The following is a 71,714-nucleotide window of genomic DNA, read 5'->3' on the forward strand; positions in this document are numbered from 1 at the left end:
CACGCTCGCGTCCGGGAAAATCTGCCGCAGCCCTGCCGACGGATTGGGAAATTCCCAGAATTTGACCGAGGCTTTGCTGTGGGGCGGGGGGGACATGCCAGGCGCACTGACTGTCTCCAGATTTAGGGCAGAACGACTCCCCTCCCACCCTATCTTCAAAGGCGATTCAGAGTTTTTGTATGATTCCCGAATTCTTCCCCCCTGCTCCTCTGACCTTGCCTCCTTTATTTCTCCTAGGGCACTGGAAACCCTAGTGCCAGTGGTGACTGCGCTTGTAAAATGAGGGTGGGGAGTCAGGGGTGGACAAAGGGCAGGAAGTTTGTGAGGCTAGCATCCCAAGGCCTCCTTGGGCCTAGAGAGAGAGATCCCAGGTATGCACGGGTCATTCCCAAACGTGCTTGTTTAACACACGCGCGTGCGCGGACGCGCGCGCGCGCGCACACACACACACACACACACCACACACGCCTCCAGCCCACCTGTGAATTCTAATTCGGGAAAATTAGAGTGCTGTTTTCTAACCTTTTCTCAGATCCAGACCCTTCTGAGAATTGGAGGAGAGCTGTGGGCCCTCTCTCTAGAAAAGTCCACGTGCATGCATAAACACAATTTTGCATAGTCAGGGCATTCACAGACTCCTCAAAACTCTGGGAACCCCAGTTTCAGAACTATTTCTACAGGTACCCTAAGACAGCAGGATTCTGCTGAGCTGTGATTACCAGTACCCGCTGCCATGTTTGATCATGCTGTCTCCTCCTTCAGAATATCTCCTCTGTGCCCCAATCTCACATTTCTACCTATAGAAATTCCACCTTTCCTTTAAGACCAACTCGAATACCTTTTCTTCCTTCCTGATTTTCCCATTCAGAAGTGCCATCTGTGACCCTGGTTTTCTGGGAGCACGTTCCTTATGCCCTTTGTGGCCGTTAACACTATACACGTGGATCTGTAGTTACTTTTGTAGTTAGTTGTCTTCTTGGTCCTTCTAGGTACAAAACTCTTTTAAGATCAGTTTCACCCTCGGCAACTACTAATACAACTTATACAGTCTGCCCTTGACAAACAGCTCTTAAAAACCAAGGGAAAGGACTCTGAGTTGAGGGACTAGAAGGCCACAGGAAGCCCAGGGGGATGAATCCTGCTGCTCCATAGGAACTGGATGCCTTTCCACTTCCCTGATGCCGCACCACCAACATGTAGCCACCACGTGCACACCTCAGGGCCTGGCAAATGGAATTCTCAGGTTGGCAGGATCTTTTCATCCATTCCTCGTCCTTTGGACAAGACAACCATAATTAAGAGGTCCTTGGCAAAGTTGGGATACAAATTCATGGAGAATATACCTGATAGAAAGCAGATACTCTACCCTCAATGTCCCCTTTTCCAATAAGGGACACCACCACCCACCAGTCACACAAGCTAATATCATCCAGACTCTTCCCTCTCACCTCCCTCTCTTCATGCACACTCCCCATCAATCACAGCTTCTTGGTTTTGATTTCTAAGTCTATTCCAAAGATTGCCCTTCTCTCTATCTTATGGTCCTATCTGGAGCTCAGACTACCATTATTTCCTGCCTGAATTTCTGCCTTTGTCCCCATCTATCTGGTCTACCGGCCTACAGTCTTGCCAAGCTCGGATCCAGTCTCCACATCCCAGCCAGAAGAGTCTTCCAAAGTACCCAGCCATTTCCCTGCTTAAAACCTTAGGTAGCTCCACCTTAGAATAAGGATAAAGTCCAAACTCCTTTACCACTTGCTAGGCCTTCAAAATCTGGACTCAGCTGACCTTTCAATCTCTCTCTCTCATCACTTTTCCTCTTACCTTTTATGCTTCATTAGTCCCAAACACCATGCCCTTTCCCACCTTGAGCTGAGAATGCCCTTCCCTGACTTTTTATGAGGCTATGTTCTACTCACTCTTCAGATTTCCTTAAGGTCTCCTCCTATATCACCTGTCTTCCCTCTCCTTCTCACACAGTAATGTTCCTCACTTGTATGATGTCTGCTTTCTCTGCCACTCTAGGAGCTCTGCAAAATGTCCTCACTACCCGGCGCTTCGTAGAAATGCAACGAATATTTATTGAATGAATGAAGGCTTTGAACATGACTGTACCCTGTAGGTGAGACTCCAGGGCAAATGCAGCCGTGCTTCGTGATCTGAAAGTCAGACGTGGAGGGGCCAGGCATTCTGCTTTTGAATAATAGCACTGCTCACTGTTTTCAAGTGAATTTCCATCGTTCTGAGTCTTTGATTTTCTCAACTGAAAAATAGGGATAACACTCAGGGTTGAGGATCTGAAGGTTGCCAGAGATATATATGAAAGCACTCTGTAATTGTGAAGTTCTCTCCATATATATAATAGTAGTGTTGTATTACTTCACTTGATCCTCGCAATAACATTTGGGGGTAGGCAGCTGGCATTTCCTATTTTGCATATGAGGAAACTGAAGGTAGATAATGTAAAGCAATTTGCCTAAGGTCACCCAGCTAGTTGTCAGGGATCAAAAGCTTGTCACTGGCTCCTAAGCCCAGGCTTTCTCCATAAATACATCACCACTGCCCCCTCCCACCCACAAAGCAGAAAGCATTGTTGGGACACATACCTATCGACATCCTGAGGATCAGGCGGTTGGACAATGGTCGCAGCTTACCATTTCTGAAGGGGTTTCTTTGGGAGGGAGGGGTGATGTGTTGTTGGTAGAAAGTGAGCTATACAACAAGTATTAGAGCAGGAAAGAGTGAGGTAGGGAGCAAATGACTTTGAGGCTGACCCTGTACTCCCCATCTCTGGCCCTTCTGCCACTCTAGAGGGTTATCTCAATTGACAGCCCCCCTTTACCACATAGTTGAACTCCTTGAGAGTTCTGAGGTTCCCCAAAGCTGGAGATCTTCCATCACCTCCATGTTTCCAATTCTGTCTGTCCGCAAATATTTAATGAGGTCTTTGCTAAGTGTTTTGTCACTGCCTGGAGATGACTGGCCAAATGATTTAACCTCTCTGAGCCACAGTTTCCCCATTCTGCAAAATGGAACTGGTAATAGCCTGTCACACGGGGTTTCTAAGGATGAAACAAGATAACCTAGCAGCTGCTGGTGGGCTGTTGCTAGTGGAGACACCTGCCTTCAACACCCCACTCTGTGTCTGCTATTTTTCATTTGAGTGCATGGGAATGTCAGTTTGGTAACTAGGGGAAGGGGGAAGGGGACCAGAGGGGCTGGAAAAGAGAGGGGAGGAGTATGAAGGTCGTAGTCTTTCCTACTACGCCCCTCCTGGGGACATGGAGAGAGCTGTGAGGCTCAGAGCCTGTTTGAACTGTTCAAGAATAACTTGCCAGTTCTAGGCCCTTTGAGTCAGCCTTAGTGATGAGAGGCTTCTTCAAGCTCTGGGTGGGCAGGGGGCATGGACCACCGAGAGTCAGAAAAGGAGAGGAAGAGCCGAGCGACCGTCTTTTGGTGACCACAGCCATGAGCGCTCCTAGGAGGCTTCTTTTTGAGAACGCCTAGAAATAACCGTAGGGCGTTCTAAGAATGGCAGTGAAATCATCAAGCAAGATGTCGCAAGCATAGAGCACAGAGGTGGTGCCTGGCACGTAGTAGGCACTCAATATGTGTTAGTTCCCCCAAGATGAGTGCATGTCAGGCATCAGGGCGTGAAGTGTCATGCTCCTGAGTCTTTGGATAGCGCTGCCTCTGGCTCAGCAAGTGTGTTTCTCACTGTGTCCAGCGCCCCAGGGAACACCCAAGTGGAGCTGTCCTCCACAGATCCCCTTGTGTGGTTATGGTGGTTTTTCTCTTTAAAGATTAAATCGTTTCTTCCTTTTCTGCTCAACAAAGACAACAGCCCTTTGGTTTTTGATAAACGTTCCTTTCTTACTAGCAGGTGGATTTGCCCCGGGCACTAAGCTGTGCTTTTAAAACACAGACATGCCCAGCTGTTTGAATCTGCTACTTCCGTCTTTCTTACTTCTCTTATCTCCTGCCCCTGGGGCTGAGTTTTCTTTGCCTCGGCAAGCTGATAACATGTGGAAGGACGAGAACAGTTCTAATTAATAGACTAATTAGTGGTACAAGCCTTTAATAGCTGATTATAGGAAAGTCATTCCCCACCCCCCAGGTGATTGATTTATTTATTGCTGTTGTGCTGCATTATGGCAAAATAGTCTGCTTCTAATGATCTATTGGTTGCTTTAATGGGTCTTTTCCTTCTCTTTCTTTTCCTCCTTCCCTTTGTTTAATGGTGGGAACAGGAAGAGGTGATGAGCAGCTCCCAACACATGTTAAGTCTGGGGATCCTGATGTCACCCCTATCTTGAGAGCTCAGAGCTAGAAAGGGAATGGAAGGGGTGAGGAGAGAGGAGGCAAGAAAATCCTGTTGGTACTTGTAGCTTTACCTCACCAGGACCCTTACCTCATGATCTCCACCCACCCACCTTCCGTAGGCCATAACTCATACAGGTCAACTGCATTTAAAAACAGCATGGAGGGGTGCCTGGATGGCTCAGTGGGTTTAAGTGTCTGACTTTTGATTTCAGCTCAGGTCATGATCTCACGGTTCGTGGAACTGAGCCCCTCATCAGGCTCTGTCCTGACAGTGCGGAGACTGCTTGGGAGTCTCTCTCTCCCCCTCCTTTGCACTCTCTCTCTCTCTCAATAAATAAATAAACATTAAAAAAAAACAACAGCACAGAGGTTAAAAGAGTCCACTGAAATCCTGGCTGCCTGGATTCAAACGTTCAGGCTCCTCCCCTGGCTAGCTGTGTGATCTGAGCAAGCCACTTAACTTGACTGTACCCAAGCATGTCATTTGTAAAGTAGGAGTGTAACTGTTCCTTCTTAGGACTGTTGCGAGGAGTACATGAAACGCGCCAGGTAAGGCATGTAGCACATTACGTGGCACATACTAAGCCTTGCATAACATTCGCTGTGATGATCACTCCTGCCTGAAATGATTTAACTTACCTGATCTACAGAAGGACTTTGATGAATGTTTGTAGAATGAATGAATGACTAGGTCATAATTTTCAAGTAGATTGTGAGCCCTTGAAGTTCAAAGGTGTGAAGAAAGAAGGAAATTGCACACTAAATCGTAATAAGAAGCTACCTGTAGTTTCGTGCTTATCACAGGCTGGGCTCTGAGCTAATTATGCTTTATGGACCTTCTCTCATTTCATCCTTATGTAATCTGATTTTTACCAGCCTTCTTGGATCATGTATTTTTGAAATAGCTCAGTCCCCATACCCAGTTCTGTGGAATGTCTGTGTTCTCCCCCAAATTTCCAAGGATTCTTGGGAGATGCGCTGACATTTTCATGATCACTTTTCCTCATGAATTCCTGTTCTGGCTGAATTCCACCTCTTGCATCTGCCTCCTGACAATGTCATTCTCTTGACACATCACTCTTACCAATAGCAAGCTGAGCTCCTGCCTTCCTTCTATCTCTGAAACCCAAAGGACATGGGGCCATTTTGTGTAGAAGACTTCTCCGGGGGGTCAGAAGCAAGACAAGATGGTTGTAGCATCAGTGAGAGCAAGCAGGAGCTGGAAGTCTCCACACCGATGGTCCCCCCTCCCTCACATGATGCCCTCCCTCCTGGCTGCCATTTTCTCCTCTTTCTTATCTCTACTGTTCCCCGCCTCTCCCTGGAAACGTAACTTTCCTACTACTTTATTACACAAATAAATTCAGATCTCTCTCTCTCTCTCTCAGTAGGCTTCACACCCAGCATGGACCCCAATGCGAGGCTTGGACTCATGACCCTGAGATCAAGACCTGTGATCAAGACCTGAGCTGAGATGAAGAATCAAATGCTTAACCAACTGAGCAAACCAGGCCCTCTGAAATTTAGCTCTCTTGAACAAATCTCTCCTTTCTAGGCTATTCGCAATCTGAGGTCAGAGAAGAAACTACAGAGATGGGTAAACGTGAGGGAACTCAGCTGCTTTTCTTAGCCACACAACGTTACCAAGGCATTTCCCTCAAACAATGTGCCTCTGAGATGGTTTGTGCCCTACACTAGAATGAGGAAGTTTAGCAGTCACATTTTTACAAACAATTTTCTTTTCTCCCTGCTATACTGATGGGAATGCTATGAGGTAAGTATTATTATCCCTATTTTTTTTTCCCAGATGAGAAACATGGAAATGATAAAGGTTAAAAGTGTAACCCACTCAAAATCACATAGATAATGTCAGAGCTGGAATCCCAGGTGAGCCTGTCTGATTCCAAAGCCAGGGAGACTGACTGAGACATCGCACGTTCACTTAATAAAGCTCAAGCAGGTCTGAGGTGGACTCTTCTCACCGGGCAAACCTTTCTCAGGAAACCTCTCAGTGGGGGAGGTGGTATGGGTCACAGGAAAGTGCACTGATTGACTGAAGGTCAAAGACATTAAAACAGAGTTGGAGCTAGAAATAGCTACATATCTATAGCTTCATGTATGAGACCCAGGAGCTATTGCCATTAATCACTGCTGAGTGATTACTCTGATTGCTTCATTCGTTGATGCTGTGCTTTATTCAACCTTGGGTAGGGGCTCCCTCTCTAGGAAGATAAGGCAGACTTTCTTCTTCTTGTGTAGTGCTGACCTCAAATATAAAACATCCCATTGGTAGCCCATCCATGTCTCCGAAGGCTGGCCTGGTAGCTGAGGCTCTTACAAAGAACTGAAAGAGTAACAATGGAATGAATGGAAGAATGGCTTTTCACTCATTTTAATTTGTCTGTTCTTTTTTCTCAAGGACTTACCTAAGGCAGGCAGGCTGATTTAGGCAGAACTAGAAGAAGGAGTATCCATCCCAGCTGGGCAGCCGTCTGGGGCACCGAAATTATAAAGGATGCAAGAACATCACTGCCAATGGAGTGAGGTTACCAAAACGGGATTTAGCAGAACTCTTCTCAGAGAGAGTAATGAATATAGTTAGACAGAATTCTTGAGTCGTTCACATGTGGCAGGGTGGGGACAGATTTTACCACATAGTAGCTTTCTCCTCCCTGTAATGGGGATTCTGATACTTATCACTAGGGTTTTTCCCCCCAATTATAATGGGACAATGGAAAGATTATAGCTTTTATTATTGCTTACTCTGCAGTCTACTATCCTCTGGTTTCTGCCCTCCCACACCTCAGTGACTGCTTTCACCAAGATTGCCAACCATCCCTTTGTTTGAAAATTCCATTTCCCTTCCACTTGATGGCATTTGGACACTGTATCCCAGACCTTCTTCTCTGTAATATTCTCTTCTCTGGTTTCATGTTTTCCTAGTCTCAAAGTTTGCATATCTCTTTGACCACTCTTCTAAGTGTCCACTGAGGCCTTGGTGCTGGTTGTCAGTTGTTGCATAACAAATCACCCCAAATGTAGCAGCTTAAACCACACCGATTATCTCACGTAGTCTCTTAAGGTTGGGAGTTTGGGAGCAGTTTAGTTGGATGGAACTGCTTAGCTGGGTTGTTCTGGCTCAGGATTTCTCATGAGAGTGCAGTCTCATCCATCCATCCACCCCTCCATCCATCTATCCATCCATCCATCCATCCATCCATCCATCCATCCATCCATCCATTCTTTAGTATTTTCTTCCAAGTTCTTCCCAGCTCCACATGGCTGTTCGCAGTTGGTTTCAGTTCTTTACCACGTGGACTTCTGCATAGTGCTGCTCGTGACATGACAGAGGGCCACCCCTTGAGCAAGTGATCCAAATGGGCCCAAATGAAAGCCAAGGTGTCTTTTATAATCTAATATCAGGAGTGACATACCATCATGTCTGCCTGTGTCACACAGACCACCGCTGGTACTAATATGAGGAGGCAGTCCTGGAGGGCATCCTGGAGGCGGTCTACCACACCATTGCCCTTTGCAGACCCTTAAACGTTAGCGTTCCCCTGGGGTCCTGTTCTCATGCCTCCTTCTCTTCTCATTCCCCACCCCACACACCTGAGATACCACCCTGCTCTCCAATACCTCGGTTGCTGTCTAGATTCCAAGACATGCAGGTCTGCGTCTCTAGGACAGTTGCCTCTTAGAAACGTCAGCTTGTCAGCTGCCTGTTGGTCCCCAAGGCACCTTAAAAGGGCACACTTTCCACAGTGGACTCAGCCTGACCCTCCACAGTCCTGTGTATTCTCCTGTGCTTGCGTCTCAAGAATGACAACCTCGTCCACTCCATCGTCAAGCAAGCCACCAGAAAATCATTCTCGCCTGCTCTTTCCCCTTTCTCTCACATCCAATCAACGCATTAAGGGTTTTTGTTTTTCCATTTCCTCCCATCTTTTCATTTTGGACAATTTCAAACATCCAGAAAGATGAAAAGGGGAGGAAAAAGATTTCCTGTTTACTAGATCACTTCATCAAGATCCACAGTGACTCATATCTCATAACACATTTGCTTTCTCTCCTCACCTCCCCTTGCCATATACATATATTTTTCATAATAATACTCACACACCACTAGCCTTTCCGCCCCAGGTTCTCACCCATGTGCAGTATGTGTGTGTGTGTGTGTGTGTGTGTGTGTGTGTGTGTGTGATTTTCCATGCGGATATATACAACTTAAAAATCGATTGTGGATAATAGGACACTTCATTCTCAAACATTTCTGCAGGCATTTCCTAAGAATAAGGACATTCTCCCGTATGACCCACAATGTCATCACTGTACCCAAGAACCGAGGCCAGTTGATTTTGTCTTCCCAACATACATCTAGTGAGGCCCCTTTTCTCCAGACCCCAATCTTCCCTTATCCTCAGTAGTGAAATCACCTCCTAGCTGCTTCCTCCTTCAACCCACGCTCCACACTGCTGCCAAAGCAAACTTTCTACACTGCAAATCTGCTGCTGCTGCTGCCCTACCTGGGACTTTCGATGGCTCCACATTACCTTCAAAATACAGAACAAACTTCACGTGGCATAAAAAGCCTTCCTCGTCCAGGTTCAGCTAAAGCAGCACTGCCAGGCAGAAACCTAAAATGAGCAGCTTTAAATTGATAGTAGCTAGATTAAAAAAAATAAAACAGGGGCACCTGTGTGGCTCAGTTGGTTAAGCGTCCGACTTCGGTTCAGGTCATGATCTAACGGTTCATGGGTTCAAACCCCGCGTTGGGCTCTGTGCTGACAGAGCCTGGAGCCTGATTTGGATTCTGTGTCTCCATCTCTCTCTGCCCCTCCACCTCGCACTCTCTCTCTCTCTCTCAAAAATTAAAATAAATAAATAAATAAATAAATAAACAAACAGGGGTGCCCAGGTGGCTCAGTCAGTCAAGCATCCAACCGTTCGCAGAGCCTGCTTGGGATTCTTTCTCTTTCTCTTTGTCCCTTTCCCACCCCCAGGCTTTCTCTCTAAATCAGTAAATAAATAAATATTTTATTAAAAGTAAAACTAACAAGCAAGACCTCAAAAGAACAACAACAACAATAACAAACCCTAAAACACACAAATGAAATTAATCTTGACATTTTAATTAACCCAATACATTCAAAATAATGGCCATAGAAACACAAACCCAATATAAAAAATCATTAATGAGAGCTCCCGTGCATTCATTTTTTTCTGAGTCCTCAGAATCTGATATGTGTTTAATATGTACAGCACATCTCAATTCAGATGCTAACTTCTCAAGGGTTAAAGTGAAATGTAGTCTTACCAAAACAGCAAGGTTATATTGAACAAAAAATTATCCTGTTTCACCGTTAAATTTTGAATTGATTAAAAGGCAATAAAATGAAGTTTTGTTCCTCATTCATACTCGCTGCATTTCCTGGGCTCAGAGACCACAGCTATGGAAAGAGTGCAATTCTCGCAGTGCAGTCCAGGGTCCCCTGGGGGGCCTTGAAAGATTCCCAAGGGGTCTCTGGGGTTGACACTATTTTTTGTGGTAATACTAAAATGCGATTTGCCTTTTTACACTCTTCTCCTCTCTCAAGTGGAGACACTGCAGCGTTCCAGAGGCCACGTGATGTGTAATAGACAACGTTTTGAACTCAGAAACATAAAAGCGAATCAGAAGTCTTCTATTAAGCCAGATATTGAAGAGAGGTGCCAAAATGTAAAACAGTGCCCCTCTTCTCCCTAAGGGTTTTTATTTTTGAAAATAGATTTATTTTCATTGAAATGTAGGTCACTTATATATTCACACAATGAGAAAATTATCATTTTTAAATGAGTTACTGAATAATTTCAAAATTTCCCCATTTGACTTTCTGACACAGTGACTTTTGATAGATGCGGCGCTCAAAATCAAAAGGTCTTTGAAGTCCTCAGGAACTTTTGATGGTGTAAGAGGGCTCTGAGAAGCTGATCTAGAACCTCCCTACCCCTTCGGCCTCATGGCCAGTGATTTACTCCTCCTTCATATTTTTTGGGTGAACTTACGGTTCCAGACAAGATGAAATAGAGGCACTGACTCCTGTTCCTCCAGCTAAGTGCTTCTAAGAATTCTGGATATTATATAGAAAACATTAGAAGACCCTAAAGGTAAAGTGACAAAGGCTAGGGACCTCAGAACTCAAAGAATGATATGTCACCAGGATGGTATCAATACAGGGACAATAGGGGGCCTGAACTTGCATTCTGGCCCAGCAATAACGGGGGCACCCACCCCAATGGATGTCAACAGCTAAACAGAGGGCTGGGACTTCCGCCCCCACCTGGTAACGAGGAATCCCCCCCGCCAGGGCAGCATCAAACCGGAAATGCTAAAACAAGACATTGAAATAAAATCTGGAGTTTTATAACATAGTATCCCAAATGTCCGGGATACAACTCAAAATCACATGTAATACCAGGGACCAGAAATCTCAACTTGAATGAGAAAAGATAACTAACAGATGCCAATACTGAGATGACTAATATTTTGGAACTATATGGCAACGATTTTAAAACATCTATCATAAAAATGCTTCATTGAGCACTGATAACATGCTCGAAATAAAAAATACAAATAGAAAGTCTCAGCACAGAAATAGAAGATACAAAGAAGAATCAGATTCTCTGCTTGGGCCTTAAAAGAACCCCTCACATTTCTGGAATGACCATTCTCACTTTGCACCCGGGCCAAGGCTCTTTCCTCTTCCTGGAACACTGATCTCTAATGTCTTATTTTAAAACCCCGTTGTTCCAGGGGCAACTGGGTAGCTCAGTCAGTTAAGCGACTGACTTCGGCTCAGATCATGATTTCGCAGTTCATGGTTGGAGCCCCACATCGGGCTCTGTGCTGACAGCTCAGAGCCTGGAGCCTGCTTCGGATTCTGTGCCTCCCTCTTTCTCTCTGACCCTTCCCTGTTTGTGCTCCATCTCTCCGTCTCTCAAAAAATGAATAAACATTAAAAAAAATTTAAAACCCAGTTATTCCAGATGTCACCTCTTCTGGGAAGCCTTCCGTGGTTTCCACGCCCCTTCCACTCAGTGTCCTTCACCATATCACCTAGGGTCAATACTAACTGTTCTGTCATCTGTCCCTCCCATGTCCACCAGTGTGAAGACTTTGACAGAAGGGACTGTGTCTTATCCCAGATGCCTGACATAGTATTTGGTTTATAATTACAAAAAAAAAAAGGTTTGTTGAATAAATGAATAGGCCAATGAATAAATGGGAACTGTTCAGTGGTACTCTCTTTTCTAATGAATACGGTTAAGCTCTGTGGCCTGGCATTCAATGACACACACCTTTTTGATACCTGGTTTCCCTTAATACGGCCAACGTGTCTGCTGTACCAGGAAACACAGTGTTTTTGAAAGGATTATTCACTTCCCCGCATTCCTATCTCTGCAGGTACAGATGGATGCCCTTAGATCACCCCCAAATGTCCTCACCCATCTGTGCTACCCAAATTGTACCCACTTTTACCACTGCACCTAGGTGCCATCTTGACGGGACACACCATCCGCTGTCTGTCTCCCCACCAGAAGGAGTCTGCCCACCTCTGCATACACAATACTTCCTCAGTTTTCTCCTGTGTTATTGCTCACCTGCTGCCTTGCATTTTGCTGTTGTTGTTCGTTCTCACGCATTTACAGCATTCTTTTCAGGACTTAAAAGTCTGTGGGTTCAAATAAACTCACATCTGCCTCGCCTTTGCTCCTGCCCACTGAGCTTCAAGCACAGCCCCCTCGGTTTTGTTTTCTGAGATAATAGTACTTACTTCATAGGGTTTCTGTGAATATTAAATAAAATACAGTATTTAAATTTTGGTATCTGAAGGACTACCTAGAGATGACAAGTCCTGATGGCTGGACCTTCAAGACCTCTTTGGAATTCTGCTTCGTTTCCTTGTTCTCACCCTGCTCCTGGCTGTGATGGTTCCTCTGGATACGGCGGCTGTGACCCGCCTGCCCTCCCCCTTTCCACTCTCTTGCCTCTCCACCCCTGTTCTCTACTCAGTGGCCAGCTTGATCCTTTAAGAGCTTAAATCAGATCATCATTACATCTCTGCTCAAAACCTCCCCGTGGTTTTCTGATCTCCAGATAAAATCCAAACTCCCTACTGAGGCCCAAAAGGGCTGATGTGATCTGGCTGCTAATCTTGCTTGCTCTCACTCTGATGCCAGCCTCAGTGGCCTCCTTGCCCTCCTTTATCTGTGGTTTCTCGAACTTGCCGAGGTTTGTACCACAAAGCCTTGCATTTGCCATTTCCCCTGCTTGGCAGGATCTCTCCCTCACTCCATTCAAGTAAGCTATGCTCTGGATTCTCACCACCTTGGGAGTATCCACCAAATATGCAAAGTGCCAACCATCACTCTCCATCAGTTTAGTTTTTTTTATGGCTCTTAATACAACCTGAAAACATACGTATTTATTGACTTAGGTAACTGTGTTTGTTTATTGTCGCTCTTCTCCATAAGGGTCTGTTCACAGCTCTGTCCCCGGTCACTGGCACCATGTCGGCACATGGCAGGTGCTCCTTGAGACTGTCGGAATGACTGAATGCTGGCCGTGAACTTGTCGGATGGGGTCTTTAGGGACAGAAGCAGAGTCCTGTTGCACAGAATTGCTGACGTGCTACTGGGTTTGGGTGAAGAGGAAGCGTGTGGCTGACCTACCTAGAGGGGACCCAGTGTGGATGACCCATGTGTCCACACCTAGAGGACAATCCTATTTATCCACTTAGGTGCAACTGGCAGAAGACACTTCCAGGCACGCCTTCCACAATGGACTATGTAATACTCGAGTTAGTTCTCTGGGGCTGACGGTGGGCACAGCAGTGGGAGCTCAGCCTCACAGTGTCTTGGGCTCTTCAGTGCCTCCTTGGTCTCAAAGGCCCAGGACCTGCTTGGCCGGCCACGCCTGGAAGAGCACATTGGTGAAAGGCTCTAGAAACCCCAGACCTTTCCTGAGACTGGACTCTGCCAGCTTCGTGACATCCAAGTGGAGGAACCTTGGGGCCCTGGTGGAACAGTGGGATGGCAGGATGCAGGGCAGAGCTTCGGATTCAGGACATCTGAATTCCGGGCGATCTGGGCAAACTACACCTCCTCTCAGGGCCTTATTTTGTCTTTAAGTTGACATAAGGGAGTTAAGTTGAGTGCGTCTTTAAAGGCCTCTTCAGCAGTGACCTCTTAGAGTTGTATGAGCTTCATATACGAGATCTACTGGACTAGGCTGTTGAAGGCTGGAGCAGCCAGGAGAGAACCCCGACACGGAAACAAGGGAACTGAAGCTGAGTGGTAGGAGCCCATCATGGCCAGCAGGTGGGGCCATTGCTGCACCAGGGCGCTCAGGCCAAAAAGGTGGGAAAGTTTGATTTTAAAGAATGCAGTGAGTCCTTCGGGGCGCACTGTCCAGCCACCAAAGAGAATCAGGCTGCCATGCAACGCCCTAAACACACACACACACACACACACACACACACACACACACACACCCCTATACCTCCCAAAGCCTACGTTGGCTGACAGACTCAGCGTAAAATACTACTGTTAAGTTGCTGGATCTGAGGCTGAACCTGTTTCGAAGGTCCAGGTGCCTTTTCTCCTCCTTTCATGTCTCCCAGGAGCCTGAAGCCTGTCTCCCTGCCATCCTCACCCTGCCAGGCCCTCATCTGGGCACACTCAACGCTGAATGTAACTAGATGGAGGTCAATCTGCCTTCTCTTTCCAGATTACCATCTTCCTCGTCTCCCACCCCTTCCCAGAATCAGCCATCACCCCCTAGGGAGAGCTCTAGATCTCATCCCTTGTCCCCCACCCCACCCCCACCTCCTGTCCCCTGAGTTCCGCAGAGGAACCTCTTGTTAGAGCAGTTGGAGAAAAGCAAGGGGGAAGTGGGGGTGGGGGGAGAGCTAAAGGGAAAGGTCTGGCTTTGGCCAGATAAGAATGGAAGGATCCTTTGTTTGGCCCCAACGGCCTCTGCTACTGTTGATACACTTAGGAGTGTTTCCTGAAGCTACTGGGTGGTATCTGGCACCGGTCCTTCCCCCACTTCCTGTGGTGGGGGTGGGGGGTCTGGGAGCTGGGGGCGCACTTACAGACGGTTTTGCAGTTAGGCTGGTGTCTTAACACTGAAGGTAGAAACCACCCCCTCCTGGAGTTGACAGCCAGAAGTCACCAGCCTTCACTGTTCTGCTCCCAGCTTGGGGCGGGACGTGGTGTGACAATACAGTGTGCACAGGGCTCCTTCGTTTGGTTATGCAAATTTTGCAAACAGTGACCCAAATGTGCCACTTCTCAGAAAGGTGTCCACGAAGCCTGCAGCTCCTATGTCCTTGGCACACCAGCCTCCAGCCTCAAGGCCCCTGCTGCATCCTGGTCTGGCTTTCTAGGACTAGAAACATCCAGCCTTCCTGTGGGCCTTCCCCAGCTCCCCTCAGAGAGGGAGACTTGGCCAAAGGGCAGCACCCTGGCTTTTACCTGTGTCCCCAAGAAGGGCCCACCTCTTTCCTGGCTAGCCCCTCTCCACATGTCATTGCACAGTCTGGCCAGGTCTGAGGTCTGACGGGGAGACCGCTGGGGCATTCAAACACACCTGGCTGGGACAGTGACACAGAACAGACGTGTCTCAGTATCACTTTAATTACAGTATTTACACACACCACTTTTTATTCAGAAATAAAATCCACCCAATCTTCCTATCTCTGGAAAGTTCTATTTCCAACCGTCATTGAAACCAGGATCCCTGCTTTCCCCCTCTGGAAAAAAAAAAAAAAACAAAAAAAACCCAAAAATACAAATGAGAACCTGGGTCACCTACAGAGGAGGTGGCTTGTGGTGAAGGTTCTCTGGAGATGTCGAGGGGCCCTGACTACATGGGGGTACGGAGCAGTGAGGAGGTTGGGGTGAGGGAGACAGAGACCGAAAGGAGTCTGCTGGGAGACTGAGTCCACAGCTCAACCCAGGAGTCAGGGGGAGGAAGGAACAAGCCATAGAGATCAGAGGAGAAGGCCAGGACCTAGCCTCTGAGCAAGGGGCTTCCTCAGACGTGCTCAAGTTAAGAGGCTTGGCTCAAAGATCTGGTCCCACGGTCCTGTCCACTCTGACCCACAGGGAGAAACAGGGGCCCAAGACGAGGCTCTGCGAGCCTCAGAGAGACAAAGCCTGAGCTGTTTGCTCTCTCCCGCTTGCCCCCACAGGTAGGAATGCGTGGGCCCATGTCCTCCTACCCTGTCTCCCAAGCACGCACACAAGACGTTGTTCAAAACTTGGAGCCTCGTTCTGGGCTCAACCAGAAAACGATGCAGGCTTTTGTTTGCAGATGTGGAGGGAGGGGTGACACTCAGGGGAAACTGGAGAGCATGAGGGAAGCCAGTGCCTGAATCCACAGCGCCCTGGTGAGGGCACAAGCGGGACGGTTAAGGGTAACATGTCTTTCTGGCTCTGTCATCACAAGGGAGCAGGTGCACTGGGTTGCTTTGCTGTCCCTCATGTAGAGAAGACAGATATGAGGAAGAAACAGGAAAAGACAAAGCCTCCTGGGAAGAAATTGTAGCCCAGGAAAAAGCCCATGCTTCCCCTGGGAGTTCCTTCAGTTCGGCAGAGAGGAGGGAGAGGACAGAAGCCCACGTGTGACTGATGTAAGATCACCACCTCCCACCCCCCAACCTTGGTAGCTTCTCTGCACTTTAGCATTCCCCTCCCCCCACGCCTTTATTCAGAGTAGATCAGATTCTGGGCTTAGAGAGCTGAACACGTAAATGGCAGGGGTTACCTCCCTGTCCCCAAGGTGGAGAGAACCCCTCGGCCTGGAGCAGTACGGGGCCCCGGGAACAGCCTCCGAGGATGTGCGCAGCAGGAAAGGGTAGAATGTAAGGGAGGGTGCTCCCGCATGGAGGCAGCACGTGGTCAGATACAGGGAGGGGCCCCTTCCCCAGACACTGCCCAGCCTTGCCCCGCCCAGCCGAGTCACAATTCGGTATCAGCCACCACGTGTTGTCTTGCTGAATGGCCGTTTCTGGATGTGGCCTGGCCGGTCCCGTTCTCCTGAGCCCCTCGGTTCACACTGGCCTTTCCCTGAGCCTCAGGGGAGGCCCCAGGGCCTGAGCTATAGCCCTGGCCTCCACCGTTCTCCGTGTAATAAGGGTCTTCGCCCTAGACAGTGTATAAATAAAGGAGCATTATCTGGTAAGCAGGGGAGTGAGGCAGGGATGGGGGGAGACGGGGTGGGAGGGGGAGAAGGGGGTTGCAGCTGCATGTTCAGACTCCTTTCTTCCTGAAGAGCGGTCAGGGCTCCAGCTCCTAGAGGAGAAAGGACAGAGGACAGGCACAACACCGTGCCGCTGCAGCTCCATAACCAGCTCCCGCCAGACGCCAGGCAGTCCCCAGGACGGAATGCCCTCCCCAGAGTAGGTAGCAGGCCAGAAGCCAAGAGTCAAACCCCAGCCTCATCCCCCCTCACCCAGAATACTCCAAGAGTAGATTTTCCTTCCATATGTCCCCCTCTGGTGAGCTAAGTGGCATCCATGGACATTTAATATACATGCAAATAAGTGTGACTAATTTAGCATCCTGTTCTGGTGGTACCCAGCTGAACTATCCTAGGCAAAATCGTAAAGGGGTGACATGAGCCATCTGCTGCCACAGTGAGCAGGTGGGCTGGCCCCCATTAGTGCCTCCTTTCCAGTCTGCTATAGATTATTCAGACTTGTCCATGGACGTGGTAACGTGCATGTGTGCACGTCCACGTGTAACGGCACAGAAGTACCTTTTCTGGTATTTCTCCTCCCCACTCCATGACATTTATGGGCCTCCCCAGAAGGCCACTTTTCCTTTGCCTTGGACCCCAAAACTGACCAGCCTTTCTCCTGTGGGGCTCCAACTGCGGCGCTTCATCAGGAAATAGCCAGTGGTGCCCAAGACAGCCAGTAGGATCCCTGAGGTGACCAGGGCAATTAGGGTCTTGCGGGAATAGATCTGATGGCTCCCAACCTCTTGTTCAGAGATGGCTTTGATCCCGTGCTTGAAGGGAAAACCGAAAAGACAGCCTGTCACTTGTGGGGTGTGAGTTCTAGGAGGGAAGCCCAGCCCACGCTAGACTCAACAGCGGGTGAACACAGACTTTGACCCCAGCAATTTTCTAAAAAGCATTTAAGACTGACAGCTCTTAAGCTGTACCATAAAATTTGGTTCAAGCTCAGAAAGGGAGGGACTGTTGGGGAAGGACAGAGAGGTAAGAAGGACAAGTCTAGAAAAGGTCATTACTTTCTCTTCTACTCCATTGAACTCTCCTGATCCAATTTTCCCTTTGAGAATTCCCATCATCTTAGAGAACTTACCCTTTTCAGGTTAGGCAGGTGCTTTTGCAGAATATTGAGCTTACTGAGAAGTTCTAGAATGAGAAACAGGGATTGCTGAGTCTAGAAGCTGGAACAGTTCATCACCCTATACCCTCTTGTGATGTTCTAGATGATGCTCTGATGGTCAGTGTGCTCCATCTCCCTAAGTCAGCCCGGCCCTTCTCCCCAGCATCTGTGCTCTTTGAGCTAAGATACCAGATTTCTACCCAGGATTCTCTAACCTCAGCCCCACTCCCTCCACGCCCTCCCCAGACTCCAAGACAGATGCACCCCGTACCTGTTCTGTTGGTGAAGAGCAGCAGCAGGCAGTGAGGCTTCACCTCCGACTGGGCCAGGAGCAGGGAGCACACGCCGGCCCCAGTCTCAGCCTGTTCCTTCTCACACAGGACTTGAATCAGTTCCTCCCCATTATCCTTCTTAAATTCCTCCTGGTAAGACAGCGAGAAATGAGGAGCAGAAGATGAAATTATTACTATACCCTGAGCAACATCGCGAGTCTCAGGCAATAATTCTGATGATAGTCACGCTATGACTCTCTAATTAAGAAGGACCCATTTTGCCTAAAAATCTAACTGGAAAAAAAATCTTGTGAACTACATAGGTGCCAAAACACAATAAGAAAAAAACTCACAGGCTTCCCCGTACTGAACATCTATCTGTTAGTGCCATAGATGGTATTGTGAGAGGCCAGAGAAGAAATTCAGGAAACATTATCTTATTTAAGGACTGCCCATGTACCCATATACCATTTCAAACCGAATTCAAAAGAAAGTGCCAATAACAGAAAATAATAATCATGTATTACTGATGAAGAGAAAATCCTTTGTCTCAAGATTATAAAAGCCCTAAAGGCTGGAGGAAAAGCCAAGGGAAGTGAGTAGAGAACAAGTCTATGGCTATAGACTCAGTGGCATCCTTGGGCCTTCCCTCTTCTCCCCCAACGGGGCTCACAAGGAACGTGGCTCAAACTGAAATGGTGTTTTTGTGCAGTCTACCTCCCACCCCTTTCCCCATTAAAAGCACGGAGGCCAGTTTTACATGAGGTCCACAGATGGCTGCAGTTGCTGGCTGGTCCCTGGGATGCAGAAACTCAGCCCCAGGAGATAAGCTCCAATAATTCTTTGACAGTTGAGTCCCGGGACAGAGATGAATTGGAAACATTGGCTGTGCCCTTCCAACACCCTGCTCTCACACCTCCCAGGATGTGTTCCAGCAGCTTCCAATCAGAGCGGCCTCCCCTGCACAGGAAAGGAACCGAAACCAAGACTCTCTCCTCTGTCCGGATGGCAGATGGTGAGGAGGAAATGCCTGACCGGCTTCGACAACTTTCCTGTTCGGGGAAAATTGCTAGGGCGTGTGAGGGGTATCTGAGCTGAGCTTCTGTGGAGGAGAGAGCTTCCTGTTTGTGGGGCAGGACTGCTCCTTGTGGGCTTCCCGGCTTGGAAAGCAGCCTGGGTATTTTCCTACTGCTGTGGCCCACGGCAGGAAACCCCAGGATCCTTTGCGTCTGCACAAGGCAAGGTCAGGATTGGCCTCAGGCCCCAGCTTTCTTCTATCAGCTGGACTTGAAGGGAGCTGAGCGGAACTCACTGGGCTTGGAGGAGGCCAGAAGAGCAGGGCTAGCTAATTTCCGGGTCCCAGAGACAGGAGTCCAGAAGTAGCCTCAGAAGGCCCTCAAGAACCAAGGTTACAGAAAAATGCATTCTCAGGCCACTGCTGCTTTACCTCTCAAGAAAGCATCTCTAAGGGGCACCTGGGTGGCTCAGTCGGTTGAGAGTCTGACTTGGGCTCAGGTGGTGATCTCTTGGCTTGTGGGTTTGCGCCCTGCGTTGGGCTCTGTGCTGAGAACTCAGAGCCTGGAACCTGCTTCAGATTCTGTGCCTCCCTCTCTCTGCCCCTTTCCCACTCACACTCTGTCTCTCTCTCTCTCTCAAAAACAAATAAACATTAAAAAAAAGAAAAGAAAAGAAAAGGTCTCTAAGGAAGTAATTGGATAGAAGCTTTGTTTCTGGAAAAATCTGGCTCTCGAAAACAGCCTCGGCTGGGGCCATTTTGGATACCACTGGATATGATCAGCAGTGGTTTTCTTCTCTGGGCCCCTTTCTCTTTGGGGAGCCTTAGGTTGCTTCCCTGTGAGCACCCTCCCAAACACCATGCTTTCTGAATGAGGAGGAGGGAAGTTCCTGCCTGGACAACTCTGGGTATCTGGAGTGTCTCTGGTTGAAATCTATCTCTGTCCTGAGAGAGGCGGAGGGACAGGGCTCCTGCGCAATCTGGACAAACCACACAAAATGGTACCTTCCTCAATCTGAAGAGTCCTAAAAGCTGTACCTCAACCATATTCAGCTCTTCTGACATGTACCAGGCCCTGAATGGAAGACGCTGTGTGAAAATCTCTGCACATGTATCATGTGTGTGTGTTGGGGGAAGGTGTTGAGGGGGGACGGGGTAGCTATGAATTCCACAGGGCCAAAGCTCTCAGTTGGCATGCATGGCGATGAAAATAAGTGATGGTTACTATATCTCAAGCACTGTTCCAAGTGCTTTACACATATTGACTCATTTAGACCTTGTACAACCCTTTGAGATGGGTGTTATTATTCTCCCCTTTTTAGAGATGAAGAAACTGAAGCACAGAGAGACAGGTGACAGAGCTAGTTACATGACAAGTACCATGAGGAAGGTACAGCTAAAGTGTTATGGACATTCAAAGGAGGGTGAGCATACACCAGGCTGGGGGTTATCAGAAACACCTCAAAGTAGACCATGAAGAATTGGGAGAATGTGTGAAGGAGAAGCTGGTGGGGAAAGGCTTTCAGACTGAGAGTGGTATCACGTGAAGCCCAAGTGTGTGGGAGCCAGCAACCTCCACCGCCCTGACTATATGAGAAAGGAAGAACATCGCCCTCTTCCTTGGAAATCACATCCTTCAAGACTCAACTCAAATCCCAGCTCCTCAATGAAACTGGCCCTACCTCCCACAGACTGGGCATCATCCTTGCCTCTGCTGTTGACTAGAGTCTCTGCAAGTCATACAACTAGTTTGAGTGTGACATTCCTCAGCTGAAGACTGAGTTGTGACTAAAGAGGTATTGTGTGAAGAGCGCCCAGCAAGGCGTGTGGAACCTAATGGACACTTGACAGAGGGCAGCTGGTATTGTTACTGTTTTTTTTTAAATTTTTAATGTTTATTTTTGAGAGCGAGAGTGAGAGTGTGACTGGGGGAGGGGCAGAGAGAGAGGCAGACACAGAATCTGAAGCAGGCTCAGGGCCTGATGCAGGGCTCGAACCCACAAAGCGTGAGATCATGACCTGAGTCAAAGTTGGATGCTCAACCGACTGAGCTACCCAGGCGTCCCTGGTATTATTTCTATTAATAATAGTAATACCCATATACCATAACCCTTTGAACCCACACTTTGATGTCTGATCATATTCCGCCTTACTGTCATTGTCATTTCTCTTTGACGAGACCGTAAGTCTCCTTAATGGGGGGAGTGGGTGTATATTACATAATTTGGAACCCAGACAGCACTAAACATAGCACCAAACAAAGAACTCAGTGAATTGTTGTTCAACTTAAAGTTCCAACTGGATTGGCTTCCACACAGGGTCCCTCCACCCTTTGCTTAGTTTTTTGGACTAAATTCAAGGGAAAAACAGCGGCCAGCCTCCCACTCTGGAATCCAACGGCACCAGTGAATTGTATTTGGGGCTGGAGAGGAGCAGGTGGATCCTGAACAAAGCACAATGCTTCTCCGGATGCTTGAAATAAACACCCTTCCCCCGGAGAGGCTGTGGGCAGGCATCATGGGAGAGTGGGCAGGAAGAAGCCACAGACATTGCCATTTCGCTCATAAGAATCAGATTTGTAAGCCCCTAACCACATCTGCTCACACATGTTACTTTGCAAAAATAATAACCGCAAGAATAAAACCATCTAACCTTTCTAGAGCAGCCCCCTCAAACTCTGCCAAGCCTCTTAACACGTTAAGGAAGCATGTTAACTAAGCATTTGGAGTAGGGAGAGAGGGACAGGTATTTTTCCATACGATCCTCAAGATTTCTTCTCAACGTGGGGCACCTGGGTGGCTCAGTGGGTTGAGCGTTGGACCCTTGATTTTGGCTCGGGTCATGACCTTAAGGTTTGTGAGTTGGAGCCCTGCTTTGGGCTCTGACTTGACATAGCCGAGTCTGCTTGGGATTCTCTATATTCTTCTTTCTCTGCCCCTCCCCTGCTTTCACTCTCCCTCTCAAAATAGATATATTTTTAATTAAAAAATTGTTTAATGTTTGTTTATTTTTGAGAGAGAGACAGAGTGTGAGTGGGGGAGGGGTAGAGAGAGAGAGGGAAACAGAGAATCCGAAGCAGGCTCCAGGCTCCGAGCTGTCAGCACAGAGCCTGATGTGGGGCTCGAACTCACAAACCACGAGATCATGACCTGAGCCAAAGTCAGATACTCCACCAACTGAGCCACCCAGGTGCCCCTCAAAATAACTTTTAAAAAATTAAAAAAAAAGATTATTCCTTATGATGAGATTTTAGGATCGATCCTCATCCTCTCTCTCTCTCTCTCTCTTTCCCTCTCTTTCTCTCTCCCTGTCTTCTCATTTTATGTATTTTGGAGTGAACTTGACATGGCAGGTGAAACCCTGTCTTTAGAGACCGGAGTGCAAAGCTCTGCTTACACATCACACCACCAGCGAGCTGACCACAGGTGGGGAGTGACACTGTCCCAGATCTTTGGCTCTCTCCGGGAGACATACTGTCTTCATCTGTCCTCCATCTGTAAGTGATTTTTTCTGCATGGAAACTGACCTTTAGTGTTGGGCAGAGGGCAAGGAAGGCGTGGGCTGGGGGATATGATCTTCAGCCTGCCTTAGATGAACTCAATATGACAGAGCAAGGGCGATGTGAGCTAGCTGAGGAAATACGGCCTCTACACATAAACACATGTGGCTCTAATGAAAGGTAGTTCTAAAAAACAAATTCGTGGGCAAAGGGCTTGAATAGAGATTTCTCCAAAGAGGGTAGGCAAATACCCAATAAGCACGTGAAAAGATGTTCACCATCACTAATTTTTAGGAAATGCCAGTCCACAGCACGATGATATCACCTCACGCCCATCAGGATGGTTGCTCTCAAAAAAAAAAAAAAAAAAAAAAAAAAGCCAGGACACAGCAAATGCTGGTGAGAATGTGGACATGTTGGAACCCTTGAGCCCTGTCGGCTGCAAAATGGTGCAGCGGCTATGGAAAAGAGTGTGGTGAGTCTTCAGAAATTTAAAAATAGACTTCCCATACAACCCAGCAATTCCACTTCTGGGTATGTGCCCAAAAGAAGTGAAATCAGAGTGTCAAAGAGATATGTGTACACCCACATCCATAACAGCATCAGTCACAACAGCAAAAGATGGAAGCGACCCAGCATTCATTGGTGGATGAAGGGATAAAAGCAAAATGGGCTATAGATATGATTCTGCCTAAAAAAGGAAGGGATTCTGACACAGGCTCAACGTGGATGAACCTTGAGGACATGCTCAGTGATGTAAGCGAGTCACAGAAAGATGAATACTGTGTGATTCCACTCCTACGAGGTACCTAGAGTAGTCAGATTCATAGAGACAGAATGTAGAAGGGTAGTTGCCAGGGGCTAGGAGGTGGGGGGAATGGGAAGTTGTTTAATGGGTGTAGAGTTTCAGTTCTGGAAAAGGAAAAGGGATCTGGAGATTGTAGTACAAGGTGAATGCCCTTAATACCACTGAACTGTATGTGGACTTACATGTGGTTAAGGCGGTACATTTCACGTTATGTGTCTCTTACCACCATTAAAAAATGTCTAGGTACACAGGGACAGCATAAGAGAATAAAGTAATCTCATGTGTGGAAAGGATTTGGGAAACCATAACCACAAAAACTAAATTACCCTGACACTGCAGCAGAGAGAGAACCTAAGTCAGATGCAGAGTGACAGGTCCCACTCAGGAGAGGTCTAAGATGGGGTGGCAGGTACTTGAGAAGAGTGTGGCGTTCCCTTCCCTCCCCCAGGCTGATAGAAGTGATTTCTGCCTAGAGGTGAAGGGTGAGGAGAAAAGGAGAGTAGTTGAGAAATGACTGTCTGCAGAATGCAGGCACAGAAGGCAGGCCCGAAAGATCCACCCAGAGAGAGCTAGAAGGTTGGATACTCAGTACGACCCAGTGCAGAGTGAGCGTCTGGAGAGCCGAGAACACGTGTGCATATCGCTGTTCGGGAGTATACTGTACTCAAGGACATAGTGTTAGGGGAATTCAAATCCTTCATGCTTCTCGTTAGGGTGTGAGTGGGGCTTGAGTTTCCCATGGTTAGAACCAGTGCCTTAAGGCCCTCTGACAACCGAGTTCAAATGCAACCTAAGGAAAACTAGGAGGTACCGAGCCGCTCACAGCCTTTGGAACAGATTGATGATCAGATAAGCACACAGTAGAATTCAAGGGAAAGGAATCTGAAACACAGTTGGGGGCTTTGGCTAAAGATTCTGAACAAGGATTGCTGACTAGGGGAAATTACCTTGGGGACGCTTAGGAGGCCCTGCTGCCTGGGCGCTGGGGAAGAGGAGCCCTCAAGAAGAGAGGGTGATTAATGGTGACAGAGGGACCAGGGAAAAGTAGCCGGAACGAGTGGTACCATAGAGTTGATTCCCCGTGAACAGTGCAGAGAGGCCTTCTTGAGGACAGTGGAGGAACTGCTCTCTTTGCACATCCCTGCTCACAGACCCTCCCCAGGTCTCAGAGGAGAGAGCAGCCCTTCTCAGCTGCGGCATGAATAGAAGAGACAGTAAAGACCACAGAGAGAAAGCAACTACGGTAAGAGGAGTTATTTCTGGCATAGCAGTGAGTTTCCGGCACTCGTCTTGTATGATAACCCTAGTTAAATGTGAACCTTGAGGGGCAACGTACAGAATCTTAGATTGCCCTGCAATTAGCTCTAAATCAGTGGCACGCAGAAGCAGCATTTTGGCACAGACCAGCATGATAACCAGGAAAACATGTCCTTCACCAGGATATTACTAAAAAAAAAAAAGAGTCATTTTTAAAGCTATAATTAACAAAGGGTTTGGCAATGTTTTTTTTAAATAAGTAGAATTGAAAATAGGTGTCAGAAACGCACGGAGTATTACTTGTACATAGTATGTTCATTTTTAAGTTGACCATTTTGCAAATTGCACTTAGTTATTCTATTGTGTGAGCTTCTGTCTTTGCAATTCCTGTACTACTTGTACATTGTATATTCATGTTTAAGTTCACTATTTTGCATCGTGCACTTATTCTATTGTGCGAACGATGTCTTTGTAATTCCCATTGTTTTTAGAAGTTCTGGGCTAAACAAAGCGTTTTTTAGAAGTTCTGGGCTAAACAATCTAAAAGATCTGTGAGTCAGAATGACCTAACTGATAACCACAGTTATCAGATATGGGTAGTCAGAATGGACAAAATAAATAACTGAATGCCCTCTACAGATTATAGTCTACCCACGTGTCTGTGCATGTCATGCATCACATATATGGTTCCCTTAAATGGATTCCCAACTTGTAAGGAAATGTTTTTTCCTACAAGTGAATAGGAAGAGTCCCGTCGTTCCATTCTTCGTCAAGGAAACTGTTACTGTCAGGAAATTGGATTTACTGAAACAAAGCAAGGACATCTGCTATCCGCATTCAAAGTTAACACCGTGCTGTATGGTCTTACCAATGCAGTAAGATGTGAAACTGAAACAAGGCACAACTACGCAAAAGGAAGAGAAAAACAATTTGCAGTGGCAGGTAACATGATAGCTCACCTTGAAAATGAGAAAGAATCAAGTAAAAAGCTCTTGGAATTAATGAGCAAGCTAAAGAAAATGGCTAAACCTAAGATAAATTTTCAAAATTCAACTTTCTGATAACCTTCTAAAGATCAATTCGAATATTTAATGGGAGATCTATATTATAAATAAACTTTAAAAGACCATAAAGCCTACAGGAAAGAAAATCCAGCTTTTAGTTTTTCAAAACTAAGAAGTTAATACGCTGAATGAGACAAGGGAAGACCAGAAAAATACAGAGATTTTAGAGCAGTTCCAATGAAACCGTTCCATATGAAAAGGTATAATTAAAAAAACAACAACTTAAAATAGGCAAAAAATGACAAACTGAACAAACAAAATGTCTCTGAAGAATGTGCTCTGGGACATATAAAAACTTAATATAAGCTAAAAAACAGCATTCCAATCAACAAAGGGGATCATTGAATAAACAGTGTTAGGAAAGACAGTTATATGGAAAATATGGCATTATAGCACAAAGAAATTCTAAACAGATTAAAGAGTTATATGTAAATAATAAGCAAACTGAAACTCTAGGTCACTAGTTCATATTTCACTTAGGACTTTCTTAACATGCAAGCAAACTTAAGTCTCACATGTATATATTAAATGTACCACAGAGGAGGGGAAAAGTAACAACTCAATTTAAATAAAATTGTCTTTGCCTTCTTTGCCCACCAGATGGGGCCTCTTCCTCCCTCAACCCAAAGCTCTGCCTTTGAAAGCGCCTGACCAACTAAGTTCTCCCCACCCCCACCAAAGTCTGGTCCAGTCCAAGATGGCTTAAGGATGTTCAGAAGGGACTGTGGGAGAAGAGGGAGGAGGAAAGGATGGGGGTGAGGTGGAGGGGAGTTTGACTTACACAGCTGGAGGTCTCATTTAGCTCTAGGCAGATACCTTGGGTCAACTTCACTTCTTTGACTCGGGAACATTTGATTTCTCCCTGTATTAAAACAAAAACAAAGTAAATAAGCCAGTATCTTTGCCCCTCGTTTCTACCCCCACTAGTTTGATTTCTGTGGAGTACTCTCTTAAGAGGCTTTAGGAAAAAAGGAAATTTAAAAATGTTAGGGGCCTGGATGTATACATCAGTGTTACTCTCTTTCTCCATCTTACTCCCATCCCCATCAGATAATCAAAACTTTTGTTTCTAGCCTGGGCTTGCCAACAAGTAGCTATTTGCAATCTTGGTAAACATTAGCTTGGATGGTGCAGAAATGGAAGAGGGGAGGAACTTTTCCCATTGGGGTTGTTTTCCCTGCAGTAGATTATACACATGCAGTAAGACCATATAAGCACCAAGATAATGGGGTGGCCAGGCAGATCCTGGTGACGCTCATTTTCTTCCTGGCCCCAAGGGCTCTCCAGATTCCTATTCTGGTTCCTTTAAAAACAGAAACCAGTCAGGTCCCTTGTGCCTGCCCCTAGGCACCACACCCTCATATTTTCTACCCTTCCTGCCGAGAACTGTTGTCAGCCACAGACCCCAAGGCTGAGCTCACCATCCTTGGTCTGCCCAATTCTTTACTGCTTCTCTATACCTGACATACGACCAAACTCTCACCTACAGAAAATGGTATTTGTTCTAAACATTGTTTGTAAAGTTGCCTCATTAAATGGAGGATGGTTTCCAAATATGCCCAAAGGGAAATGGTGTCCTGGTCAAAGCTCAGACCAAGAGGTACTAGAAAGAACCACAGAAGCCTGGATGGACCCCCCCCCCATATCCCCCTTTACTTTCTATTCCCTAGAAATGCAATACTCACATCACAGGTCAGTGACCTGTCTCCACTCCTCTCCTCCCTTTTCTCTTTTCCAGCAATATTTAAGCTGCATATTTTCCGTGTTAATTCTTACATGACCCAAATCTCACTGGCTGGGATGAGGAGAGGCTGAGGGGAAGAGAGGGTTTGCATACATATGCCGTGAGGGGGCAATCTGCCACTTTTGGCCCAGTTCACTTACCTTGACGGTACTTAGGGTAGGAGAAAATGATGTATAAGGCGCAGTGGAGAATGTCACATTGATGGTGCTGTTATATGGGGGATCTGAAACATTTCCGGGTAGCATACTGGGCTTCAAGGTCATGTCCGAAGTTGAAAAGTTGGTTGTGGTGGAAGACACTGTGACACTTAAAGAGGTCTGTGACTCGACAGACTGGACGGAAGAGTTCCCAGTTCCAGGCACTGGGGTGATCTCAGAGGTAGAAGTGAAGTTGACTGTAGTCTCTGACAGAGGCCAAAACAAAAGTGTGCGTGTGCACATGTTTGCATAAACACACACACACACACACACACACACACACACACACACCCCGCTACCCACATCTCAGTTCACTGTCTTGAATTAAAACCTTATAGATAACGATACTGACATGGACTTCAAATCAGAAAAAAGAATTGGGGAAGTTATGAGTTACTTCATATCCTAACCCTTACCAAGCTCATTTCAAGGCAGCTACTAGAATCCTGGCTATCACTGAGCATGTATTAGAGGTGCTTCCAGGATTCTGATGCTGAACTGGAATCCCATTCACCCTAAAGAAGTCAAAAACCGTGTGAGCCTGTACCTATCTTCTTTCACTTAGAAGAGATCAGAGATGTCTAAGGAGGACTCATCTGATCCTTATTTTATCACTAAGCTGAACTCAGCATGAAAACAGGGTACAAGGAGAATTACTGATCAGATCAGCTGCTGAAGCGTTGGCCTGAGAAAGCCATCACTACAGGACTTATCAGGAACTTACTTCAGGGCACCCTAAGCATGATGCACAAACCATGTTTCACAGGGCTTGTACATTTCCATCTGAGGGGGAAGGCAGGGCTAAGGGTGTTCTGCAGACATCCTAATGCTTTACCCAAGCACACACCACATCCCTCTGGGGCCTGAGACAAACACTCCTTACCTGAGATGGCTGCTGTGGTCCCTTTGTTGTCTTCAGAGACAGAGTACAACGTGGTGTTTCCAAGAGGACTTAGTGTGGTAGCTTCCTGGTTGGACACATTTGCGGAAACAGTTGAACTTATTTTTGAGGTGGTTGACACTGTGGTAACAGTAGTCATGTTTTCCGTATTTGTGAATCCAGAGGCTATGTAGAAACAGGGGGAAAACGTCAGAACCTAAATCGTCCTGGAGACTTAGACATCATGACATCAAGACTACCCTCCTGGACAGGAGAATTTCTCACTACTCGATTTTCCCTAAGAAAATAAGGAAGGAAAAGCTTGTATGCACCAAGTGTCTAGGATTGGACTATTTGCAGGAGGGAAAAGTTGCAAACAGCTAAATGAACTTCAATGGGATAAATGCTATATGCACTTAACAAACCAAAATCATTACAAATAAAAATTATAAAAAAGCTAAAGCCACATGAGAATATGAGGCAATGATTATAACATGTTAAATAAAATATTAAAATACTAAGTTATATCTGAATAAATATTGTAAAGATCTAAAATATGGGGGAGGGTTTCCTTTTTAACGTATCTTCCTGTCTGTTACTGTCCATCCATTACACCCATATACTCTAGGAATAATCACTAGATTCATGCCATCTCTATTCAATCCCCTTAAAAATCTTCTATTTGTCCAAGACTTCCCCATTCCCAAACTCTATTCTTTCCTTCATGGCCCGCAAACCCATCCTCCTCGCGTTTTGTAATTGACCCCAAGATTTCTGTTAAGAAGCTCTGACCTCAGAATCCATTGGATGGTCTAGAGAACTTAAGGCCTGGTTTCTCACTAAATGTAGTGGAAGATACTTTAGTTCTGGCTCTTCCAATAACTATGTAGTTTGTGTGTGTGTGTGTGTGTGTGTGTGTGTGTGTGTGTGTGTGTGTATACCAACCTCTAAAGTGAGGGTCTTCCCTTACATGGATTGTTTGGGGAGAATTAATGACAAATAAATTGATATAGTATAATATTCCTGGATTTAATTATTCTCTGATGATCTTCAGGAGAGTCCTTGTCCTTCTATGTTTCCAGGGGGTACCTATCAATGTCATCCTTACATCTAGAAAGGAGAAGCTTCCTGATTGGACCCTGAATTGTAGAGTCTATATTCTATTCCTCCTCCTCCTCTGCCCTGCCCCCAACCATGAGGAGTGCGTGGGGCCAACAGAGACATACTGTCTCTTCTACATCATACACTGAGGACCAGAACTCCTAGAACTTCTTGCCCAAATGGCTCTTTGCTCGCTCGAAGCTCTTCATGGGGCCTTTTCTCCCCATCTATCCTTTTGAGGATCAACTACAACACCAGGGCTGGCCAGTGGCACCAGGGTGGCCAAGAGGTGGCAGTTTCAGGGAGGAGGTTTACACATTAAGCATGTGGATTTTGTGTTCCTTGCAGCCATGCAAGATCCCCTACAGTGTGAGCCAGAGTTGTGGAGATAAGAAGAGAAGAGGGGCAGGCTGGGGCCAAGGGCCAACTCTTTCTGCTCAGCTACATGGTGGCACTGAATTCTGAAACTGAGAAGGTCCCAAATTCAAACCTAGCCTTTCAGGTGGCCATGAAGTATGTTTTCTCAAGGTCAGAGGATAGAGGATATTTCGTTTATAAGCTAATAGGCCTGACTGTAACCTTGAAGTATTTACACATATACTATGAGGGCCTCTCTTCCACTCTTGGCTTGGGTCCTATAAATGTTATAGGATGGACTTGGTATCCAGAGCTCAGCGCCCCATAGTACCACCTTCAAGGAAAGGCCCCTGAGGATCCTAGGCCACCCTAAATCTTGTCTTTGTTTTCCTGATTGAGATCTAGAGCTGTAGTTTTCAGAGGGTCCCAGGTAAATGGCAATGTGGAATGACAACTCTTCTTTCCCTCAGCATCAAGAGGGAAGTTAGGCATTAGTTTCAATGCTTCCCCTAAAAGCAGTGACAAGTCTCACTGTCCCACATCTGCCTCCCTCCCCACCTGCTGCAAGGAGATTGATATTAGTGGCGAACACAATAATCGTATCCTGACATGATATGCATCTGAGCAGGAAGATGAAATGAGAGAACCATCTGCATTTTACAGACAAGAACCTGAATCACCCAAGGTTTTGGCCAAGATGGGAGGCCATAGTTCAGGGCAGGGAACAGTGGGGTCACTGAGGTTTAGCGGACTCTTGAGTAGAATTAGCAAGAGGGTCAGAGAGTCTAAACTGCTAATAATCAGGATGCATCCTCTATACTTCTGGAGAGAAAAGGATGGGCTCCTATCTGGGTTAAATGGGAGATGGGCTTATCAAAATAAAATAGGTGGGGAAGCAGATCCAGTATTCCTCAGAAGACTTAGACAGGACCCGCTTAGCAATCCGCCCCTAAGCTACGAACGCACTGCAGGGGGCAGGTAGTGGGAACAAGCGGACACTGACCTGAAGAATCATCCTCCCCTTTCCAAGGCACCACTGGAACTCCCCGTTGACATCATTCTTCCTGCCCACCCTTTCCTCTTCTTCCTTCCAACACATTAGTTCCTGGGAATCCTATCTGGCTAAGCTGGCCCAGCCCTTTACGCTTTCCAAAGAAAGCTGCGCCTGACTGAGGTGATGTCATGCTTTTGAACCCCTTCCCCCAGGGCCTCCTTCACCCAGACAAACAGTTCTGAACTCTTCCAGATGTGAGCAGAGACCTGCCGCTAGTTCTGAGGATGGAGGTGCCTGTGCCAGATGAGGGAAGCGACTCTGGACCCAGGCCAGCTACCGACCCACTAGGTTCAGGCTCCCGGCTGCAGCAGCCTCCTCCCATCCACCCCTGGGCCAAATACCAAGGAGCAGGTAGCAGGATCCACCTGCCAAGAGAATGAAGCCCCAACCTCAGGTTCAGCAGGCCTTGAGCCTGCTGTGAGCAGGGAAGCCTCTGAGGCCCTGGAGAAACAGATCAAAGAGGAAGGACAGAAAGGCAAGGCTATGTGACGGGATATGTAAGCTGGTGTAGAACAAGGGAACATGGTAGTAGAAGTCCTGGAAGCCAATCCAACCTGGGCGCTGCGGTGTAGGGACTAGCAGGGAGGAAGTTCTTTTAATTTCACAGTATCTAGGGCTCCCTTTCTAGAGCTCCCACGAAGAGACTGCGCCTTGGGGAGATAACATTTATAAGAATCAAGACTGACCACATGTCTCTGTTTATCCTATCTTCTCACCTGTATCCAAGGCATTAAATGATCAACTGCTGACCTTTCTTTATCTGATTCTGTTCTCCAACTCTGCAAAGGAGTAATAGTTTCGATTCTAGGACACAACCCATGAAACCTCCACTCCATTCCATTCTAGACTGGACCCTACAAACAGCCTTGAGCCCCAACCCAACAACAGAGCATTTACAGTACAATCTAAAATTGAACAAAAGGCTATCTTCTGTTGTTTACTTTCCATTCTACCTTTACTAACGGTATCTCCCTAGGTACCCTATTTGACTCTAGATATCCTATTTGGTCCTAACTCATGACCTTGGGGCAAAGGGAGGAAACAAGATATCAGGAACTTCGCAGAATCAGGATAAGAAGCTCCCCCCCCCAAAAAAAAGGCCAAACAGAGGTCACAAAATTCATGTAGTAAAAGTTTTGCATTTAACTTATAGGTACTTATTCAGAGGCAATTATTCTTGTTTTACACAGAGTTCTAACAAGCTTGGTTATCTGATATCCTAGTTAAGGCTAGAAATTAGAGACTCTTAGAAGCAAACATTAAGGAGAAACAACAGTTTTAAGAAGAAGAAACAGAGATAAATGAAAAACAGACATGAGTATTAAAACCCATACCAGTCTGGAATCATTTACGGTAGGAGAAAATAAATATATACACCTTAATAAGCACTAACAAAGTCACTGAGTTGCACCATAACTAAATCATTTTCATGATCCATCTGAGTCATGAAAGTTAAAGTCCTATTTCTGAGGGGCACACGGAAGAAGCAGAGGCATAATATAATACATTTTAAAGAGATTCCTACCTACAATTAGTAAATTGGAGAATCTTTTCATCTTGAAAGAGGGTTTACAAATCCTCAGAGATCCAGAATGCTCTGCTAATAGCTAAATAGCTAAATGCCTATGCTTTCCTATACTCGGTCTTGCCTCCCAAAGAGCCCTTTAGGTTCAGTTATGGGTATTCTGTTTTTTGGGTTTTTGTTTGTTTTTGGTTTTGGTTTTTTTCTCTGCTGGTGTTGTTTTCTGATCTCCTCCTGGCCCGCCAGCCCCATTCCACCATTCCTTTCCAATTCTGGCAACCTGCCTGAAAGGAGATTCTTGGAGGAATTCTTGGGTGTCTCAGCTCACAGGGATACAGTACTAGGAAGAAGAAGCCCGCTGGGAACCCACAGCCCATGCTTCTGAGAAGACAAGGAAGCCTCAGAAGAAAGAGCCTGGGCTCTGCAGTCAGACCATGTTCAAAGGCTTCTCTACCATGTTCTAGCTGTGAGGGCTTGTGGGGAAGCTTCTTCATCTCTCTAGACCTTCCCTGTAAAATGGGAATAAAAATATTCCCTACCTCCTAATTGTTTTGGGGAATAAAGGAGATAAGAGGCATAAAGCAGTTAGCTTGTCTGGTAAACGCACAAGAAACAGCAGTTATGTTCAGTAGAGGGCCCCCTTCCTTCTGCTTCTCAGAGACCCTGAAACACATCTATCTACCACTTATCTGGCCCAAAGTCATGTACGTTGTTTCCTGAGTTAGGTCTTGCCATCTCAGTTACATTATAAATTTCTTCAGTGCCGGAAACATCTCCGATACTATTTGTTTTGCTCAGGGCACTTAGCACAATCCTCTGAGTTCAGAATAAGCTGTTAGATAGAATGGCGACTACGTCAGGCATGCTCACACCAACCACATCTATGTAGAGTGGTCTCCTTCAGTGCTGTACTTTAGGAGGGAGTTTATTAAATTAGGGAGTGTCCATGGGAGGATAACCAGAATTAGGAGAGCTCTGGAAACGAAGTCAGATGGTTGAGCGCCTGGAGTTATTTCATCTAGATCAGGGGTCCACAAACAGTTGGTGGACCGAATCTTCCTACAGGCTGATGTCTGTTGTACGGCCAGTGAGCTAAGAAGAGCTTTTACATGGTTAAAGTGTTGTACAATTAAACAGAGTAGAATATGCCTAAGAGACAACATATGGCTTCCAGAGTCCAACATATTTACTATGTGGCTCTTGACAGGAAAAGTTTGCTAACCTCTGATCCAGAAAAGAATAATTTGGGGAGGGAGAATAAATAAGTTTCATCAAGATTCATTTCACGCATTCTTCCTCCGTATTTGTCATAAGCACCAATGATGTGCAAAGGACGAGGCTCAGTGCTATGGGGAGCACAGGGTAGGAGATTCTTTCCTGAGGTTTGGTGTTAAGGTCATTACAATTTCAATAAATCTCTGTCCTCAAGGAGTTTATAATCTAGTGGGGCCAGAAAGATTGTTAAGGTGTGTCTTGAAGAAGGATCATATTAATTCTATGGTAGTTCAAAGAAGAAAATTAGATTAGACACTACTGAAGATTAACTAGTTCCGATTAAGAATCAAAGTTAGGGGCGCCTGGGTGGCTCAGTTGGTTAAGTGTCCGACTTCGGCTCAGATCATGATCCTACAGTCTGTGGGTTCGAGCCCCGCATCAGGTTCTGTGCTGACAGCCTGGAGCCTGCTTCAGATTCTGTCTCCCTCTCTCTCTGACCCTCCCCCACTCGCTTTCGTCTCTGTCTCTCAAAATAAAGACATAAAAAAATTTAAAAAAAAAGAAAAAAAGAATGGAAGTTAATGTTTAGATGATTCAAGAAAGCTATTTCATTGTAATACAAAGAAAGACTTAAAATAAGGGGGCTATTTTTTTTAATTGAATGAACTACTCTGGGAGGTGGTGAGCCACCCATCTTTTTCAAAACCATGCAGGAAGCATCCTTGTTATGGGTCTCCCCTGGGTTTGGGCATCGTGGACCAGAACAGAGAACTGGGTAAAAGCCTTCCTATGGTTTAGAGGCAAACTGAGGTGTGAGCGTAAACCAAGCATCAGTGGCCCAAGTGTCCCAGCGGACTCTGACTTCCCTTTAATATTCAAATTCCTTATCTTGGACCCCATCGACTTTCCATTGAAGCTCTGTCTCCTGAGCTTTCTCTGGGGGCCCACGTCCTTCCCAGTCACCTCTTGCTATATTCTCCTAATGACCACTGACTCTTTTTCTGCAGCTCTGTGTCTCCCTGTGCTCCAGCTGCTATAGTTTTGTGTCACCATAGCCAGCCAAGGACTTATTCCTTCATTTCCCTCAGAGCATACCAGCACCAGGCTAGTGTGTTTATCAAAGGTTTGTGAGCATGGAGCCAGATTACAGCCCAGCCCGGGAGAGGCAATGGCATAAGCCTGGAATACCAGACATTGCTGTGCTAAGCATGCATAGGCCACACTGTAAGGAGTCGCTCCTTGTTGGGTCTTTTCCATCCTAAGGCACCACTGCTTCTCTGATGGTCCAGTCACTTCCCCTTCTCTCTCTCTACTCCTTCTGGGCTCTGGGTTCCCACAGCCTATGTCTCTTGGGCCCATCAAATACAAAGTTCCAATGTATTTTACCATGCTCAGAAATTCAACCTCTTATCTGGCCCTGCACATCCAAAGCCTGTCCAGGGGTCCGGGTTATGTTCACCCAGAGACTCGTTAAGGCATTTTCTTAACAACCGAGCTAGAGGTGCTGTCCCACTAAAAGGTACTGGTTGTGGGTCCTTTGGGGTCTTTCGCCTCCCAAGTCAGGAAGAAGCAGACTTCCCAACTAAGCCTAAAGGCCTTTTCTTTTGCATCTAGAAGGAAAGGATTGGTCCCCAGTGGGCTCCAGAGTACGGGTGCTAAGAAGTTCACCTTGGTCCAGCCCTGTTCAGTTGCATCTCGCTCTCCCAAGATGCACGCCCCTTTCTCCTTAACAAAGTCAGGGGCCATGGAGACTAAAAATCATAGATAATGTGTTTTTATTTCTTAGCTGAGGAGGGAATAGAATGTTCTCATTAGAGAGAGAAGTCAAAACCCAGAAAAATAGGAAATTCTGCCCTGGCAACTTGGAGCATTTTCTTTTGGAGGGTGGTGTTTTTGTTCTTGTTTCCATACCTTCACACTTTGGGTTCTCCACACCGGGACCATTTAGTTAGATCGGGCAACGTCAAGGAGAGAGGGAGGCCAGGCCCCCTGAGGGTGAGCTGAGTAGCCGTCCAGCCCTGAAAGTGAGCCCAGGCCCTCTTGCCCAAGGTCTAGAGGAAATCAGGCAGTGAAACCATACGGAGTGGAATTTGTTCCTCCTTCTTTATTTGTTTTTGTAAGACTCTGCACCCGAGTTTATCTGCTGCAGTTTGGCCCTCCTTGCCCTGAGCTTTTGGAGACAAAGACTCAGAGAAGGAAGAAGAGGAAGACAAGTGAACAAGGAGGTCCAGGAGGTGGAGCCAAAGGAATAAGGAAAAGATGCCCAGACATGGTTTATCCGTCAAGGGAAGGCTGCGGAAGACTTGCATTTGCAAAGGTCGGGCCAGCTGGACTGGCCCTACGAGGGGGACCACTGGGGACCACTGAATTAGTCAGAGGTCCCCAAAGCTGCTCCTCCTTGGTCGCCATGTGGCAGAGAGTCAAAGGGTGGAGTCCTCTCTCCTCTGGAAAATATCTGATAAAATTCTTTTCCCTTTTCTTTTTTCCCCTCTTACACGTAGCCCCAGACAGGATATGGGTGTGGGGTCAGCATGCACGAAGGAAGAAGAGGAATGTGAAGGGGCGGGCCTTGGGGGAGGTGTCCTTACAGAGAGAGGAAGGATATAGGCCATGGAGGGCTTGGAGGGGACAGATACCCCTGAGCCTCACAAATGGGGTTTCCTAATAACCTGAACGGTGTCTCTTCCCTGCTGGTGGCATGGCGATGCTCACTGGCGGCTCACTCTGACTCTGGTCACCACCCAAAGCAGCCTCATCTGCAGCAAAAAGAGTCTACTTTTGGTCGGCCGCTGCGCCCATCCTTAGGCCGACTTCTCACAGAGAACAGAAGGACCTTCCCAGAGCAAAGCTTGCCGTCAGCGTAGATGATGAGAAAATCACAGAGCACCCGTGCCCTAAATGTTGCAGTGATAGCCTGGAACTCCCGCAACGTCCCTCGGTTAGCATTTCAAGGTACAGTCACTCACTCATCTATCCCACAATATAGACCAGGACAGAAGATGGCTCCCAGGATTAAAGAAATAAGCCTTAGAATGTTCTCAGGCAAGACAAAAAGCTACACATTGGCTCAAGTAGTCTGGCAAGATTGAGAATCGGGACCCATGTCCCAGCTGTCACCCCCAAAGCTGAGACAGTGAGATTCTCAGCAAGTCTGTCCCAGATTTTGCAGGAGTTAAGTCGCTGGCCCCCACCCCCTGCTATAGGCCAAGGCGAGACTGAGACTGGCCAGCTGAGGAAATAAAGAAAGGGTGGGCCTCACTCGGCGCAGGCCCAGGTCATCAGGAGCTGTGGAAGGGAGAGCAGAGCATCTCATCAGTTGTTGATCAGCTTGACTCTGTTGCGAGGGCTCCGGCTAGCACCCAGGGGAGTTCCCCATTCTAGGGCTTCGACAAGGAAGTGACAGCTTTTTCTCTGCCCTAGACAGTAGGTCTGGGGCCGCCAAACTGGTCAATCCAGAGCCTAACTTAGAGCTTTCCAAGCCCGGAGTCTCTCTCTAACTGGGTGGGCCCAAAGGGGGACAGCAGAGGACACTGAGAGCAAGGGGCCTTGCTGGCAGGCCCACGTCACTCCGGGCGGCCATGTTGGGGGGCCTTTAGGTTAGAGTAGGAAACTGGGGGCCCTAGAGGGTTGGAAGCAGAATATTGAGCAAAGGAGAGAACAACTTACAATGTTTAAAACCTTGTAAAGGCAATGAGATGAGATAGAGAATGCGCCCCCCAAATGAAAGCGATTAAGAATACTCACTGTCTATTATTTCTTTACCAAAGTGAGAGCAAGATCCTAAGAAGTAGGGGCAAGTGTGGGTGAGTGGAGGGGTGTCCACAAGCCTGCTAACCTATTCTAGTTCTAGAACTTGGAGGGGAAGAGGGCGCCCGGGTGGCTCAGTTGGTTAAGCCTCCGACTTTGGCTCAGGTCATGATCTCACGGCTCATGGGTTCGAGCCCCGCGACGGGTTCTGTGCTGACTGCCAGCCAGCTCAGAGCCTGGAGTCTGTTTCAGATTCTGTATCTCCCTCTCTCTCTGACCCTCCCCTGCTCATGCTCGCTCTCTCTCTCAGAAATAAATAAAACATTAAAAAAAAAAAAAGAACTTGGAGGGGGAGGGGAAGAAAGCCCCCCAATGTAACAGGTTGGAGGTGGTGCCAGGGTCCGGGGGTGGCGAAGGGGAGAGGGAGGCTGGGCGCACAACAGGCTCCGACCACTACACCTTCGCTCCAGTGGAATGGGTGTGGGTGTCGAAGAGGGAGTTGCAGTTTAGCTTTCAGATCTTAAGTGCAAGCATTCTTTCACAGACTGTTCTTCCTTCCACACTTCCTGGTCACCTAACTCAGCCTGCCCCAGGGGCCTCCCGGGCGTCGGAGCTGGGGCCTCCTCTGAGGCTGGTCTCCCTCCCATTTTGAAATTCGGGCTTGCCTAAGGCTGGTGGTCGGCGGGCCCCTGCGCTCTCTTCCCAGCAACCTCACCCGCCTGGGCTTTTCTGAATCAACCCCCAGGCGCAAAACTTTTCCTGCCTCTCTCCTCCCCTCTCCTGGCTCCGGCTCCATCCAACTTTGCGCTCCGGACCTCTGGCCGCTCAACAGACTCTGGCATCTTCGAAGCGCTCTACGTTAGGGACAATTCAAATGAGTCGCGCTGTTCGACTCCGGGACGCTCGGAGAGCTCCTCCGGTTTACACCTGGGCTGGTTGACACTCGCGNGGGGCAGGGGGCCCTTCCGTACGCGCCCTCCCCGGGCTCGGCGCGCTCGGCTCCGGGATGGCGGGGACCCTCCCTGCCGCCCGGGCGCGCGGCCGGTACTCACGCAGCAGACTGAGCAGGCAGAGCGCGGTCCAGCCCCGCGGCATCCCGCGCCCCGCGCGCGCGCCCCTGCCGACCAGCATCCTTCCCGCGCCGCTCCGCAGAGATGCGCACAGCCCGAGACGCGCTCGGCCCGCGGGACGCGCTGCCCCCGCCCTCCGCCCGGGAGCGGGGTGGGCGATCGCGCCTTTTCCCCTCCCCTCCCTCTTTATTCCTGGCAAGGCCGGCCCCTCTCCTTGGCCGCCACTACCGTGAGCTTCCCCGCTTGGTCCCAAAGGCGGAGGACGTTAGCAGGGGCTGGGGTTGCCGCCGTGGAGGCCAAAAAAGGTGGAGGTTTGTGCGGGCCCCAGATGCCTTGTTCAAGTTTATATAAAGGCCCGTCTTACTCCTTCCACTTAACTTTTAACCCCTTTGTGTCAGCCTGGCCGGTGGCTGGGGGCAAGTTTCCTCTGTGTGTGTGTGTGTGTGTGTGTGTGTGTGTGTGTGTGTGCTTTCTTTCCTTTTTGTTTTCCTTTATTTTTAACTTTTCAGCCGAGAACCATCTTGCCAAAGGACTCTACTGTGAGGACCCGAGTTTACAAATGTGAGCATTTTGCTAATCAGGTAAATCGTAGCCCGTGTCCAATCTGATGCATTTAATGACAGTCACACTAGAGACTGTGCTGCATGTTAATGAAGCATAAAGAGTGAACGGGACACATAAATAACCGCAATTATTCAGCTTACCCGTCCAAACCATCCTTGTTGATTTTCTTTTCACTTTTTCCCCCTGCAAGATCTATTTGTGTTGCTTTGGAGGGGTTTTCCTGCGACCGTTCCTAATCTTCCACATGGTTTGAGCCTGTCACCACCATCATAAAGACAAAGGACTCTCCTGGAGCTGGGACACCCTCTCTCCTGTCACCCCCTCTCCAGCTCTGGGTTTGAGACTCTACAGGCTTTATCTGGCTCTTTCATCAGGAAAAGGGCTTCCCCTGACGCCACCCTCTACCACCTGTCTGATCCTGGAGCTCCCTATTGCTCTCTAGTTGTGCTAGATGTTGGTAATCCGAACTGCAGAAACCCTGAGCTGGGCAGCCAGTCTTGTGGCAGATGGGATTGGATGGGGGAGGAAGACGCCAGAGGAGAGAGGGGCTGGGAGGCGGAGATGAGGACGCCGGGGAGCAGATACGGGAAGGCACAGTCTGGGAACATGCTCTGAGATGAAGGGAATCACAGGGTTGCTGATACTCAGTCCAGTCTCTCCCATGATATGCATCCTGTACAGCCCAAGTTGGGAGGAAGGAAGAGTCAGACCAGCCCCCTCTGATCTTTCCTGATTTATTTGTCTGCAGACTCCCGAGCATCATGAAAGCAGACTTATCTTTACAGTCCTTCTCTGATCTACTAAGATTTGGTTGGTACAGGAGAGAGACGTGGACCCAGGTCTAGAAACAAAACCCAGAGTTCTCTGTTTTGATCTTGTTGGCTAACTTTCCTTTAAATAGGAAACAACCCCTTTCATCGCATAATAAAACCAAAGGCTTAATATGCAAATTTGATAGGACACAATGGTATTGGGACTCCCAATAAATAGAGAAAAGAGGTTGGCCCCTCTCCCAACCCCTCTCTCAACTTCCCCTCAACATTCTCAGCTGAGACTGTGTCTACTTCACACCCAGTCAGAGGTCGTGAACAAAATGTGGAGTTATAATCCTTGCTAGAGAGGAAAACCAGTGTGGTCAATGTGGATATTCCTTCATTCTTAGTAGGTTCTTCTGGTTACTTCAAATGCCATTTATCTGCCCTAGCCGGGCCACAGAAGATAGGAAAGAATTTGTCTCTAGCACTTGAATTTCTTAACTAGCTTTGGAGCGGAGCTTCTCAAAGCATGGTTTACACAGAATCAAGGTTAAGGTGTGGGAATCTGCAGTTTACATAGGAACTACCCATAATTCTTTTTTTTGTTTGTTTTTCTTTTCAAATTTGTATTTAAATTCTAGTTAGTTAATGTACAGTGCAATATTGGTTTCAGCAGTAGAGTTCAGTGATTCACCATTTACATAAAACACCCAGTGCTCATCATCACAAATGTCCTCCTTAATGCCCATCACCACCTGGCCCATCCTCCCCCTCACTCCCCCCAGTTGTTTCTCTATCCTTAAGTGTCTCCTGTGGTTTGTTTCCCTCTCCCCCCCCCCATATGTTCATCTGTTTTGTTTCTTAAATTCCACATAGGAGTGAAATCATATGGTACTTGTTTTTCTCTGACTTGTTTCACTTAGCATAATACATTCTAGCTCCATCCACATTGTTGCAACTGGCAATAATTCATCCTTTTTGATGGTTGAGTAATATTCCATTATATATATATATGTGTGTGTGACATATATATATATGACATATATATATGACATATATATGATATATCTTCCTTCCTCATCCATTTATCAGTTGATGAACATTTGGGCTCTCTCCATAGTTTGACTATTGTTGGTCATAAACATGCTATAAACATTGGGGTGCGTGTACCAGTTCGAATCTGTGTATTTGTATCCTTTGATTTTCTGTGATTCTTATGCACACTAAGTTCTAGAAGCCCTAGTTTAGAAAGAAGACCTGCTCCATGCAAAGCGGATGGCCTACTTCAGAGAGGAGAAATAGGAGTATAGGGATGGGAGGCTGACATCCCTTCCTCTGAGAAGCCAGATCTGTTCTCCTTGGGTCTGTACCACAACTATGACACTGGGTAATAACTGGCTACCCTTCCTATTTTCCAAGGTCCTTGAGACTCACCACTTCACACATACACAAGCTTGCTCCAACCACCCACAAATTCAGGTTCAGGCAGGCCACTGGACACAAGTCCATCATGGGCGCCAGCATTATGTTTCCTTACAGTCAGAGAGAGGTGAGCTACCAAGTGTCTTCAAAGCTCTAGCTTTTCTTGGTTGCCCCTTGGTGTCTCTGCCCCCCACTTCATCGCATAAACTGGTGCCAGAAGAAGATGTTACCTGCATTGCACATAGTAGAGGCTCCAACAGAAAGATCCAGAGTGAGAGGCTCTGTCAGACCCTTTATAAACCTCTAGGTTATGACCACCCCATGATGTCATATGATGTAGAACATCATCCCACCCCAGCCCCAACCCATCCATGTCATATCAATCAATTTAAAATTGCCCCTCATCCCATGTTAAATAGACTTCTTTGATACAAAACAATAATGGAAAAGATTTTTTAAAGTTTTTTAGTTTTAAAGTATATTCTTCATTTGGTTCTTGTAATTCAGACTTAATTACATTTATATAAAAGTGTTAAAGAGTTGACTTGTGGGTTACAAGTTGCCAGAGTTTACCTTTTATGGACAGTTAATAAAACTTTTGTTCACTTTGATTTTCCAATTTCATATTTTGTAAATAAGACCTTTTTCCCATGTTGCAAACTTGTTGTGGCTCTTTGAAAACTCTCAGGGTTTAAACCCCTGTTTGGTAGGGAGGGAGCCTTGGTGACAGAGGTGTTCAGAGGCTACAGGGAGGCAGTGAGGACTTAAAGTCAGAAGGGAGTCCCTTCTTTCCTCCTCTTACCCCCTAATCTCTCTTCAGTGCATCCTCTTGACAGAACCCAGCTAGAAAGCCACTGAAAAGGGGGTCTGGGAAATGTGGCATGGAGATTCCTGGCTCCAGTGTCCTGTGGGAAATTAGGCCCAGGTAGTGGTAGCCTCCAAGTACACCATAGGCAGGCTGTAGAGGCCACAGACCAGGAAGGCTCAGGCTAAACTATGGTGATCAGATCACAAAGGTTATTGAATCTATGTAAAACACAGTCAGAAACAAGAGGAAAGAGTTGGGATACATTAACCTGCTTGGGATAGGAAGCAAGCAGGGTGAGTGGACCCTACTCTCTTGTGTTCTACTCTGAAAGCATAGTTATGAGGACAAGAATTGAGGGGAAGTAAAAGAGAAGTAGATAGCAGATTGATGGGAAACAATGTTGCAGCCAATTGGTTTGCAACCAATGCTGGCCACAGGTCTGCTCACACAGCTAGTCCATGTTCTGTTTCCCCCCCCCCCCCCCCTTTTTTTTTTTTTTTTTTTTTTTTTTTTTTTGNCTGGGGAATACAGGAACCAGAATGGTGTCACCAATAGGTAGACAGTTTATGTAGATAATGACCTGGCTGTGAACCCTGAGGTGGTAGGCTCTATACCCTGCGATTTATGATTTAATGTTTCTATTCCTTTCTACCTGTAAGTAATACTCTTGTTTGTTCCATTCTTCTTAAAGTATACTCCTTTTCTTTTTGTTTTTTAAAGTTTATTTTTGAGAGAGAGACACACACACACACATACAGAATGTGAGCGGGGGAAGGGGCAGAGAGAGGGAGACACAGAATCCAAAGCAGGCTCCAGGCTCTGAGCTGTCAGCACAGAGCCCAATGCGGGGCTTGAACTCACAAACTACGAGATCACGACCTGAGCCAAAGTCAGAAGCTTACCCAATGAGCCACCCAGGCGCCCCCCATTTCTTTTATTTTTATACTTCTTTGCATATTACAAACTTGCTACCTATTTTTAGCATGTCTGAATTCTGCCTATGTCTCACAAGACTTGCTTATGTTTTATCTGTAGATTTATCTGTAGAGCTGATGAATTTTGCCCATCTTCTTTGCTTTCCTTGACCTCTGTAGAAGAATTGAATGGTCTCCCATAATGGAGCAAACACACACTATATATATCCAGCATTTAGAGAAGAATATAGTAATATAGGGTTGGAACTAAGAGATTCAGGGTAAATAACTGGCACTAATCCAGTGTCATGTATTTTTCATACAGATAACCACTTTCCCGGCTCTGTTTACTCTCCTTTCCATGCTGATCTGAATTGCCATTCTGTCATATGCCAACATTTCATGTCAATATGGGCCAGTTCTTGGACTCTATCCATTGGTCACCATACGTATCCCAGTGGCTTACCACTGCCTGATTTACTGCAGCTTTGAGGAGGGCCTGATACGGGTAGTGAGACTCTAATTCTCCTTAGAAAAGTGGCCTAGCTATTCTCTGCTCTTTACTCTTCCACCTGCATTAGAATCTGCTTATCAGGTTCTTTCCTGAAATAGCCCTTTGGATTTTGATCAGACCTTCTCTGTAGATTAATTTGGAGAGGACCAAATCTTTCCTTCTGTGAATTTGGCATAGCTCTCCATTGTTTGCGTCTTCCTTAAAGTTTATGACTTTTCCTGTTGTGGTTTAATGCATCTTTTGTTAGATTTATTCCTGGGGGATTGATGTCCTCTAATGCTATTATAAATAATATCTTCTTTTTAATTATTTTTGTTGCGGGCATGTGAAAATATAATTCATTGTTTTATATTAATCTTCTATTGAGTTATCTTGTGAAATTCTCCTACTATTCAGTGTTTGGAGATTCTTTGGGTTTTCCATGTAAATGATCATATCAACTGGATATAGTGATAATTTCATTTTTTTCTTTCCAAACCTTCTCCCTCTGAATTAATTTTTTAAAGTTAACATACCGGCAAGAACATCCACTACAAGGAGTAAAGATGTGTTACCTTATACATGCTGGCCTCATTTCAGATCTTAAAGGCTAATATTCTAATGTTTCCCCACTTAGGACTATATTTGCTTAATTTTTTATATGTGCTTTGTATCATGCAAAACTCATTTTCTTGTATTCCTCATTTACCAAAAGATTTCTGTCTTTAATAATGAACTTACTACTTTTTATTTAAATGTCTTATCTAGATCTACTGAAATGATATATGGTTTTGCTCTTTTAATATGGTAGTAGAGTAAATTACATTTATAGATTTTCTAACATTAAGCCAACTTTGCATTAAACCCAACTTTGACATGGCTTATTATCATTTTTATACACTGTAGAATTTAATTTGTGAATCCAATCTTCTATTTATGATTTTTGCTTCTGTATTCATAAATGAAATGAGCCTGTATTTTTTCCTTCATCACTCTGTCATTGTTTGATTTTGGTATTGGGGTGATAAAGTTCTTCTAAAATGAGTTAGAGAGTATTTCTTCTCTTTTTCCTTTCCTTTTTTCTATTCTCAGGAAGAGTTTTTATAAGATTGGGATGATTACTTCCTTAAAGATTTGTTAGAACTTGCCTGTGAAATCATTTGAGCCTGGTATTTAGTGTGAGACTATTTTCAAATACTGTTTCCATTAGTTGTTATGAGTTCTCAGCTTAAAAAAATGTCTTCTTGAGGAAGTGTTATTATTTTCCTAGGCAATTATATATTTCCCAAAGTCTTCCAATTGTTACTGATAAAATTCCTTTTGTCTCATTAATCTCTGCTTTATCTGGAGTATGTTCCCTTTTTAATCTGTATCATTACTTGTTTGTGAATAACGTGTGTCTTCATTTGTTACAAATATTTAAGTTTACAGAAGTTTTCAAATTACTTCTGGATGTATATGTATATATACATAAGTTAAAATGCACACGTACATAACTCTAAGTAGGTTGGACAATATTCTGATGTTGATATAAGATCCCTTGGTTGCGTTTGGAGGGGTGGGGCTGTTGCTCAGAAGGGAGTGAGCTTGGGCTGACCACCCAAGGCAGGCGCCCGCGGTCATCTGTTGGCATCTTTCACAGGCCCCTTAGGATATCATTAAAGGCAAAAATGTAATGATGATTAGAAAAGAAGCATAACATCTCATTCCCCCCTCCCCTCCAAGCATTGGCCTCGGGCAACCATCTCAATTTTTGCTCCTAAGGGACAAGCTTCTGAATCAGAGAGAAAGGATGTAGCATTTCGGCTAGACTTGCACGCAGTCCACAGCTTTTCTGTGCATTGCTGCAGCTATTAGGAGCTGGTGATCTGTAAGTGGAGATAAAATCATGTCACAGTGCGACGCTGTTTTATTGCAGGAAGGGGGGAAAGGTCAGCGTGTGAAGTGATAACATGCATCCCATGCATACACAACGATTGTCTCTGGCGGTGAAGTTATGGGTGAATATCACTTTCTTCTCCATGTCTGTAGGCAGACTGTACATTTGGTTTCTACAATAGCCGTCTATGCATTACCTTTACAAATATAATAAGCAAAGCAATTTTCCTTCTGAGAAGGTGAAAGGTGTGGCAATGATGAACTATTATAGTTCTTTCCTTTAGCTTCGTCAGGACCTGGATTGTCTATGGATTGTCTGGATAGCAGCCTTGTGATCACCGAATGCAGCTTGGCTGAAGGGTGAACATGTCTGTGGTGAGGACAGCTTGGGTAAGGATCCGTTAAGTCTTGGGAAGAAGCTCTCTGAGAATGGGTCAGACATCCATTGTTTGTGAATATGAGTGTGTCTGCACTTCTGGTATTGTCTCTGCTCATTTCCCTTGTGTTTTTTTTTTTTTTTTTTTTTAGGCTTTCAATAAATCTTCCTGATCATGCACGCCTATCTCAGTATTGTTCATGAACACTACTGGATCGTATTTATGTTTCTATTAAAGCCAGAGTATGAGAGGGGGTCCAGACTACCCCAGGGGTCAGGGTGTAATTGATTCAAGAAAATTGTACGGAGGAAGAATTTATGGAGAAACAAAAGTGGAGCTACTTGGCAAAACTGAAACTACTTCTTCACTTGGGAAACTCTGTGGGGTGCTACCTGAAGGTAGGTGTGGGGAACCCCTCTCAAGGGGCTCGATTATCTTGCATCCAATGCTGCATCTATTTCCTGGGCCAATAGGCTTTAAAATCTAGGGACCCATCAATCTTCATCTCTGGAAATCCAAATGGAGAGCATTAATAACATACATCTTACGGAAGCCAAAGCAAAGAGGGTAACTATTTTTAACTTAGGGCAGGAAAATGTGGCTCGAAAGGAAACATCTGTCCCAAGCTATTGACTCTTATGCTTTGTGTAGAGGTCTTTTCTGTCTTGAAACCATCAAAAATAAAATAAGGTGGTGGGTGCAGGCCTGGTTCTGGAAGAAAATGGCAAAGCATTCCTCTCTTCTCACTTCTCTGGCTTCTCATCTTCTGAGTTGGGCCTGGGGCCTGGAAGAGACCACCTTGGAGGCAGAGGGTGGGCACAGCCCACTTCCTGTGAACTTGGGGGACCACTCCTAGCTTAGCATCTTCATCCAAGATGAACCCTTTAGGGTTCAAAATTTGCAGATGCCCCACTTGGGGGGGTCACCAGAGGCCTCGTGCTAGGAGAGGATCTCTGAGTGCCAGAGTACTTTCCTTGGCAGTTCTGGCTGCTGCTTTCTGAGCAGTCGTTCTTTCTTCCAGGGGCAGCAAGAAAGTTCCCTTCCCTCCAAAACATGCCAGCCTCCTCCTGTGTGTCTGGCTGGGGAAAAAAGGGGGGGCAAGTGTGAACCTGTGAAGGTTCAGAGACATCTTTTTGTCTCCATAGAAGCATTTTTCATCATTTTGGAACATACAGAGCAAGGCTGAATTGACTCATCAGAGGCTCTGGATGGATTACCTGATGGAGGAGGCAGGGTCAAAGTAAACAGTGCTCAGGCTGTGCACTGCACAACCCAGCAGCACCAGCCACACACACTTGGGGGATGCAAGTAGCTCTCCCTGGAGTGGCTGGAAATAGGGAAGAGGAGGAGGAGTAAGGCAAAGTGTGTAGCTGGTTGAGGGCCTCTCAATCTTTGTCTTGGAAAACTGACTGGTATAGCTCTGTGTTCTTTCTTTCTCTCATTTGTCCCTCTCCTCTCCCCTCCTTCTCTCTCTCCCTCTCTCTCTATCTCTTCGTCTCTCTTTCTCTCCCTGTTTCTCTTTTCCTTCTCTCTCTCTCTGCGTCTCTCAACTCCTTTCTGTTTTCAGCCAAAGATTGAACCAGGAGAGAGACGCTTTTTGTTTTCCAGATTGAGTAGAGAGCTGCCAGGAGAAACAACCAGGGAAGAAGAATACAAGAGCTTGCAAAGATCTGCTCCTTGCCTCTCCTGGTGCACTCCTAGCAGAGCAATGTCAGAGCAGCAGGGCTTGGAGGGTGTGAAACAGGGTTGCCAAATTGCATGAGTCTCTAAAAAGATCCATATGTCTGGGCCGCACCAAACTTCTGAGCTCAGGGAGGGGGCTGATAACATCATCTACTGGATGGAAGTACAGTTCTCTTCCTTTAGGGAGGTTTGCAAGTCAGCCAGCCTGGATATGCAAGACTTTTAATGATCCATGTTTGGAAGTTTGGGGTGCAAGTGCTGTTGGGGGTGCAGAGGAAGGAAGAGGGGCAGGGAGTGTAGTGAGCAGGAAAGAAGAAGTCTCTACACTGGAGTCTATGCACCATTTAGGAAGAAAGGAGTTTGGAAGCCCCAGGACATTGAGTTTCCTTTCCATTTTTTTTTCCACACCAGGAGAGAGTTTTGGGGGAGCCACTGTGCAGATGGACTCCAGGCCATTTGCCTACTTCGTGGGAAGTCTAGACTCATTCCTATAACTCACCCTTCCAGAGCCAAAGAAAAGTCACTGTCTTTCCCTCACTTCTCTAACCCCCAAACTGTAGCTTCCTCTGGGGTGGAGGGTAGCAGATGGTATACAGCTGTGGGACACATCTGGCTTTGCAGGGATCAGAGGAAGGCACAAAGGCCAGTTGAAATCCCAAGGGCAACCCTGGAGGCATGTCTCAAAAGATGGGGTGGTGCCCCTGACACTCTACTCAGATCCCATCTTGGACGGGCCTCATGTTTTTCCTAGTCTTCCACGCCTTCACTCCACTCTTGCTTCAACCGGATTAGATGATGATTTTGTGAGAGTGGCCAGGCAGCTGCTTCCCAGATGTGGGTTTTCTCTAGAGATGGCCATATCCAAACTGGGGAGCTCTGGGAGGACTGCTTGGGGACAGCAGGGACAGGGCCTGGCAGATTCCTCTGAGGAGGTATTGACCTAGAGGAGCGAGCACAGTGACCATCTGGAGACCCCGCAGTAAAGCCAGAGGATTAGAACTGAAGATGGAGAAGGCAGGTCCTGGAGTGTTCTCAGCTCTGGTATCCAAAACTCTGTGTCCAAACATATGACTTTGTTGAATTTGCCAAATAATCTGACTCATTGTGTGTGTGTGTGTGTGTGTGTGTGTGTGTNGTTCATGACCTAAGCGAAAGTCGGACACTTAACCGACTAAGCCACCCAGGCGCCCCTAGGAGATCATAATCTTGAGAACAGTCTATCACTTCTCTATCTCCTGCATTTCTCACTTGGAATACCAGTGGCCTTCGATCTGGTCTCCCTGTGGCCACTCTTGGTTTCCCCTACTCATTCTTCACACAGCAGGCAGAGATAATATGTTTAAAATTAAGATGGGGCCATTTCATCCCCCTGCTGAAAATGCTCCAATGACTTCCCATTGCTCTAAAATAAAAGCCAAACCCCTCATGGTAGCCAATCAGATCTGAAGGGGCTGGGCTCTCCCCTGACTGCCAGCCCTCCTCTCTGAGTGGGACCCCTGGCACACTGTCCCCAACACTGGCTGTCTCCTAGAGCTTGCCAAGTTCTCGTCCAACCTCAGATCTCTACCGGAGCTGTGCCTCTGACCGCTCCTCTTCCCTTTGCTTTCTGTAAAATGCCTCCTCATCTTCTGGTCTTCCATGACCACCCCATGGAAACTAAGTCCCCCCCTGCCCAGTCCCTTCTGTTCTCTCTTACATCCTCCCTCCTCTCAAAAACTCATTTGTAGCTCGCATCACATTTTCCAGCCACACATTTACTTGTTTGTCCCTTGTCACCCGTATCTGGCTGTAAGCAACATGAGGGCAGAAGCCATGTGTGTTTTGTGCCCTGGCACGATGCAGGCCAGCAGCAAACCCCCTGAAGATGTATGGAATGAATGAATGAACTGTGGCTTTATTTTCTTGTCAGCACTCTCTGCTTTACTGGTTCACATGTATATGTTCCCTCCGCACATCAGAAAATGATGTTTTAGTGTTAGGGGCTGACATAGGACTGTAATGTGCTAGTATAGTCATTTCATAAAAATGAGGCCATTTTTTTTTTCACAACGTCAAGTTAAGAAGAGTGTAAACTCAAAAGAATGCCCTTTCTACAAAAGTACAATTGGTGATCTTATCCTATTTTTCTTCATTTTCCTGAGGACCTAGGAGGATGTGGTCACCGATAGCCCATGCTTTCTGACTGGCACTTGGAAACCTTAGCCCGACCTTACAGCAGCCGTAACCGATCACCCAACCCTGCACTGGTTAGAGTTCTGGGTCAGACCCCGAGTACAGGTGGGCCTGGACAGATCGCCCCCCGCTCTGGAGCTCAGCTTTCATCTGTGGAGTGATCGGGTTCCATGCAGGAACTGAGAGGGCTGCTGAAGCGCTCCCACTCTACCCACACACTGACCCGTAAGAGGGGGGCCGAGACAGATTTGCTGCTGAGGGGACTGAGGGGGTACCCAAATCTGAGCCATAGTTGCTGTTGGGTTGCGGGGCGGGGTGGCCATTTCCTTGTGCGAGGGGCAGCCAAAGGAAGGGGGCGGAGCTGCCAAAGTGGGTGGCCAGTTCCTGTCTCTGACCCTTGGGGCAGTGTGTGCAGCTCCTGCCAGGCTCCCACACCTTGGCTAAGAATAGCTCAGCTCCTTCCTGCTGGCCTGCAGTCCCCCGGAGCCCAGATAAAAGAGAACTGGGCTCTCTGACTTCAGGCTGGGCTGTCCATTCCGGCGATTCTCTTCTCCGCCGGGGGATCAAAGGGCCGCCGGGGACTGCTGTTCTGGTCTCTGACGCTACTGCCTAATAATAGCCGGGCGGTGTGCAAAGAAGGGTGGTGTTTTCAGGCCACTGCTGAGGGGTGGTGGGAAGCTGGAGGCCTTGAGACTGAAAACTAAGGCTTCTGGATGCCCCGTGTTGGGAGGATGTGTCCTGGGGGAGGCGAAGGTTCTCAGTGGTCTTTAAGGGGAGCTAAAGTTCCAGCAGGGTGTCAGGCTAAGGCCCTGGGGGAAAGGAAGCTTCCGCTTCTGACTGAGTAGGATCAAGGCGGGGGCCTGGGCAGCTCCGTCGCTGACTGCGGCAGGTGACCTGGAGACCATACTTCAAGAAATAGCCAGCAATGGGTGATTTGGCAGTCCAGAAGGCAGATCCCTGCAAGAGAGACTGGTCCTGGTCGGGCTCCCGAGGTAACTTCAGGGCATCACAGGCCCCGGTGACCAGGGTGACCATCTAATCTATCATCCAAACAGAGACGTTTTTGACAGTGAAGGAGGATGTTGTTGATAACTATGCCAGGATAGAAAGCATAAACAGAGTCTGTCCTGGGCAAACCAGGACATCTGGTGGCTCTAACTGCTAACTATTGCTCTGTGGCCATGTTCTCTTAGATTTCTCAATAGGAAGAGATGAGATATAATAGAATAAAAAAAAGAAAAAAGAAAAAAAAGAAAAAGAAAAAGAAAAGAAATGGAGGGACCACAGAAATCATGCCCAAGCACGTTGGCGTTTCATGGATCGTGATCTTCCTAAATCGGGTGGGGTTTAATTATGGCCACAGAGGAGTTGGGCTCCAGAGCTGGGAAGGAAAGAACAGTTCTCAGAAAGTTCCATTGCTTAGCTGAGGTTGGGGGCTGCCTGCATGGAGAGATAAGCCGCGCTGACAACCCAAGAACAGCTTCGTGCCTTGGTTTTCTGCAGCTGAAATCCTGGGCTTGTAACAAACGCCAGAGAAAAGCCTTGCACCTTCTCTTATTGCAAAATCTCGTCAGCCTCCAGTTAACTGTCCACAATCTCTTCAGATCACTTGAACAAACAGGTCTATTGTTGATTCATTAATGAGCACGTAAGGAATAGATCATATGTTACGTGCCAGCTTCCGTGTTAATTTCTGGAGACATGATAACAGACAGGGCAATGGTCCCAACTCTTAGGGAACTCTCAGTCTTTCAGAGGAAACAGAGGGCTAAACAATTCGGGCAGGGATGGAGCAATGCGGCTTTGGTGGGGAAATGTGTTCCCGAGCCTCATTTTCAGAATCACAGAAGAGTTTCACGACCTCCCTGTAAGCAGATGACAGTTGTCCATGTGGCAAAGCCCTTGCTGATAATGATGATGAAAATGACTGTGAGGCATTTTGGAGTAGTTGTCAGGAGCATGGGGGGCTTGGAACCCATCAGACCTGGATGCGGATTCTGGCTCTGCTAACCCCCCAAATTGTGCACCTTCAGCAAGTTTCTGCAGGCAGATGGTAACAGTGCCTACTTCATAAAGCAGTGAAGCAGTGTGTTAACGCTTTAATGGGCACATGAATCGCCTGAGGATCTTGTTAAAAATGCAGATTCTGATTCGGGAGGTCTGGGCTGCGGCCCAAAATTCTGCATTCTTAACAAGCTCCCAGGTGATGTTGATACTGCCGGTCTGAGGACCACCCTTTGATTGAAAGGGCATAGAATCTTAAAAGATCAAAGAAGTGCTGAGCATGGTGCTGATAAGTGGTAAGTTAAGTATTCAGTAAATGTGCTCTATTACTGTTTGAATGAAATACTAACATGTTTATTTATTGTTGTTTAAGTATCTCCCCATATATGACTTATCATCATTCAAAATAAAATTTCTTAAGTCAGGGATGTTTCCCTGTTACATTTCTTGGGTATCACAAGATGCCAGTTTTTTGTTTTTTGTTTTTTTTTTTTGTCATGGTTCATAGCAATGGGAAAATTCCAGAAGATGGGAATGGGAGGTTTAGAATTTGTTTCTAATACCACTCCACACCCTCCTGTCGTGAGGGGTGATGGGGACCCATTGAAATCTCACATGTCTCCTGCATCTAACTTTGGGTACTGTGAAGGTATCACTCCCTGATCCAATACCAGCCGCAAGGAGAGAAACGGGAGTTCAGATATCACAAACATAAGTCTTGATATTTTCATAAACCTTGGTGGTTTTAAGATGTCCCAAATTTGTTGAGACTCCTCCCTACCACTGAGAGGCGGGCTCTATGTTCCTGCCCCTCACATCGGATCTGGCTTGACTGCTTTGGTTAATGGAGGACCGTGTCGGTGCTGCTGGGACACTTCAGAGGCTAGAGCAGAAGGGCCCTGCAGTGTTCTCCTTTTGCTCTGGGAATGCCTGCTCCCCTGACACCCTCCCTCTCCCAGAGCCCCACCCCTGCCACGCTGTCTGGAGAGACCTCTTCCAGGAGCTCTGCCTGAGGACCCCAGCTGAGCCCAGCCTTTCCGCTTCTGATCAGGCACCAGGCATATCAGTGAAGGGAAGCATCCAGCCATCCCTCTTTCCCCAGCTGAGGCACCGCAGTAGTGGAGCAGAAACAAACCCTCCTGCCGAGCCCTGACCCATGGAATTATCCAACCTGATGACATCCTTGTTGTTTGATGTCAATATGCTCTGGCGGGGGGGTGGGGGGATTTGTGACTCAGCACGAAGTAATTCAGACATACAGCAATATTTATATTTAGAATAAGAAAGCATAGTGAGCCCTTCTTTACGGATGTTGAATGTTATGTGCTACACAGTTAGAAATCTAGAGGTAAGCATCAAATCTCCAACAACCTCAATTTGAATTCTGTGATTATTCTATAGTGTCGTTAGGAGAGGAGGAATAAACAGTGAAAGGAAAACAAAACCAAACCAGGCTTTGGAAGCAGACAGACCCGGATTTGAATGCCAACTTTAAAACGCTATTAGTTGTGTAAAAGGCAAGTGGTTTCCTTTCCTTTATCTCAGTTTTCTGATCTACTAAATGGGATAATAATACCTAATGCATAGGGGTTGTGGGAGATATGGAATACAAATAATGATAATAAGCACATAAATAATCATTATTATTACCAAAAATATCTCTAGGGAGAATGTGTACTGATTGTAAGTGCTTGTGAAATGAGAGGCTAAGCAAGGTGTGGCGGAGAAGATAGTTTCTGAAGAGGCTGTTCCCTAAATTAATCCTTCACATGACTAAGAATAACTAAGATATTCTCAGACTTTAGAATTTCAAAAATTTCCCCCAAATTTTGGGGACAGGTCTAGAGGGGAAAAAGACTTCAAGAGCCTTATAATAGCCAAGACAAGCTTGAAGAGAAATAGGGCTGGAGATATTTTATTATTCTATATTAAGGTCAATTATAAAGGTATAGTAATTAAGATTGTGTGATTCTGGACTAGAAAGTTCAGAAATGTACCCACACGCATTTGGTCACTTGACTTATAAAAAACATGCTAATCCAGAGACTATGAAGAAAACAGAGGAGGAGTAAGAAAGAGGCCTGAGGAGAACAAGAAAGGATGAAGATCTCAGAATCAAGGGGACAAAAGAACTCCAGGGAGCAGGTGGAGATCAGCAATGTCAAGTGCAGCCGGTGTCTGTTAAACTGAAAAGTTACTCCGGAGTTGACTTTCAAGTGATTGTTGTAACCCAAGTGTGAGCTTTTCCAGCAAAGTGGACAGGAACCAGATAGGAGTGGTTTATGGAGCGAGTAAAAGGGATGGGCCGGAGGCAGGAGGTGTAAGGTGCACCTGCAAGAACTCTGGGTGACAGGGAGGCAAGGCGTTCACAGCAGGTGCAAGTGCCTGGAGTTTCTTATTTATTTATCAAGGACAGTAGAGGCTTGGGGGTGTTTATATGTCGAGGACACAGTGAACGTTGAGACACAGAAAGGGGAACATGCGTGCCATGAAGATATATGATATCGCAGCCTGGAGGAAATTCAGTGTCTTCCAGAGGAGAAAGGAGAATGAGGGTCAAGAATAACACATGGATAAACTGTATTTTATGAATCATTAAATGTCTCCAGAAATGATTATATTAACATTTCAGTTGAAACAGCTTCAATTCTTGGACATCCTCAGTTATAACTCAAAGGCATTTTAGCTGCTTAAAAATATATTTTGGAATATTTCAGGCATAAAAAGGGCTATAAAAAGTGATGTAAAGAACTTGTGAGCCTTCTACCTAAAGAAATAGAACATTATCGATACAATTAAAGACCCCTATGTGCCCCTTTTCTGATCATAATTCTGTCTCTCCTCTCTCTGCCTGCAAAAAATCTCCATCCTGAGTTTGGTATTTATTTATTTCTGATCATTTCTTTATACTTATAATACATTTGAATTCATCTCTGAGTGATATTTATTGTATTACACATTTGTACATTTTAAATAAATGACATTGGTCTGCGGCCATACACCCTGAATGCGCCCGATCTCATCTAAATAAATGACACTGTACCATGTGCTTTCTTTAACTTGGTTTTATCCCTCAATATTTTTGCAAGATTTATGTGTGTTGACGTATGTTCATTAACTTGTAGTGATGCATGGTATTCTAGTATGTGGACATACCATAATTTATCTTCTTTCATATTGATGAATATTTCCAGTATTTTCCAATTATAAACACTAACATCATGAATATTCTTGTACATATTATCTTGTACACATGGCAAGAAATTATTGATGGTCTGTACATACCTAAAGGTAAGATTGCTGGGTTGTTGGGAAATGAACACACTCAACTTTAGTATGTATTCACAAAATGTTCTCCAGTGTGGGTGCCACGGTTGATAAATTTTGGAGACGTTTTAGTTATTATCTCTTCAAATATTTCCTCTGTCTTAGCCTTTTCTTTCTGGAACTCCAATTATATACTTACTAGAACTTCTTGTTCCCTCTATGTCTCTTTATTTCTCTTTCATAGTTTCTAGCTCTGGATATCTGAGCTGGATTTTAGATAATTTCTTCATTTCTACTTTTCCATTCAACTGATTCCGCTAATTCTCACTTTATCGCATCTTATTTTAAAACTACACAAATATAAATGTATAGATTTTAAATATATAGATTTATAAAATATATCCTACATACAGAACTGCTGGATTCCATCAAGAAATCTTTATATTTTCAGGATATTAATTATTTATTAGTTTTATGTTATATAATATCTTCTCCTAGTCTGTGACTTGTCCTTTTTTTTAACGGTTGCTTTAAATTTTTTAAAAATGTTTTTATTTCTTTCTGAGAGAGAGACACACACGCAGCATGAGCAGGGGAGGGTCAGAGAGAGAGGGAGACACAGAATCCAAAGCAGGCTCCAGGCTCTGAGCTAGTTATCAGCACAGAGCCCAACATGGGGCTCGAACCCACAAACTGCAAGATCATGACCTGAGCCAAAGTCAGATACTTAACCAACTGAGCCACCCAGGCACCACTGCTCCTTTATAGTTCTGTAGAATGGACTTAAGTATCTGAGTCTTGGGTGAGATTATATGTGTGAGTCAATTCTTAACAATTCATTCAATTTACTTGTTACAGTAATATGAAGATTTTCTATTTTTATTGAGTCAGTTTTGGTATGTAATATTTTTCCATTTGCCTAAGTTTTTAAACATAAAGTTATATAATTATTCACACTATTCTCTTAATATTTTAAAACATATTCTATATTTGTATTTACAAATGATTTTTAAATCATAATTTTTTTTTCTTTTTAAAAAATCAATCTAGTAAAAAAATCAGCTTTATGATTTTCAAAAACATCAACTTTGGCCTTTATTCTTTGCGTACATTTGGTTATTTTTTGTATTTTCTTAAGACGCTTAGCACACTAATTTCTATTCTTTCTGATTTTCCCATATAAATAGTTAAGCCTACAAAATCCCCACTAATATTATCTTTGTTCATTATACATATTTGATATGTACTATTTTATTATCCTTCAAATTGATGTATTTTCCAGTTTCTAACTTGATTTGTTTTTTGATCTTTTATTTATTTTTATTTATTTTTAATTTTTTAATGTTTATTTTTTAAAGAGAGAGGGAGGGAGGGGGAGAGAGAGAGAGAGAGACAGAGCAGGGGAAAGGCAGAAAGAGAGGGAGACACAGAATCTGAAGCAGGCTCCAAGCTCTGAGCTGCCAGCACAGAGCCTGATGTGGGGCTCAAACTCACGAGCTGTGAGATCATGTCCTATGCTGAAGTCAGATGTTTAACTGACTCAGCCACCCAGACACCCTGATCGGAGGATCTTTTAGAAGTATGTTTTAAGATCTTCAAGGGGCGCCTGGGTGGCTCAGTTGGTTGAGTGTCCGACTTCGGCTCAGGTAATGATCTCACAGTCTGTGGGTTGGAGCCCCGCATCAGGCTCTGTGCTGACAGCTAGCTCAGAGCCTGGAGCCTGCTTCAGATTCTGTGTCTCCCTCTCTCTCTGACCCACCCCTGCTCACGCTGTCTCTCTCTCTCTCTCTCTCTCTCTCTCGGAAGTAAATAAAACACTAAAATTTTTTAAAAAAACTTCAAATACGTGTTTTTAATGTTATTTTAAAGAAATGTATAATTCCACTTTAGTCAGAAAAGATAGTGTCTATGATATGACAGCTTTCCCACTTACAGAGACTTGCCTAATGGCTTAATAACACACATTCAATTTTCATAAGTGTTCTGTGTGTGCTTGAACACAATGTGTATTTGCCAATTGTTGGATTTAGAGTCCTATATATAGCCCCTGGAATAAATGTGTTAATTACGTCATTCAGATCTTCTATTTCTAGCTAATTTTTTTGCCTTCTTGATCTATCATTTTTGGAGGGAATTGCATTAAAATTTTCCACTGGGTAGGTGGATTTTGCTATTTTATTTTTGTAGTTCTATCAATTTTCCTTTATATGTTGAAATTATGTTGGTAGATATGGAAAAAGGTAGGATTGTTATTTTTTTACAGTGAATGAGAACTTATCAATATTTAACATATTCTTAATCTTTAGTAATGTTTTATATTAACATGTATTTTGCTTGATATTAATGTAGCTATATTAGCTTTCTTTCTATTAGTATTTGCATGAAATGTCTTTCTTCATCCTTTTACTGTTGAGATTTATGTATCCTTACTTTAGGATGTATCTTTTGTAAAAGTATAAACTGAATGTTCTAAGACCCATTTTAATAATCTCTGTCCTTTAGTTGGTAGGTTTTCAGCCCACCTACATTTATTATGATTACTTACCCATTGGAATTTGTTTCTACCATCTTATTACATGTTTTCTATTTGTTCTACTTTTTCAATGCTTTTGTTTTTCTCATTCTTTTAGATTGGTCATTTTTCTTCATTCAACTTTTTCCCTTTACACTAATTTGGAAGTTTTACATTCTGTTTCAATGATCATAGACACTAATTTTAAACTTTTAACAAGTATATTAATTTGGCAAAATCTACCTATAAGGATCTCTCATGTTGTCTTACATATTATGATATGCCACTAATTTAATTTTATCCTCAGACATTTATTTACTCAATCAGCAATGATTTATTGAGTGCCTGCTATGTGCCAACACTATGCTAATAGCATGGGACACATGAATAAGCGAAATTTTCCAAAATATATATGATATAGTAAGGAAAATTTTCCAAAATAAGGATTCTTATTCAACACCCTTATGAGGGCAGACCTATAGTTAAGATTCTAAGGAAACTTTTTTGTGTTTCTCCTCTCTCTCCGCCCCCACCCCCACCCCCAAGACCCAAGGTCCAGACAGAAACTGAAAAATTCCTTTGTGATTTATTTTTGTAGATAAGTTGTTAGAAATAGAAGTTGAAAGAGATCAAACTGCATATACGTACACACATTTATAAATCTGTATACATACATACCTGCATATGTATATACAAACACAAATGTCAAAATATATTCTGACATGGTTTAAAGATTCCTGTTATTTCATAGAGTTTCTTGCCAAACATTAAAGAAAAAAAGGAATAAAGAAAACAAGCATATCGTTTCTCTTATTTTCCCTCTTCAGTTCAGTCATTTTCCTCTCTTTTAGCTACTTCTTTTGGGAATTACCTTTGTATTTCTAAATAACATGTTTATATTACTCCTTCTAGACTTTTCATTTTAATAATTACACCTAAATCTCTAAGACTGACAGATGTGGCTGCGCTGTCTCTCACTTCACCTCTTCCATTATCCCATTTACTCCTCTCGTCCTCACAAGATTAATTCCAGGAAAGACAGAAAGTGGTTCATTTGGCATAGTTATATCCTTATATAGGCCTATATGATCTATATTGTGCACTAGCCATTTTATAACTATACAGATTCTACTTATAAGTGAATCAAGCAACTTTAAAATCCTCCCCAACTCCCCCTTCCTGAACTAGTTCTGTTTATCTTCCCTGGAAATAACTAGAGTGTTGAGTTTTTATTTGCATAGATTCCCTTTGCATTTATCATTGACTCAACCCTAAATTTTTCACCATTGTTGAGCTCATCTCTCAAGACATTCAGGTGCAACAAACATTCTATCAATTGCATCTTCTTAAAGAAACATGACTTACAGCCTTCCAATGTGCTCTGGGCTGGACTGGCGGCCATCTGTGTCTGAAGCACTGTCTCATCCTGGGCTGTCCCTACACCCTCATCTCAGGGATTGTCTCTGTTTCTCTCCTGTGCTGAAGTCCCTGTTTCCTGTGTCCTGTCTGCCTCTTTTTCAGCTTCCACCCTCATTTGTGACAAGTGCATCCTTCACCAGCTTTCTGAGAATCAATGTACTGGATAGAGGCAAACCTTTCCGTATCTTCTATGTTTGAAATCGTCTTTACTCTCACACTGAGTTTACCTAAGAATAGTATTATTGATTGTAAGTTGATTCCTTTTATAATTTTAAAGGCATTACTCCATTGTCATTTAGGTCCTAGCATTCATATTCCAATTCTCGATCTTTGGATGTGGTATGTTCTTTTCTTTCTAGAAACTTGTAGGGTATTTTCTTTGTTCCTTAGTGTTCTGAGAAGCCATGATGTGCCTTGGTGTGGGTTATGTTCATCTATAATGTTGGGTGATCAATACATCTCTTTTCTCTGAAATCATATATCTTCCCATTTGGGAAAAATATCTTGAATTATAATGCTGTTTGGATTTTGGACTTTCTGAACCAGTCTTCCAGCATTAACTTATTAATAGTATTTTCTATCATGTATTTTTACTCTATGGTGATTTTTAGCTCTTTTATCACATTTTAAATTTCTGCTAGAATGTTGTTTGTTTCCAGAGTGCTTTTTAGTTCGTTTACTCAGTGTTGTTTCTTGTCTTTTTCCCTGTGTTTGGCTTTCTATTTTTGTTTTATGGACATAATGTCTTCTCTTATCTCTCTGAGGATATTCGTAATTGTACCTTTTTTTAAAAAAATTCTTCTTCCTGTATGGTCTCCATTTCCTCCAAGTTGTTTTCTTTTTCCTATTTGTTTATTTGTTTTTTGTTCTGATCTATGTGTCTCATGATAGAGTCTTTCTTTGCTCTCTGATGACCCTTGAGTATCTACTTATCTTTACAAATGGAATATTAACAAGCTGATTGTAAGCTCTGGGAAAGGGGGTTTGGCTTGTCAGCTGTGGTCTCCACAGTGGGGGTGTTCTGGCTGGGTTGTAGATTTGGAGGACCCCTGGCATCAGTTGCTTTCCTGTTGTGCTTGCCAGAGGCCCCAGAAGGTTTTCCTCTGTCTTCCCTGGAGTGTTTAGTCCTAGGTACTTGTAACCTGGGAACTAGTGGGAGATGAGGCTGGGGAACCCCAGCTTTCAGTTTGTGCCCTTATTATCAGAATGATGCACCTGTCTGAAACAAGGGCTGGTGCTTGACTGTCTAGAGACTTTGTGTTTCATATCCATCAGCCACTAACTCTCATCATCTTGCTGCAGTTTGGAAAACACCATCACCTATAGTATGGTGGGATGGGACAAATGGGGTCAGAGTGGAAATTTGGGGACCTTGATCTTCAAACAAACTGACCTTCAATCAATCATTTCATTTTTACTATCAAATTTATCCCCATACCCTATAGATTCATTATACCAATTGTGAGTTTGGGGAAATCTTGCAGTCAAAATTCTGCTGTTTCTTAGCTTTCTGTACTGTAACCTTAGAATTAAATGCTCTCAGTATCTTCTGAGTCAGTGACCACTCTTCCATAGGTTTTCAGGCTTCCAATATTTTTCCGTCACTGATTCTCTACGGCACTCTTTGTTCTTGCGGTTTGTTCATTAAAAAATCTCTTCGCTCTAGTTTTAGTGGGGCTGCAGAAAGGGTAGCAGTAAATGATGTGTTTCTTCTCCATTTATATTCAGAAGTAGAGTGCATTTTTCTCATCCTCCCTTCACCAAGCAAGTAGCTTTTAAGTTTCCACCAATAGTGTTCCCCGGAAGTTTTGGTTCCAGGTTCAATGTTGAGTGGGCTTTATTTCTCCTCCTTCTTATGGCCCTTTAAACCAAAACCTCCACTTGACCAGTTGGCAAAAACTCCTCCAAGCAGCTTGGCATGAGCACAGATTTACAATGGTTTTCCTATTCCTTTAAGGATTTCTCTTTATATCTTATGAGCTCAGCTTTGCATTTAAAAGGATATCAATTAGGGGCACTTGAGTGGCTCAGTCGGTTAAGCGTCAGTCTTCAGGCTCAGGTCATGATCTCAGGGTTCCTGAGTTGGAGCCCTGCGTCAGGGCTCTGTGCTGACAGCTCAGAGCCTGGAGCCTGCTTTGAATTCTGTGTCTCCCCCTCTCTCTTCCCCTCCCCTTCTCGTGCTGTCTCTCTCTCAAAAATAAATAAACATTAAAAAATTAAAATAAAATAAAAGGATGTCAATTCTATTTTATTTTGTTTTACAGCAGGAAATTTCAGGATATTTGGTCTCCCTATGATTAAAAATCTAAAAATCCTTTAGATTTTTTAGTCTCTCAAGACTGGCCAATGGTTACTCAAGCAGATAATGTCATAGTCATTCATTCAGTTAACAAACATTGGTCGATCCCACACCCTGTGCTCAGAGCTATGCTGGCAGCTACAGGTGGCTATGTCCCTGCTGTACATGCACCCGAGAGAACTGGAGAACGGAACAGAACAAAGCAGTTTTGCACAGTGTCTCGAACTGAGCACAAGCACTGAGCACAGCTGATCTGCCGAGCTGGGAGGTTTGAACGAACCACAGTCATGTACAAAAGAGGGCAGGCTAACGGAATGATGGCAACTGTTCAAGGAGGCTGGGTGACGTAGCAGGATATCGATCACCGATCATTGGTCACTGCAAAGAGACATTTCAATCTGATGCAAAAAGAAATGAGGTTGTTTCCTCAGCCAGAAGCTGGAATGATTAAACAGTGCTTCGCCAGAAAATTCTGAGAGCTTTGTGCTAAGCACTGAGTCAGGGAGAGAGAGAGAGAGAGAGATCACTAGAGAGAGAGAAACCAGTGAGGAGTCACAGCAGTCCATGGAGTTGAGGATGGCTTCCACATTCCATTTTATTTTTCTTTTTTGAAGAAAAAAGAGTTTATAAAGATCTAAAAAATTTTTAATGTATTTTTTTTATTTTGATTTAGGATTCCAACTTTATTTCAACATCACAGGAGTACTTTGAAGTTCTGTTGTGGAACATTATCTAGAGTCATCTGTTTGCCAAATATCTCTAAGTGACATAAAAATATTAAGTTGTTTGTAGTTTAAAAGGCCTTTCTAGATATGAAAACTTTAAAACAGATTTATTCATAACACCGTCTAATTGTGCTTTCACTCCGTGACCTCAGGCATCCTGTGTTGTACAAATCCAATATATCCCTGAAAATACTTTGGATATTGAAATTCCAAATAGCTTGAACCCATATTTTCTTATTTTAAGTGAGAAGAATAAAAAAAATTTCTTAAAGCCCCTATCAATTTTCCCATATATCACTAAATCATTCTTAGGAATCTATGTAATAATCCAGGGAAGATTTCTAAAAGATATGGTGCATTTAAAACATCAGTTGCATTTGGGGCGCCTGGGTGGCTCAGTTGGTTAAGTGTCCAGCTTCGGCTCAGGCATGATCTCACGGCTCCTGGGTTCGAGCCCTGCGTCGGGCTCTGTACTGACAGCTCAGAACCTGGAGCCTGCTTCAGACTGTGTGTCTTCCTCTCTCTCTGCCCTACCCCACTCATGGTCTGTCTCACTATCTCTCAAAAATAAATAAACATTAAAAAAATTTGAAAACCCACCAGTTGCATTTAATGAACTCATTCGCGAGTGTGGACAGAAGCTCTGTGCACCCGGGTTGTTCAATAGCCCATAACCATTATATTGTCCTTTCTACTTGCTTAGGGTTTTATATTCATTCTTCTCTCCCAGAATGCTTTTTTTGTTCTCTCTTTTTAGTGGTGGGGTTTTCTAGACCTCTTTGGTTCATGTGCTTTTTCCACAGGCTTTTCCACTTCCTTAGAAGACATTTTCTTTCACTTGCCAATGGAGGGGAAATGATGGCAATAACATACAAGTTTAAATAGCGCAATGGACAAAGCAAAAAGAGAGAAGCATCTTACAGGGGAAACAGGGAAGATAGACTGCAGAGAGCCCCGTGTACTCTTGTCCAGACTTGTGTTCAAATGATGAGTCTTTACTGGCCCCAGCATGCAGATACTTTATAGCAGGATTTCAATTAGGATAATGCATGTGGGGTAAAAATGGTTCCAAGTCATTACAGAGAATATTTGGAAAGTGTGATTCAGGTAGTAAATTCAATGTCTGTATTGTGTTCTGCGTACACGCTGTCTTTTCTTTAAAAAAGAAAAGACAACTAGAAAAAGGTTTTTTTTTATAATTAACAAAATCAATGTAAAATACAAACAATAAAACCAAGGACATTTAGTTAATTTCTTCTGGTTTGCCTCCTGTCTTCTGATTAGACAACAAATCTTTTTGTGGAAATGACCTCATTTTACAATTCAATCCAACAAATGATGCTGGCCGCCTACGTGGTGTCAGGCGCCACTCCAGGCAAAGATGCTTATGACACAGACCCAGTACTTCGGCTGAATTTGTAAGCTTGCTCCAGAGCATGTTCCCCCCCGCCCCCCGTTTCCATGTCTGGATTCCGTGTATCTGCCACGAGGTAAATGGGTTATTTCTCCATAGCACTTCACCTTCCCAAACAAACAACACCTTTTCCCAACCATGACCCGAGCAGCAAATAACCAGGTCACTTTTACTGATATTCATTCCAAATGTGATTATTCAAATAAGAGCATAAATTATTAGGTCACAAATAATCACTAATCATTGTGTATGATTCCTGTATATGTTAAAGAAAAATTGAAGGAAATAAAATGCATAAGGGCAAATTACATATCCTTTCCCCTCCAAACTTCGATTTGTAGCTTTCACCCCTTCTTTTCCTAACCTCACTTTCCTTATTTTGCAAAAAACAAGATTTCACTTTCTTAGATACAGTTTCCAGGGTCAGAAACTCCTAACTCTTCAAAGGGTTTCAGAAGCTCAGAGTTTCTCCTTTTCTTTGCTTCAGGGTTTCTGAAGGTGGTTCTAGGGTCAAAAGCCTGTAAGCGATTTCCTTCACTTCCTAGAGAAAGGCATTCTCTTTCACTCCTTGGTACCCTGAATAGACTCTGACGTATGTTAACTGGCTAGCCAGACTTCCAGAGGAAACCTGGCTTTAAGCTTAGAACTGACCTTCCTTCCTTTTTTCTTTTCTATTCTTTTCTTTCCACTGTCAGAAGAAGAAAAATCTGGAAGACAATGGCAAGCAGTGACAAACACTTAATATATCCAACCGGACAAAAAGTTCTCCTAGTGGTCAGGGTAGTTATTATTGACCCAGGCTGACTTCCTCCCCTCCCCCCACCCCTTACCCTTTGAAGGCACCTAAGTGCAGTATTGGTGGGAGGCCATTTTCACAGACTCACCCGTGTCAGTGCTGTGTGATAGCAATATATCGTAAACCACATACATAATTTACAACTTTCTGTAGCCAGATATTTTTTTATGTTAATTATTTATTTTGAGGGAGAGAGGAGTGGGGAGGAAGAGAGAGAGAGAGAGAGAGAGAATCCCAAGCAGGATCCGAGATGTCAACATAGAGCCCAATGTGGGGCTCAGTCTCATGAATCCTGAGATCACAACCTAGATGAAATCAAGATTCTATCTATCTATCTATCTATCTATCTATCTATCTATCTATCTATTGCTTTATTTATGTTTAATTAATTAGTTTATTTATTTATCTATTTTTGAGAGAGAAAGAGAGAGAATGAGCAGAGGAGAGGCAGAGAGAGAGGGAGACAGAGCATCTGAAGCAGTTTCTGAGCTGTCAACACAGAGCCTGACATGAAACTCGAACTCACAAACCTTGAGATCATGACCTGAGCCAAAGTCATATATATGCTTAACTGACTGAGCCACCTAGGTACCCCTCAAGATTCTTTTAAGATTCTTTTCTTCTTATTAAGTGCACTTTGCACTTACAGCTTAGCATATTTGGATGGCTTGGGTTTAATAGGGAATAGACGCAGTGTATGATTTTATAAATTTTATAGTTGGAAAGTATATTCACATACCTAAGTTCCAAACATCCTTAAAAGTTTCCTCATAACTGAAAAATCATTCTCTTTTAATATTCACATCCACATTGATAAAACTGGTTCATCTTTTTAAAAGCAACTGCTTTGATTTAAAGCAAACATGTTTTTCAAATCTAGGTCTACCTAAGTGAATTCATTGATTCTTGTGCTAACTCAGTATTAACACTGAACTCAAAATGGTACTGACAGATTGAACAGCATCAAGTTCTTCATCTTTTTCTTATAGTTTTGCAGCCAGTTTTCATAATGCTGTCAATCACAGTGAAAATCTTCTGCCTATTGACTCATGAAAGAAAACTATAAAATCATTAATATTGATTTGATTATGAAAAGTCTCCATTTTAACTTAAGATCTTGCATCTGTCTCGGCAGGTCACTGATAAGCTTTTCTTTTCTTGGAAGCTCCAAATTTAGCTCATTTATATGCAGTAGGATATCGGTGTGAAAATCATGATGCCATTTTTTAAATCTCTAATTATTGGATATTTGGTAAATATTCCTTTACTTTCAAGAATGAAAATTGGAATTGGAGTTAACAGTACAGTAAATGTTTGCAAAACTTTTTCACCCCTCAAGAGTATTGGCCATGAGTCCATTAGATTGTCTTTTACTTCTTTCCGCAGTCCTATGCACTTGTAATGATTGATTGCATTTACATGTATACACTGACTGATTTTAACAACTGTATCCAGGACAAATTTCATGGAGTCTGCCTGAGAAAACTGAGCATAAATATTTGTAAGATGTATCGTACAATGAAACAAAGAAATAAAGGAACATCAGTTCCTTTTTAAAAATTTCAATAAATCTGTGATTTGAGTGAACATGGCTGGAAAATTGTTTATTGTGTTAGAAACTAACCTTTTAATATCCAGCCAAAATTCTTCTTTGACAGATGTAAAATAAAAAATATCCACGCCATGAGGTTGATATTTTAGGCTATGAATGGACAATATTTCTTTATAAATTAAGAAGCCTTTAGAGACCAAACATACCTCAAAGATTCATTCGGCAGTGTTATATCTTGTGACTCACAGAAAGCTAAAACAACACAAAACAAAACAACTTGCAATTTTTCAGATTTCGAACCAACTGAACTTTGATATTGTTAAAGGGGGCTTGTATTTTATAAACAATGGTTTGGTGGCTTAATTAAAGTTCTTTTTGTGAAATATCTATTTGTTAGCATTTTCCTCATAATTTTCTAAAACATTCCTATAGCTGAAGTCATAGTCTCTTTTATCATGTCTCCATCTAAAAACTGTATGTATGTGAGAATCAAAGCAGTTTTATATCTGGGGAAGGTGACAAGCTCAGCTTCTATTTAAAGCGTCTTAAAATCTGTGACAACATGGATAGACCTGGAAGGCATTATGCCAAGTGAAACACATCAGTCCCAGAAGGCAAATACTGTATGATTCCACTTACATGTGGTATCTAAACCTGTTAAACTTAAGAAAGCAGAAAACTTAAGAAGCAAAAAATAGAATGTTTGTTGCCGGGGAGAGGGGGAGGGAAAGATGGGGAATTGTTCAATGGGTATACATTTAGTTACAACAGATGAGTCGTTCTAGAGGCCCATTGCACAAACTGGTGCCTGTAGATAACAGTATAATATTATGCACTTAAGAAATTGTTAAGAGGGTAGATCTCAGGTGTTTTTAACACACACACACACACACACACGCAACGCAATACACACACACCCAGCAAAGAGACACAGGGAAGCTTTTGGAGGTGATATATGTTCCATTGATTGTAGTGATGATATTACAGGTGTCTACATATATCTAAACTCATAAAATTATATCCATTAAGTATGTGCAGTTTTTAAAATTTCAATTATATTTCAATAAAGCTGTAAAAAAAAAAAAGATTTGAGGAATCTGAACAAGTCTAACCTGTCAAAATACCAAAGAAGTAAAATGGTGGTTACCAGGAGATAGGGTGGGGGACACAAGATTAATGGTGTTCAAGGGTATGAACTTGTAACAAGTAGTGAATAAGCCATAGAGATCTAATGCACATTCTAAGGAATATAGTCAATAATACTGTACTATCATGATGTGATGTGATAAATAGTGTCTCAGTGATAATCGTATTACAATATATAAAGGTATCAAAGAAACATGAGGCAATGTGATAACTATTATCTCAATGATAATTGTATTACAATATATAAAGGCATCAAAGAAATATGCTCTACACCTTAGACTTATAAATTGTAACATGTCAAATTCATCCAATAAAAACAAAATTAAAACTGTTAAAGAAAGAAAATAGATTGTCTACAAAGGGAAAATTTTTTCTTAGATATTTGCTTCTGCTTTGATGTAACTAATTTCAACAATTCTTTTTTGCATATTGAGAGGAAATTGATCAAATTCACTATGTATGTGGTAAAAATGTCTCTTACTGTTGCACACTTTATAATCTTTAAAAAAATTTTTGTACCAAAATCAGGTTTCTCCTTTGGTATCACTTCAGCAAATTGCAATCACCATTCACTGTAACATTTAAAACATATCTTTTCCATGACAGTACTAGCTTCTGGACTTCTAAACAATTCAGCATCAGTAGTATGCCTTCATTTTTTTAAAATTTATTTTGACAGAGAGAGAGAGAGAGAGAGAAAATCCCAAGCAGGCTTCACACTGTTAGCACAGGGCCTAACTCAGGGCTCGAACCCACAAACCTAACCATGAGATCATGACCTGAGCCAACATCAAGAGTCTGATGCTTTATCGACTGAGCCACCCAGACGCCCCAGTATGCCTTCACTTTGAATTTAAACATTAACTGTGTTACAATTAAAATTTTCGATGTAATTACCAATGATGATTTATGGGTATCACAGTAATTTGCATAAAATATTCAAATAAGCTCATCATAATGTCACACTGGCGTATAGAAAAAAATCATTTGAATTGAATCAATAGGTGGCTGTCAACTGGGCAGTGAAACGCTTACATGTAGTACTAGAAACAGGGCACGTGCTCTGGATGCCATCATATAAGAGAAATGGTTCAAGTGTGGTCCTACCAAAGTGGTCAACTCGTGTTACTAGAAAAATATTTTATGCTACTTTGGTTTTTAAATGCAAATTGTTACAATGAAGCAAACTAAAAAAATGCAGTGCCACAGTGGCACCGGCCACATTTCGAGTGTTCAGCGGACACACACGGCTAGTGGTCACCACATGGGATAGTGCAGTCTCAGATCACATAGCTACCAGCCCTGGTAGACTCCTAGCTGAATCTAAAACCCCTCTCTTGAGGGGTTTTGATTCCATTCTCTTAAGTGAATGTACAAAACCACACATGAACAGATATTTGAAAAATATAAGTATGCTGTAATTTATGTGGCTCTTCTAAATAAGGATGTAATGAAATAACAATATAAATAAGGATTAAAAACGCTCAACTTTCAGAAATCTAGCTTTTGCAAGTCCCACATTTTTGTTTACTATGTATTGTATTAAATTGGCTATTCCATGTAAACCATTTAACATCATAAAACATAACAAGCAACACACTTGTTTGTTTGTATGTTTGTTTCCCTGTGTCACCTTTTTGCTGGTGGTTTTGGGTCAAAAGAAATTGGTGCTCTTGTCCCTTTGCTGTCCGGGTGGGTTGCGGAGCAGGGGAAGGACCAGGGGTGATTGATGTTCGAGAGCCGAGGCTGGGCCTGGAAGGTAACAGACGTCCTCGTCAGCACCCCAACCCCAGCCCGTGACCCCAGCCCTGACTGACAGGGTGTGGGGCTCCTTCACCACAGGAGCTCATCATCTCCAGCTGGTTCTTGCCAGGCCCCCTCTTCTCTAACCACACACACGGGGAGGGCTGGCCATGGAGGGGAGGACCTTACACTAAGCTATTGTTGAATCATATGAACTATCTAATTTTTTTCATTTAAGGTTGAAAATTTTACTGCCCTTTTTTCAGAAGCACAAGATAAGGCAATTAACAGAAAAGTACAGTCAAAGGATGCAAGGAGAGTAGACAATTAGACACTTACATGGAACCGATTGGCACATATGGGCAATGAGCTGACTATAAGCTTTCTGGCAGTCAAATCAAAAGCCAAACACATTAAATCACATAGTTTTCACTTTCTGACAATAAGAAAAATAAAATTCAGCTCTAGTCAACTCGAGAAAGAATTAATGTATAAATCTTTAAATAAAGGGATATAGGCAGCACCATGGAAAATACCTAACCCTGTGGGGGTTTTTTAAGTATATTTATTTTGAGAGAGAGAGTGCGGGGGGGACAGAGAAAGAGAGAGAGAGAATCCCAAGCAAGCTCTGTGCGATCAGGGGAGCCCGACGTGGGGCTCGAACTCATGAACTGTGAGATCATGACCTGAGCCAAAGTCAAATGCTTAACCAACTAAACCACGCAGGTGCCCCTCAACCCTGTTTTTATGTGACACAGGAGAGTCAGATAGTTGACTGTCATCTTGTTCTTAAGTAAGAGCAGCTACCCTTACATACTAACGTCCTTCTTGTTGAAGTGTCTCCACAGGCTGAAAAAATGCGATGCTGTGCCTCCTTCAAGCCTAAGTTCACATGCGTAGAACCTGGGGAATCTCTGATAGGCGGTTTATATGCTTTGACCTTCTCCAATCCCAGATGCCTAAATGATCTCTGGGCACATGCTAAACACCTATAAATAATGACCAAAACCTCTAAACGATAACAATTTTTCTGGTCTGTTTATTAGAATGAGAGCTATCCAATTTTGACACAAGATGAGAAAGAAAGAAATGCATCCTTCTGTGTTGAAATATTAAGATCTGGACTTGGCAATCTTTCTCAGACATGGTGCCCATTGCAGAAATGCACGCACAACATGGCATGGGGTAGGGGAACAGCTGGGAATATGCTTCAATGGTGTGTTGGGCACTGTCCTAAGTAGCTCCATGAAAGAGATACCATTATTGTCTACATTCTTCCAAAGAGAAAGTTGAAAGCTCAGAGAGATCAAAGGTCACATATAAGCATCACTGAGCTCAGAGACCCTGCTCTTAACAGAGTGCGATACTGATTCGACAGACTCAGGAATCCAAGTCCGTGCTGCTTGGGAAACCAGACTTTCATTTGACAACTGTTTTAGGCTGTGACCACCTGTCTATACCTTCTCAAAGTGAACTCCTCTATTATTCTATACTTTTTGCTGAGGAAGGTATCTATGAGGCGCCACAAATAAGTAATAGTGTGAAAAAGCAGCTTCAAAAGCAGAATGATTCAATTTAGCCAGTTGGAGGAGATTGTATAAAATTGCTCTTTTTAAATTTTGATGAATGCTTACTTATTTCTATGATTTAATTATGCTGTGATTTATATTAATTAATGTTCCTTCTGGCAATAGCTAAAGTACAAACTCAATGGTTGCTTCAGACCTTTCTTAGGAAAAGACAATAAAACAATGTCACTGGTTCAAAGGAGAAAGGCTAGCCTTCCTGTTTCCTAAGGCAGAAGGACATGCCCCTAATTTTCCTAGTATTATGAAGATTAAAAAAGGAGCAGTTCTAGGTCATTGCCCCATCTGGTGCCATTTAAAATTGGTGCTGTTTCTGCCTTGAGAATCTAACTAGTCTAACAGTGCTGTGTTCCCAGAGGTGCTAGAGAAGTGGACACTAGCCTGAGTCTGTGTTACGTATTAAATGACGCTGAGTGGCCCAGGTGTCCTTGACAATTTCCCAAAGTGGAGGAAAACACTTTAACAGAACTTTGTTCTTGTACAAAGCACTTTTTAAGAGCAATAGTAGGAATGGGAAAGCGGGGGTAGATAGGAGGTCAAATGAGTGGCCCGAGGGACTGCGGAGATCTCAGGGGCAATGGGAGGGTCAAAGATGAAAGGATTTTAAGTTTCAGTTGCTCAGGTGATGGTGCCACCCCCAGTATGAGCAGGAAAGTTAAGAACCAGGTAGGTTTGCATGGTGGAGGGACTGAAACCACAGGTAGGCATCTATTTGAAAATAGACAGTAGGGGGCAGTAAGTTTCTAACACACTAACAGACACCCACCTCCCTTGTTTGGGACCTGTGCTGTCACTTATTTCCCATTAATATTACCATAATGTCAAGGGTCCATAATGGCCTAATATAACAAAGGACTGAAAGAGGCCAAAGACTTATAGAAGTTGATATCACCATCTCACAACTTGATGCAATTTATAGAACCAAGGCCAGGCCATCCATCCATCTATTCTTCCATCCGTTCAAATTCATTTATCTATTCAACTAGCATGTGTTCCTATGAGCCAGACACTGCAGGGACTGTGCTAGGTGCTGCGGATAAAAAGATTGCTAGCATAAGGAGCTTACTAAGAGATGATAAGAAAACAGGTAGTCACATCAGAGTGAATATGCAATGGTAGGGATAGAGGAAGGAGCTCATGGAAGAAGCATCTAACTCGGCCCTGGTGAGCCAGAGAAACCTGCCTGGAAGAGGTGATGTCCAAGTGTTAACCAAAAGGATGGGGAACTGAGAGCTCGGGGAAATGGCAAGATAGGAGCTTCCCAGGCAGGGCTGTAAGCAGGTCAACATGGTTGGAGAAAAAGGGGTATTCAAGAACTTGGACTGAATTCAAGAGCTGCAAGGTGCTATCCACTGAAGGATCTCTCTGCCTACAGCAGGAAGGATGGAGTGGGCTTGAGGTAGAGCTTCAAGGAGCATTTTGTCGTCTTCTGGTCATCTGGGGTCAAGAACCAAGGGTTCCCACCTCGGCGAGGAACATCTTGGGAAATCAGAGTCGAAACTTTGGCCCCAGCACTGTTAGACACCCCACTCTGACGCTCTCTGCCTTCCTCCACCACAGTAGTGGTACTTATCAAGGAGTTGTAAGAACCTATATTTCAGAAGCACTATCTTCATCCCAGGCCTGATGTAAACATCTCACAGTTTCCTCAAAAGAA

General features: G+C 44.4%; 1 protein-coding gene and 1 long non-coding RNA gene across 4 annotated transcripts; one reads left to right on the plus strand and one right to left on the minus strand.

The window, feature by feature from the left end:
* Positions 1–14,983: 14,983 nt before the first annotated feature.
* CD34 (CD34 molecule) lies at positions 14,984–38,751 on the minus strand. Of its 2 annotated transcripts, none has more exons than XM_077775100.1 (8): positions 38,511–38,737; positions 28,466–28,648; positions 27,526–27,788; positions 26,423–26,503; positions 17,998–18,148; positions 17,700–17,752; positions 17,218–17,382; positions 14,984–16,515 (listed from the first exon to the last, which is right to left on the minus strand). In XM_077775100.1, the coding sequence occupies exons 1-8, from the start codon at positions 38,587–38,589 to the stop codon at positions 16,330–16,332; spliced, it is 1,161 nt and encodes a 386-aa protein (XP_077631226.1). In that variant the 5' UTR covers positions 38,590–38,737; the 3' UTR covers positions 14,984–16,329. The 2 variants fall into 2 exon arrangements, with proteins under 2 accessions (XP_077631226.1, XP_077631228.1); XM_077775102.1 differs by lacking the exon at positions 14,984–16,515 and adding an exon at positions 16,523–16,662 and having other exon boundaries at positions 38,511–38,751.
* Positions 36,357–53,109, plus strand: LOC144240716 (uncharacterized). Of its 2 annotated transcripts, none has more exons than XR_013337818.1 (4): positions 36,357–36,663; positions 45,647–45,752; positions 45,891–46,137; positions 53,000–53,109. It is a non-coding gene; the product is annotated as an uncharacterized LOC144240716 (long non-coding RNA). The 2 variants fall into 2 exon arrangements; XR_013337817.1 differs by lacking the exon at positions 53,000–53,109 and adding an exon at positions 49,571–49,836.
* Positions 53,110–71,714: the final 18,605 nt, after the last annotated feature.

This window comes from Crocuta crocuta, unplaced genomic scaffold (genome assembly GCF_008692635.1).
Source record: "Crocuta crocuta isolate KB4526 unplaced genomic scaffold, BGI_CrCroc_1.0 scaffold207, whole genome shotgun sequence".
NCBI classification, from domain to species: domain Eukaryota; kingdom Metazoa; phylum Chordata; class Mammalia; order Carnivora; family Hyaenidae; genus Crocuta; species Crocuta crocuta.

Bases quoted from the DNA above. Each gene is read 5' to 3' on its own strand.
- CD34 (XM_077775100.1), bottom strand. From the start codon at position 38,589: ATGCTGGTCGGCAGGGGCGCGCGCGCGGGGCGCGGGATGCCGCGGGGC. The intron at 18,149-26,422 runs GTAAGTCAAACT...CTGTCTTACCAG, and splicing joins TAAATGAGACCTCCAGCTGT to GAGGAATTTAAGAAGGATAA. The intron at 17,753-17,997 runs GTACGGGGTGCA...TTCTCATTCTAG, and splicing joins GCTCTTCACCAACAGAACAG to AACTTCTCAGTAAGCTCAAT.